Source organism: Megascapheus bottae, chromosome X, assembly GCF_031878675.1.
Source record: "Megascapheus bottae isolate mThoBot1 chromosome X, mThoBot2.hap1, whole genome shotgun sequence".
Taxonomy (NCBI): domain Eukaryota; kingdom Metazoa; phylum Chordata; class Mammalia; order Rodentia; family Geomyidae; genus Megascapheus; species Megascapheus bottae.
In genome coordinates, this window is record NC_143547.1 from 89909569 (window position 1) to 89970516 (window position 60948).

At 38.2% G+C, this 60948-nt stretch overlaps 1 protein-coding gene across 1 annotated transcript; it reads left to right on the top strand.

Moving 5' to 3' along the window:
- The first annotated feature begins 8519 nt into the window (after nt 1-8519).
- Stk26 (serine/threonine kinase 26) lies at nt 8520-59806 on the top strand. Its single transcript, XM_090325595.1, has 10 exons — nt 8520-8650; nt 37052-37282; nt 48271-48327; nt 52359-52467; nt 52552-52709; nt 53649-53834; nt 55828-55976; nt 56875-56968; nt 57950-58229; nt 59532-59806. Exons 1-9 carry the CDS (start codon nt 8609-8611, stop codon nt 58202-58204), a joined length of 1281 nt encoding a protein of 426 aa, XP_090181721.1. The 5' UTR covers nt 8520-8608; the 3' UTR covers nt 58205-58229; nt 59532-59806.
- Nucleotides 59807-60948: the final 1142 nt, after the last annotated feature.

The window sequence follows — 60948 nt, forward strand, 5'->3', positions numbered from 1 at the left end:
CCCTTATCCTATTGAGTCTTTATGGGTCAGAGTTTTCTTAAAAAAAAAAAAAAAAACAGAACGACTAATATCTAACTCAGATTCCTGTTTCTCAAAATCATTCAGGATTTATAGGTGACTATGGATCACTTCTGAATTCTTCAGAATGGCATACAAGACTCACAGTGTTCCCTGAATTTATCTGTTAGCTTCACTGATAGGATGCCTAATGGATTGTTTGTGCCTGTTCAAACACAAACTCCTATCAGTCCTTAAAGAAACTTTGGCAAGAGTACACTTTATCATTTGTTATTAAGAAAGATATGCTTTTGTGTTGGTACTAGAGTGTGAACTCAGGGCCTAGGGATGGTACTTTAGCCTTTTCCAATGTACCACTTGAGTTATAGCTCCTCTTCTGGCTTCTTGTTGGTTAATTGGAAATAAGAGCCATATGGCCTTTTCTGCCTAGGCTTGAGTGAAACTGTGATCCTCAGATCTTAGCCTTCTGAGGAGCTAGGCTTAAAGGTAAGTACTGCTGCCCCACTACTTTTCTTTTTCTTTTTGTCAGTCCTGGGGTTTGAACTCGGGGTATGAGCACTGTCTCTGAGCTTCTGAACTTCTTTTGCTCATAGCTTACTCTCTACCATTTGAGACATAGCACTACTTTTCACTTTTTCTGTTTATGTGGTACTTAGAAATTGAATCCAGGACTTCATGCATTTTGGGCAAGCACGTTACCACGAAGCCACAATCCCAGCCCTCCACTACTTTTTTTTTAAGAAACTTAAAAGGTAAAACATAAGTGACCTGTCCTCATTTGAAACCTACACAGTTGGGATGTTTATAGATAGCAGAATCGATTTTTGAACTGGGTCATAGGCAATAGCCAATCTACTTGCCTGGTTGTAGGTATTTGTTCATGCTGTTCCTTCTTTTGGAACGGCTTTTCTTCTCACCCCCTCTCAACTCTCTATCTCCTACTCACTTTTTTTCTCAAGGCTAGAGCTCTACCACTTGAGCCTCAGCACCACCTCCAGCTTTTTTTCTATGTATGTGGTACCGAGGAATCCAACCCAGGACGTTGTACATGCTAGGCAAGCACTCTACCACTAGGCCAAACTCCTGGCCCAATCCTAATCACCTTTTAAGGCTTAGGCCAATATCATCTCGACTAGAAAGCCTTCCAGGACCTATACAGTTAAAATGGATTGCTCTCTGGTGTTTGCTGTGGGAATGTTCTTAATAGTCTGCTACTATAATCTCTTATTATCCTGAATGTACCTTGCTGTTCAAGGCGTTATCCTATGAGAAAGCAAACTCCTTGCATTTCTTTGCATTCCCATCACTAAGCCCAGTGCCTAGCATTGTGAGAAAGAAAGGGCTGGCAGAGATAGGAAAAGGAAAAAAAAAAGAAAGATAGTGTAGCTAGAAGAGATACAGCATAGAGAAGACATTCTGTCTTGTGTGCCTCAGAAAAAAATTCTCCTACACACTGTATTGTTGAACTGTGGTGGGGGAACCTCATCAAATAACACACTGAATGCTAACTAATCTTAAAATACAATATAGCCCAAGAAAGGGGAGTAGAACAGGAGCTTTGCTTGTTTACAATGCTAAATTTCTGCCTCCCCCAAATATCTGGTTGTCCCTGATAACTGTCCCACAAAGAATGCTTGTCATTCCCTTACTGTGTTTACTTTCTCTAGGGCAGAGCCGTAACAAGTATGCTTTCCCACCAGGTGATAGACCTCAGCTAAAGCCCGTTGAAAGGTGGTCATTTTACACAACTGCCTTTCTTAGAGGTCCTGGCACCAACTTCCTTTTCCTCCGTGTGAGCTGATGGCATAGTCACTTCCTATTTGGTCTCAACTGCCAGTTTTTTTTCCTGTTTTAAACTGCCACCTTTAACTAGAACTCTGCTCTCAAGAACAGTGGTCAATTAAAGATGTTTTGAAAGGTCAAGTCAGTGGGGAAGAAATATCACCTAGATGGATTGTAAAGCATCATTACATGGTAACCCAAGAAAAGGCTCTCCTGTGATTCAAAACTACACCCTGGGGAAGACAGAAAGGTTACCTGACCTCACCACAAAGAACTAAGTCAGTCTCTCAAAGCTCTCCAGAGAAACACCCTTCAAGCTGCTGCCCAGAAGAAAGTTTCTTCACTTACCCATGTAGCAAGACAAAACTGTCATTATGGGATGACTGGTGTGCAGCACGCAGTGCTTTTTCCCACAGCAAGGAAGGTGAGATCCAGAGCCTGTGCAGGCTCTGAGGGCCTTCACCTTGAGTGCAAGGTAACTGAAGGTCAGCACGGTGATTGTAACAGCTTTGAGGCAGGCAAACATCCCTAGAACCAAAAAAGCAGCGGGAACCATTCTAGCTTTTGTCTCATACCTCTACATTTGTGCGTGATTGCCCAGGTCACACACATGCTTCTCCTCTGTGGAACCCGTTGGTGTTGGCAAGAAATTAGAAGCTTCAGTCTTTCAGTGACTAAATGCAGTCATTGCAAAGCAAGTATGTGTATATGTGAAGGCTTGCTGTAAGCAGGAACTGCTTAAGCAGCATCTGCTTCCACCCACCTCCTGTGGTGCTCTATTCCCCTCAGTAATGTCAGGAAGTAAAGCTCGTGAGAAAGTTCAGTAGTGCAGTTGTAGATACTATGATTTCTGTTATAAACGACACTGCAGTAGAGTATCATGCAAAGCGCAAAAGGTACAAGGTTATTCCGAAGAATTCAGCAATTACACAGATTTAGTGTTCCCCAAACATGAATTGATTCCATAGGTTTTTTACTGGAGATGCTTTTCTGGGACAATAGCAAGGATACAACATCTGCAAGAGCTATTATTTTACAGTTTCCATTTTGATATCCACAGAGAGTAGAGATTGGAGGTATCAAATAAGCTTTTATTAAGAAGAAAAATCCTCAAATGTTGTTGTTTCCTATATCAGCACAGAGTCAGAATCAAAATATTACTATGTTGGATAGTACAACTTAAGACTTACACAGATAATTTCCTCAGTTCAAATATTCAAATAATAGAATGAAATTCAGATCACTGCATCAGTTTGCCACATTTTACCCATTATCTGTATTTTAATATGATCATGAATCTTAAAATGTGGAAGTCCAAAATGTGAGCCCCTACCATTACATTCTCTAAAGTAGAGCAAGAGGTCATATTTATCTAGATGAGTTAAGATATTTGAAGGCTCTTGGGTAATGTGTGGTGCATTAGAACATACTCAGATACTATTTGTTTAAACCAATCAATTTCTTCCTTAAATCTATTTTCTGTTCAATATTACTTTGAAGTACAGCATTCAAATGTCAGTTGTGAATGAAGAGGATTGGGGGTGGATAACAAAAGCCTAGAATGTCTTGTCATTATATTCATTTGTTGGGGACACATGACGTATGATTTAGTGTAAAAGAAGCAAAAAAATATTGCCTTTTTTTTGCAGTAGTAGTTGATATGGCCCAATGTTTTATGGGGATTTTTTTGCCCCAGAAAACTATTATGAGCTAAAATCCTTAAAGAAGTGATTCCCACTTCTATTTCTGGTTTAGTAGACTGACTCTAATACAAAGAGTATACAGCATGGTAGCTCAAAAACAAACACTATTGATATTTTGGGTTAGGTAAGTCTTTGTTGTCAGGATTGTCCCGTACATTATAGGATGTTTGGCATTCCTGCATTCTTCTCACTAGATACCAGTAATAACCCTTCCTCATTTGTAAGACCCCAAAATGTTCTCCAAAAGGCAAAATTGCTTCTGGTTGAGAACTGTGGCCTAAATATATTATATATTATCTCACCATGGTCTCCATTGTGTGTGTGTGTGTGTGTGTGTGTGTGTGTGTGTGTGTGTGTGTGTTTGCTGGTAGTAGAGCTTGAAAACAAGGCCTAAATACTGTTTCTGACCTCTTTTTTTTTTTGCTCAGGGGAGCCATCTCTCCACTTCTAGAGTTTTGGCGATTAATTGGAGATAAGAATCCGATGGGCTTTTCTGCTTGGGCTCACTTTGAACCTTGCTTCTTAGAACTCAGCCTCTTGAGTTCTAATCAAGGGTTATAGGTATGAGCCACTGTGCCCAATTTATCATTCCCCTTGTTATAGTTTGGCCATTTTCTTTTTTTTCAGGAATTTTTTAAACTTTTTATTGTAATTAATAAAAGGGTTACATGATATTTGCCAGATAGTAGGTGCATTAATTCACATACATTGATACCCTTTCACATGTCTAGTTTGGCCATTTTCTTCTACCTACACTTTTACTGTAAACCAATCCATTTAGTAAATATTTAAAACATGGATAAAGTTAAATATTTAATATTGCATGTATGATAAATATCAGGAAATGTAAAACACAGATGGCAAATTTAATTTAGTAAGTTGTCGGGGTACTAAGGAACACTAAATTTTGCTTAAACTTTGCATTTATTTATGTATTTATTTATGTAGTTACTCAGTATTCATAGCCACTGAGCTCACATGAATCAAGCAAGTAACAAATTATATACAAGATACTATATCTTATGAGGCTACCAGAAACCATGTGATATACGGTCTTTCCTCAAATAAATTTTTCCATAAAGCTTTGGAAATGTATTTTAATGTATAGGTTGAAATCCATAATATAAAAATAAAATGTTCAAAGCACTCTGAAATGTAATATTTTTGAGCTCCAATATAATACTTAAAACGTTTTGGATTTTGGATTATTTTAGGTGTTATTATCTGTTGTTTCATAATAGATGCTCAACAAGTAATATATGCAGCAAGCCTTAAATCTGAAAAATTCTAAAATATGAAACAGTTCTACTCTCAAAGACTTCAGCAAAGATATATTCAACCATATCATTAGATTCAGAGTTAGCACTTTGAAGTAGAATAATTGTATCATGTGTAGAACCAAATAACACTTGCCTTTTATCGTTTTATATATATTAAGAATCTAAGAAGTAGCTGGGAATGTGGCTTAGTAGAAGAGTGGTTGCCCTGGGTTCAAGTCCTCACTACCAACTTATACAGAAAAATCCCAAAGAGGAGCTGTGGCTGAAGCCTTGAGCACATAGAGGCTCAGGGACAGAGCCCAGAATATAAATTCAAGCCCCAGGACAGGGAAAAAAAAAAAACAAAGTTTAATTTTGTTCAAATGCGGACAACTTCACAAGATTTTACACATACATGCATACATGTACAACATATATATATATATATATGCACATACAATGATAAACCATAAGGAAACCCACAAAAAGGCATGTAAAAATCCAAATGATTTCTATCATAAAACAGCTGGTCAATTTAGTGGCAGTACACTCAAAGAAGGTAAGAAATTTGACTAAGCAGTGTCATTTAGAAAATCATATGACTTGCTCTTTAGTTGTAAAATGAAAGTTTTCTAGAAAGAATCTAGGAGGGAAACATAAAGAACAGTATAACAGTAAAGAGACCAATGTTCAGCATGATCATTGATTGCCTAGCAGTTTAGCTTAGCATCAATAAAACAGATTAGCTAGTGTATACCTAGTAAACCTTAGTGAAAAATTTAGAGGCTGTGTATTCATTCATTCATTCATTCAATAAATAAATAAATACTTATTAATGGCCCACTATGTGCCACAGTGCCTAGGCTCTGTGGATACAACAATGAACAAAACATTTGCCTTAACCAGACTGGTGGTTCATACTTGTGATCCTAGGTATTCAGGAGGTTGAGAACTAAGGTTCATAGTTTGAGGCTAGTCTGGACAGAAAAATCCCTGAGACTTATGTCCAATTAATCAGCTAAGAGCTAAAAGTGCTGTTGCTCAAGTGGTAGAGTACAGACTTTAGCAAAAACAAACAAACACAAGTTGTAAGGCTCTGAGTTCAAGTCCCAGTACCAGAACAAAAGAAAGAAGAAAAAAAAAGAAAATAAATCTTGGTGTCAGAGAGGTAGTATTGTACCTGAATAATTTCTTTACTTTCTTTCTTTTCTTTTTATTTTTTGCCAGTCCTGGGGCTTGAACTCAGGGCCTGAGCACTGTTTTTGGGCTTTCTCAAGGCTAGTGGTCTACCACTTGATCCACAGCTCCACTTCTGTCTTTTCTATGTATGTGGTACCGAGGAGTTGAATCCAGGTCTTCATGCATGCTAGGCAAGCACTCTACCACTAGGCCAAACTCCCGGCCCTTGTACCTGAACAATTTTCAAGAAAGAAAAGCCAGATCTCCGTTCGCAAGTACCTGATCATTTTGGGCAAATCACATTACAACTGCATAAAGTAAGAAAAAAAAGAAGTCCAATGCATCCACCTATTATCCATAGAAGGAGCACTCAAGCAGAGTTAAAACAGCTAGTAATACACAGTGGACTCACTTGAAGTAGGTTTTACATGCTGGAGCTTGATTTAGATCCCTGCTTACTCAATGTAGGCCGAAAGGATTGTCAGTATATGGACCACCTGGGAGTTTGTTAGTAGTGCAGACTCTTGGCTTCCTTCAGGCTTGTGAGATGAAGATCTCCACCTTGTAACACACCCTAGGGATTTGTGTGGACATGAAAGTTTAGATGTCAGTGAAGATTTGTGGTTAGGGTGGCATATTGTATATGTTGGGCTGGGGGAGAGGGAGAAGAAATGGAGATCATATTAGGTACTTCCGCCAGGTAAAAGCTAGGAATAAGGAAAATGTTATATATCCTTTATCATGTTTAAAAAATAGAAACTACTGGAAGTAGTAAATTGATCAGCAGTTGAATGCATTTGTTTGGAACCTATCAGCTCTACCGCTTAAATGGGTGAGATTAAATTATATAATTAGAGTTAAATTATATACTTGGTTGAGTGTTTTTTCTTCAGCTCTTAAATGGGGGCAGGCAGTCCAACCCCAGAAAGCCCTTGTCAAGCGCGATCCAATAAGATAATACATAGAAAGTACTTCGAGGCTCCTGGCACAAAGACAATGACATCCATTAATAATATTATTGATAATAATCAAATGCTATTTTTGGAGAAACATGAAAAGCTGTGACGTTTATAGATAGTCTACTCAATCCGCACAGAGCATGTTGAGTGCACAGGCCTCTAAGAAAGTGCAAGGTAGAGAACTTCATTCTCAGTTTAAGGAAGCACTGGTTTTGTTTTTTTTTGTTTTTTTTTTTTTGCCAGTCCTGGGTTTGAGCTCAGGGCCTGAGCATTGTCCTTGGACTTTCTCAAGGCTAGAGCTCTACCACTTGAGCCTCAGCACCACTTCCAGCTTTTTCTATGTATGTGGTACTGAGGAATTGAACCCGGGTATTCGTGCATGCTAGGGAAGCACTTTAACCATTAGGCCAAACTCCTGGCCCATGTTGTTTTTTTTTAAACCATGTAATTAACCTCTTTGGTGTTCCTCAAGGTGCTTTCCTAATGAGATTGTTGTAAGTGCTATTATAATTGTTCCTGTTGTTATTAGTGGACTCTCAAAAGAGTTTGTTTCTAGGAGTGGAACTTAAAATGAGGTGGGAGGCGGTGTCTGCTACATTCAATAAGATCTACTGCTAATGATTCAATTTCATTTCCCTCGCCTCTATTATACTCATTAATTTTCTGCCGACATACCATCTGTTTTCCAATTACCCTGTGCTTTCCACGTGCAGAACTTGGGAGAGAAGCCCCAAGCCAGGCGGTCCTTCCACTGAGGACGCAAGAAGTCGAGGTAGCCTCAGGTTGAAGTTGTTCGAAGCATGTATAGGGGTCATCAAGCCCCAAAGTAGGAGAGTTGGCTACGAATCTACCTAGTAATTCGGCTTGTGACTGGGGAGCATAGAGGACTAGAAAGAGCTGGGATCCAACAACTTGGCGGTTCTCTGTGGCCCCACCCTCGGCCAGGTGGGGGAGCCAAGTAAAACTTCCAACACTCCCCAAGTTTCAAGTCTGGTAGTCTGAGAGGCTGCATGCGCTCCAGACTCGCACGCCCGTCTGCAACGTGGCCGCTTGGGGGACGACCTTATAATCCCAGGCTCTCCCTAACTCTTTTTCTGTCTCTCTGTCTCTCTCTTTCTCTGCCCAGGCCCGGCCGTTTTCCCAGTGTCTCCAACTCGGGGGTCTACTCTCCGCATGGCAGGAGAGTCTCCTACTTGTCTCGTTCCAGAAACCCTAGCCAAAGCTCTTCGCTGCCTGGAGCCTACGCTCTGCAGACACCGCCCGGCAGCTGGGCGGGGGCTGGGCCAACGGCAGGACCGCCTCCAACCGCCTCCCAGCCTGGGCGAGCTGGCGGGTTGCTGGGGTGCCTCCACCTCCTCTTCCTAAAGCGGCGAGGCGCCGTGGAGCGGCATCACTCGAGCTCAGGTTCCAGGCGCCGCCGCGCACCGAGCCCTATATTCAGGAAGAGGAGCAGCAGCGGACTCGGAGATCACGGGGCCGGGCAGGTGGTAGAAAGGTAAACTGAGTCTCACAGAGCCGTTCTGCGCCACGAAGCGCTCATCTCCCAGCGTGGGGCTGCCAGGCATCAGCTCACCAACCCCACTTCTTGTTGTGTTCTTTCAGGCCACGATCGCAAAGCCTGGGAGGGCCGCCGAGCTACCCCCGTAGGAGGAGCCAGTCTGTGCCCAAGGCGCCACTGCAGAATCAGTGCCAAGGAGCCGTCGCCTTCATGGCCCACTCACCAGTGGCTGTTCAAGTTCCTGGGATGCAGGTGAGGAAGCCCAAGCCACCCCTGCCACCCACGTGACTGTTCAGGCGCCCGATCGCGCCCAGAGCTAGACACTGGGGACGGCCCCAGGGATCCCCTGAAGGCAAGGGCCGGGTGCTCTGGCCAGGTGATCCTGGAGTTGGGCTAGAGGAGTTTCCTGCCGTCTACGCTTACATGTTGCTTTGCGTGGGGAAGGAACAGAGAGGCTGAGACGTACAACTGGATGGGGCTTATGATTGGGGGGAAGGGGGGGAAGAGGATAAAAATAGGCCAGAAGCACAAGACACCTGCACTACGTGAGCCTGGTTAAAGTTGGAGATTAGGAAGGGGAGGGCAGACAATCTGGACTAGACCGAAGGGTCTTGCAATTTCTGGGGGGGTAAAGTGCAAGTGGTACCCCCCTACAAGTTGGGGCGGAGCGAGACAGGGGTGGTGGTGGTGACAGTCACATCGAATTGGGCTCTTCCTGTGTACGTAGAGTGAGCGAAGAGCGCGATGACTTCTTTTCCCTTTCGGTGCTGCTTCAGAGCTAAGTTCCATCTCCTTGCTCCCCCACCTGGCTGGCTCATAGTAGCGTGAGAAATGGAGGGTCCGATCCTCACTGGCCGACGAGATGACTTCCCATCCCCCTCTCTCTGCCTTTCCCATAATATGATTGTTACCTGTAGTTGAACGAAGGTGTTTTGTTTTCCTTTTGTCTACTTCAAGAGACTACTTTACACGACTTAACTTCTTAAGCAACTCCACTCTCCCATAGTATCTTTATTTTTAGAAAGAAAAGGGGATGTTGAGAGACTTTGCACTGTTTTTCATATCAGTATAACTTTGCAAAGCATGGGTTTTTTTCTTCCCTCAGCAAAAATAACTCATTCACAAAGAGGTCAAAGGTTAAAACCACCCGAATGCCTCAGTCCGTCATAACCTAAAAATGTGACAAGAAACTTTTTCCAAGTTAAAAAAAAACATATATGAAGAACTTCCACTGTTACTGGAACAGTGATAGAACTTGAATTTCTAGTAGAATATCAAAAGCACGGTGGCTTGGCGCCAGCATTCATTTACTGATGCACAGTCTTCATCGTTTTCCTTAGAAGTCTGTCTCCTTTTATGTATTTAAAACGATTTTAAAAATCCTTTCTCTCCCGAAGGGCTATTTATATAGGATTCATATCTAGCCTTTTACTCCTGGCATGTCTTTAATTCCCAGGCCTTTAAGTTGTATTTACAAGCCTGCTTCTAGTCCCAGGAAGTTTGTGTATGTTTAACAAAAACACAAATTACAGGAGCAGGAAGAAATGGACATGTGAAATCGGAAATAGTAGGGCTTTTTGTTAAAGGTTAATCCATTCAAGTTTTGCCAAGCGCCTTAATCATTCTCAACCTTTTTCTCTGCTCCCTTTGCCCCCATCCAGCTTGCCCCACACCCCATTCATTCAGTTCTGCCCGTGATTTTATCCAGAGAATTAGTACTTTGCAATACTAACCAGTTTTACTTCCTCTGATCTGCAAAAAGTAAGAGGTTTCGCCACAGTGCTCTCCTTTCCATTAAGAGAAGACAAACTTTGCGGCTGAAGGAGTCTCCCTGTTTCTCCAGTTCTATTGTGTGCGCGTGCCTGCATATGCACGTGTGCGTGCATGCACACACATCAGGGGTGCCTCCCGTTCATCAAGTTTGTGATTCAGGGGAACACTGTGTGCTGAGGAGAAACGGATTTCTGCTTCTTTATTTCATTTGTCTTGACTTTATTTGATTTATGTAGTCTCTGGTTTTTATTTGATTTGTCTTGACTTTATTTGATTTATATGGTTTGGGAACTGCTTACTATTCAGCATTGCTTACTGCTCCCTGCATTGTTTAATTACCTGACTTGGTTATCTTTTGAATTTTTAAACCTTAATTATGGTGGCTTAGAATTATTCAATTAGAAAATTTACCTGGCACCTAATACTCTGAAAAGTTTGATTACTTTGCCTAACCTAATTTGCATAGGACCAGCATCTCAGTATTAGCAAAAACTGGAAGACTACAATATTTGTAATTCTCTTCATCTTTTTTTTTCTTTCCCAGAAAGGGGCATTTGGGTTTGAACTCAAGGCCTTCTTGCTTGCTAGGCATGCACTCTAACCACATGAACCCTACCATGACGCTCCATCTTAATGAAATACTAACTTCTTATTCACACTTTTTTTTCTAGATGTGATTCATAAGCACTAAGTTGCAATACAGTTTTCTCCATAATTGAATTTTTACAGTACCTTAAAAACAATCTTCACGGCATGTATTATGACCCTCGAGCCTCAACTATTTTATGACTTTTTTGCGGAAAATACTGCAGATGAAATGTAGAAACTGATCATTCCACCATAACAGTTATCCCAGTTTCATTAAATTTAGGAGAAAGCGACTTTTAGACCTTTCAAAGTGGTAAGAAAATGTAACTTAGCCATGTGTTTGTGACATAAATGTTCAGTATTTCCAAAAATCAGAGTGATCAACAGGCCTATAGCCTTTAACTGTTTATTTTAGAGAATTATGAAGATTGATAGGGAAAAAGTGGGGTTTTTTTTTTACAGAAATTTAAAATAAAATAACTTTATCCACAATGTTTTCCTCCTTGTGAGGAGAGACGCTAAGTAGAAGCCTGAAGTGGAAGCTGGGCTACCTGTTCTATCACTTAAGACTTCAGCATTCCTGACTTTCAAACAAAGAAATTTCTGTTGCCACTGGTTTAAAATAGAAAAGAAACTTGGAGTGAAGAAAGAAAATTCAGGATTAGGTCCAACTCAAACTCTTCCTTATGAATGACTTACTCAAATGCATTTTGTTGATATTTCTTAATATTGTGGTGATGAACATTTTTGCCCTATTACACCAGATGTTAGAGGTATGAGTTTTTGTGCTTAATTTGTGCTTAGATTTGTAGTGTTTAACTAAAAGGAAATTTCCATCACAGAAGCTGAACTCATGAACAATATTTAAAATACAGCTTAAAATATAATAAACCACCCAACAACCCTTCTTTTCACAAAAATATTTACTTTTTTGTGGTTTAAACCCTATTTTTGTCTTTGAGATTTTTCAGTTAAAAAGGTACTGAAAAATTTAAGATATTTATATGAGTATTTGTGAAAAAACAAATATCCTCAATGAAGTTTTAAATCTCTTACAACATTAGGTGGAGCACTGAATGTTATTATGTTTGTTGTGTTTTCTTTTTGTGTGCTGGTCCTAGGGCTTGAACCTAGGGGCATTGTCCTTGAGCTTCTTTTTGCTCAAGGCTAGCATTCTGTCACTTGAGCCACAGCACTATTTCTGACTTTCGTGCCCTGGCTGACTTTTGTACTTTGATCCTCAGATCTCACCCTCCTGACTAGCTGGGATTACAGGTGTGGGCACCATTTGTTGTGTTTTATTCTATGCTTCTCTTTCAAATTACTGAATAATTTTTAATTTTTTTTCATGTACCTGTAAATATGGAATTTTAGAATTAATTAATATTTTATTGGAGACATTTAATTAAGGAGTAGAAAACATTGCCTAGCATTGGCAAACATAGCACTGAATTTTTGGATAAATATAGAAGTATATTATATGATCTACCTTTACAGGTTTTTTTTTAATATTCTTGGGTTGTTTTTTTTTTAAATCTTTTTTTTATTGTTTTATTTATTTATTTATTTTTTTGCCAGTCCTCGGCCTGAGCACTGTCCTTGGACTTTCTCAAGGTTAGAGCTCTACCACTTGAGCCTCAGCACCACTTCCGGCTTTTTTGTATGCATGTGGTACCAAGGAATTGAACCCGGGTCTTCGTGCATGCTAGGCAAGCACTTTAACTATTAGGCCAAACTCCCGGCCCTATTCTTGGGTTTTAAAAGGAACATATAAAATATTCAACCAGTATAGATCTGTGAACTTAGTATAATAAAAGTATCTCACCCGAAGAAGTGAAAATTTCCAGACAATAAGTTCACCCCAAAGAATTGTTAGGATCTATTTTATGAAAGGCATTTCCAAGCAAAGAAATTTCTTGAGCAAAGTGTAGGCAGGTGGATGTCTGGTAAATAGATGGGAGACCGCCTTGTTGCTGTAGAGGAATCATGGCCTGAGACTGACATGGGTAGACTACAGAGACTGTACTTGAAAAATTACTTCAGGGTTGGGGGCCTGGCTCAAGTGGTAGAGCATCTGTATAGGAAGCATGAACATTAAATTCAAATTTGAGTACTGCCAAAAAGTTTAAAACAAGATGCATAAGGAGAATGAGAAAATGGCCAAGAAAAGAGGAGTTAACTTGCAATAACTCCTTTCTTTAGTGTTTAAACTATACATTTAATGTCCTTTAAACTATACATTAATATTTTTGTTATTATAAACATGATGTATAGAGGAGTTACAGTTATATAAGGTAAGGGGTACATTTCTTTTTGGACAATATCACCCCTTCCCTCACTCTCGCAAGAAAATTATTTTTTTCCCATCCTGGGGCTTGAACTCAGGGCCTGTGTGCTATCCTTGAGCTCTTTTGCTCAAGGGTAACACTCTACCACTTTGAGGCACAGCACCCCTTCCAGTTTTCTGGTGATTAATTTGAGATAAAATCTCACAGACTTTCCTGCCCTTGCAGGCTTTGAACAGTGATCATCAGATCTCAGCTTCCTGAGTAGCTAGGTTTACTGGTGTGAGCCACCAGCACCTGGATGGAAAAATTCTTCATTTTAGTATAATTAGGAAAAATAAATTGGAAGGATTATGTGTAGTATCAGAATCAGTATCTACTATATGGATCCCATGTAATACTGATTTATACTCTTACTAACAGTGTATGAGTTTCTCCATCCCTCTCCCTGACCCCGACTCCTCAGTAGCATTCATTTTTATTTGTTTTCTTGATGACTGTCATTCTCACTGGAATGAAATGTAATTTTAGTGTAGTGTTGTTTTGCATTTCCTTCATGGTTTAAGGATAGTGTACTTATTAGCCATTTATACTTCTTCTGAAAACTGTTCATCTAGCTCTTTATTCTACATAATAAACTTGACAATTGAAGGCTTTTACATACAAATGTGGATACGAGTACATATATGAAATCCACCAAATGCTCTTTGAAAAGGAGTGAGAACAATGGGAGTATTGGAAGTATGCGTGAATTGGTTTCAAATGCACCAGTGTACATATATGGAATGTTACAATAAAACCCATTCATATTAACAAGTATGTTAATTCAAAAATTTAAAAAGATCAGCAATATTTTTCTCTTTTACTCTTTTACTCCTTCCTCTAATCAGATTTGCAATTTGAGATAGAAAAAGGATAGAGGGGCTGGGAATGTGGCTTAGAGGTAGAGTGTTTGCCTAGCATGCATTAAGCCCTGGGTTCGATTCCTCAGCGCCACAGAAATTGCCAAAAGTAGTGCTGTGGTTCAAGTGGTAGAGTGTTAGCTTTTAGCAGAGAGAGGCTCAGAGATAGATTCCATGCCCTGAATTCAAGCCCCATGACTGGCAAAAAGGAAAAAGAAAATGGTGGAAAGCATTGCCTTGAATTGGTAAGCCTATCCATTGTTCTCATTGTGGAGAGGTTAGTGTGGAGGGCTGGGACATGTAGGGGAGGGTAGGACATGTGACTTGAATAGTCAGGGGGCCTAGACATAGCTCTTGTGCCCAGACGTCCATTGTGTTCCTCCCTTGCCTGAGTTGTAAAATGAGAGAATAGAACTTAGCTGCTACTTAGGAATCATTGAACATTATGATGTTCTATTTTTTATTGTGCTTTCCTTTGAGTCAGCGACCTTGAAGGGATCATCTATAAAATTGGGAATAATAAAAGCTACATTTCCTTTGCCTCAGTGAGGCTATTATGATGAATTAACTATCATTTGTGCAGTGTTTTTTGAGCTGCTATTGCAAAACAATGCTAGACTAATCACATGAAAACAATGTCACTATCTCATATATCTCTTGCTTGAGAACCCGTATGTTTCTGTTGAAACTCAATAGAAACTCAATCCGATGTCCAGTCACATCAAAACCCTCTGCTCAGCTTTCCATATTTAGTTATTTGGCTTCTCCCTTACAGATCTAAGCTTACTTCTTCCTACTTTCCCACTAGAAAATCAGTTTGCTCTACCATGTTGGTTACAATTCAATAATGATTAATGGGTCAAATCCTCCTTGAAAAGTTGCCATCTCACTTTCCCAACATTCTCTGAATGTTCTAAAGAACTTATATCTACTATTATCAGCAAATGGTTCTTGATTTCTATACCAAACATACTTTCTCTAAATATGTATACATGCCTTTTAGACTAGATTGTAAAGTTTTCCTTAACCAGTCCTGGGCCCTGAATTTAGGGTCTGAGCACTGTTCTTGGGCTTTCTCAAGGCTAGGGCTCTACCACTTGAGCCATAGCACCACTTCTGGCTTTTTTTTAAAAATGTATGTGGTTCCAAGGAATCGAACCCTGGTCATCATTGTGCATGCTAGGCAAGCACTCTACCACTAGGCCAAACTCCCGGCCCTGGTTGTAAATTTTTTGAAGGCAAAAGCCATATATTTACTTTAGGTTGTATCATTTGGTATGAATTACACGTGGACAATTATATCACAGACTATAGTATTTCTTTTTCGATTTTTTTCTATTTAAATATGTTGTGTAATACTAAAAATCTGTGGCACACAGACTAGTTTATATGTGTGCAATATAGATTTTCCACAGTTACTAAAGTAATTTTGATTCATTTTACTTAAATATCTTAGTGACTCATGCCTCTTATCCTAGCTACTCAGGAGGCTGAGATCTGAGGATCACAATTCAAAGCCAGCCCAGGCACTAAAGACCTTGAGACTCTTATCTCCAGTTAACCATTAAAAAAATAGAAGTGGTGCTGTGGCTCCAGGGGTAGGGTGGTAGCCTTGAGCTGAAGAGCTCAGGGACAATGCCCAGGCCTAGAGGTAGGATGGCAGCCTTTTGCTGAAGAGCCCAGGGGCAGCGCCCAGGCTCAGAGTCCAAGTCTCATCACCAACAAAAAAAAATTCTAGCATAATAAACTTGTGAACTAATCAGCTGTCCATACACTGAAGCTCTTATTGCTTTCCTACAGCTAATTTTAGACAAATTTGTGTCTTTAGAAGAATTAGCATTTCGTTTCCTCGTGTCTTTTTTTTTTCTATTAATTGTAGTTTTCATTGGATCTTCAATGGTCTCTCCTTGCTGATTAAGATCTAGTTATCATTTGTCCCTTTCCTCTGTCCTCTCCTTTCCTGCTCTTTTTTTTTCCAATTTTTTTCTCAGTTCCAACTATCACATATGAACCCTTCATTTTCATTCATATATGCAAATCTAATAGTAGAACTTCAACTGTCTTGACATCATGTTTTGATGGAGTTGTGTCTTCTGAAACAGAGGTAGTTTAACTGATTTTGTTTGTGGCTAAAAATTGGAGTTGGATGGACAAAAATGAGCACTATTATTAGGTATAATGCAAGAAAGTCCTTTTCATTTCTTGAAACTAACACTCAAAACACTTTCCACCCCACAAACATAGGAAATAGTGAGTTTGGAGGAATGCTATGAAGTAACATTGATTTATTTTTGCTGTATTGAGGTTAGAACCCATACTCTGATACATGCCAGCTAGCACTCTACCACTAAACTATACCTCCAGGTTCTCATTATAAAACAGAAGTCAGTAAAATGCAGCCACCAATAAAAGGCCAGCTACCATTTTGACTAGTATGTAGTAAGGACCACATCTTTGATTATATGTTTATGCAAAAGAGCTATTTCGTGTTGAACCTTGAACTCAGAGCCTCACACTTTCCCATAGCTGTTTTGCTCAAGGCTAGTGCTCTACTACTTAAGCCATACCTCCACATTTTGCTTTTCTGCTGGCTAATTGGAGGAAAGAATTGCAGGAATTATTCTATCTGGGTTGGCTTTGACCTGTGATCCTCTGAGTGGGTGGGATTATAGCTGTAAACTACTGGTGATCAGCCAAATCAAATATTTTATTAGGTTTTAACTAAGTCTTCTCAGCCCTCATATAGGATGGGAAGAGTGATTATATATGAAAATGGCTTCAAAATTGAATTTAATCCTTCTTGATTGTTCCTCTCTAAAACTTCATTATGACTCACACAAATCACCTGATGTGCATACTTAAAAAAAAAACCTATGAGGTGGCTCGGAGTTTGGCCTATTGGTAGAGTGCTTGCCTAGCATGCACAAAGACCCAGGTTCGATTCCTCGGTGCCACATACATAGAAAAAAGCTAGAAGTGGTGCTGTGGCTCAAGGGTAGATCTCTAGCCTTGAGAAAGTCCAAGGACAGTGCTCAGGCCCTGAGTTCAAGCCCCACAACTGGCCAAATGTAAAAGAAAGAAAGAAAACCTAGGGAACCTATGAATAGAACATATTCTGCCATTATCCTATTTCTTTCTGGTTCTTTCCCAATTCTTATCAGTATATCTATACTAAGGATAGAGCTATGAGATGCGTCCAGAAATCTTCCTCAGCATTTTCTGGTCTTCCTCCAGCATTCCTTTGATAGGAGCCTGCTGACCTTTTCCTTCATTTATTATAAGATCATAAGTCTTAATGATTCATATCTCCAGATATCAGACTAGACATTAGGACAGCCTAGTTTTGGCTAGTCTGGCAAAATTGTGGCCCGCAATTAGTGAGCCTAAGAGTAAACGAAATTGTAAACAGCTTAAATGAAATAATTGTAATTGTGTGTGTGTGTGTGTGTGTGTGTGTGTGTGTGTGTGTGTATGTTTTGCTGGGGATGGAACACAGGCTCCAGGCAAAAGCTCTATGGCTAAGCCACATGCCCAGCTGTTAATTCATTTTTTTATTATTTATTGACTTTTCTAATTATTACTTTAAATGTTTACTTTCCCCTTGTTTTGGACAAGTAACATGAAATATATGTTGCTGAGAAATCTTACCACATTTGTAATTTTACATTTTTCTCATGCAAAAAAAAGGTTTGCAGAATTTTCAACCTTTCCTTATGATCCTTATAACAGCGACTGTGTGTTGGTGATATTTTCCCTCTCTTCCATTCACTTGTTTCTTGTTTAACAACAACAAAAAAAAGAGTTTTGGAATCAAAAAATATCTGTAAAACTCAATGAATTTAAAATTCAAAGGACTGGAAGAAGTTGAGTTTAAATCAACCATCATTGATTATTTTTCAGTTTATTACAGAACAATAGGGTGTCTAGCCAAATACTAACAGTTGCTTAGAATTATAGAAACAGCTTCCTTAATGAAGTTTTACTAGATTTGAAATCCATGTGACACTAGAAGTGTTAGGACATTTCTAAGCACTGGAGTGAATTACTCTACCAGATTTCACTAGTGCCTGGTAACGTAATCCTAAGAGTGAATTTTTTGGCAGGTGGAGGAAATACTTCAAGGACATCCCAAAGCGTCCAGATTTGTCTTTGAAAATGCATTTTTGACTTGCTCTGTTAATGCATTTGTAGTCCCTTCCCACAGATTTCCATTAAGCCATTGGCTTTGGGACATATCACTTTACAGTATGTTTATTAAGCTAGGATTAACTATTTGATGCAGAATAATGTAAATAAGGTAGCAAGGGGTCATGGTGGTGTGAAATGCTGACAATCAGATTGAGTGCAAGTTGTTATTAATGAAAGAAAACTTCAGCAATATGAGCCAATAGAGGCCATAAAGTTAGAATTTCTTCCCCAAACTCTGCCACATCATTATTGCTGCCCTCAAGCACTGTGAAAGATTGTAGCCTCCCTGGTCTCAGTTTGCCCTCCACTTGCCTTAACTGTAAGCAGAAGCACTACAGAAGCCAATTCGTAGACTGTCCACCTGCTACTAATGGTGATAGAATATAGAACTTTGACCTCTTGTGGTTGAGGAGACTTATGGATTACATGTGTCTGCCAGCCTCAGGGAAGGAAGCATGCTTCAAATGTATGCTTTTTAATACTACTTGTCTCCTTGGGAAAGAAAGTTAGCAAACTCATTAACTAAGTCCTACTTGCTTATCTAGTTTTAGTCAAAATCCTTTGAACTTAGACCTGAGCCTTCCTATGTACTGGTTAGTAAATGGTGATATATTAGATTTTATCAAGTTGACACTGCTGACCTAGGCTTAGTGATTCCCCCACCATGTTATATTAGCAATGACTAATGGTACAAGAACAGCATTCCATTGTGATATTTCCATACATGCATAGAATATATTTGGTCATATTCATTTGTCCTCAAAATAACTGATATGACATAAGTTAGAATTCTAGCAGCTATATTTGGAAAGCCTATTTTTTAAATCTATTTTACTATGAGACACACACATGAATGTGTGTTTGTGTGCTTTTGTGTTGCTATGTAGCCCAGGCAAGCCTAGAATTTATAATGCTCCTTTCACAGGTTCCACTGGGATTATAAGCATGTACCATCACACCCAGTATAGGAGGTTTATTTTTACTAGGACATAAGACCTGGTGCTTGTCTTTGAGACATAAAGGAAGCCTCTGACCTCTTTATTTCTTCCTTCCTGTAGATCTATTATCTATCATCTTTTTTTTTTCCTTTTAGAATAAGCCCCTTAGATAACAAATTCTTACAAATAGAAATTTCTCTGAAGTTCTCTTGCTGTGTTCAGTGGGATTGGATGATTCTTCTAATATACAGCTCAGTAAATGCCCTTACTATCAAATGTGAACCCTTACTAAGAACATGAACTCTAGCTGAGGGCTGTGGTTCACACCTGTGATCCTTGCTACTCAGGAGGCTGAGATCTGAGCATCACAGTTTAAAGACAGCAAAAAGGTAGAAGTGGATCTGTGGATCAAGTGGCAGAGTCCTAGACAAGCGAAAAAACTAAGGGACAAAGCCTAGACCTTCAGCTCAAGCTCCAGCGCCAGCGCGCGCATGCATACACGCACACACACACACACACACACACACACACACACACACACACACACACACAGTAAGCATGAAATCTATTTCTGCATACAGTTGAAAAACACAACTTGGGAACAATTAGCAGGCTGTGTTAGGAGGCGATAAGTACCAGAGGAGGAGCTTGGACTTCTAAAGGATATGAAGGAAGATTTACATGTTCAAAGGATTTTCTTTGCATAGATATTAACAGAACAATGAAGCTCACAGAAATTGTTTTAAGAAATGAGAGGCTGGGAGTTTGTCCTAGTGGTAGAATGCTTGCCTATCATGCATGAAGACTCAGGTTTGATTCCTCAGTACCATATGTACATAGAAAAAGCCAGAAATGATGCTGTGGCTCAAGTGGTAGAACCCTAGCTTTGAGAACGCCCAAGGACAGTGCTCAGGCCCTGAGTTCAAGGCCCAGGACTGGCAAAAAAAAAAAAAAGAAATGAGAGGGAGGGCCAGGTGTGGTGTCACATGCCTGTAATCCTAGCTACTCAGGAGACTGAGATCTGAGAATCAGAGTTCAGAGAGTTCAAAGCCATCCGTGTATTAAAAAGTTCATGAGTCTCTTATCTCCAATTAACCACCAGAAAAACCGAAAGCGGCACTGTGGCTCAAGGGGTAGAGCAGTAGCCTTGAGTTGAAGAGCTAAGGGACAATGCCCAGGCCCAGAGTTCAAGTCCCACGATTGACAAAAAAAATGAGAGGGAGGTAAGGAAGGATGATAGGTTGAGACTGATTGTGGTTTGTTGTTCACAAGTTTGGAAATATCACAATGAAAATCACACACACACACACACCATACAACTAATATATACTAAAAAATTAAAGAGAAATGCAACTTGGCCTAACATGAATTCAAATGTTAACATCTTATGTGCCAATATATGGCAAAAATTTCCCCCAGTGAGGGCTTTTTAGACTTTTTCCCGTAAATTTGATACATCTGTCTCAGAAATTTTTCTTATTCACTATCCCTTCCTCTCCCCCTGTGCCTGCCCACCTCCTCCTTCCCTAAAATCAAACACCCTGAACTTCCTATTTTTTGTTTATTATATGACAAATACTCATTCACAATAATGATATTCTGAATCCAACTTAAGATTACATATATAAATTGCTGAAAGAGAGAGATGTTAATTCAAAATTATTAAGGAAATAAATCACTTCCTAAATGGCCCCTCTGCTCTCTAAAATACTCCCAATACCTTGCAGATTAATATATTAGCATTTACCAACAGATACCTGTAGGAAAACTCAGCGTTCAATTCAAACAAAGGATTAGACTGAAAATAAGAAGCAAATATTGAAAGAGTTTGTCAACATCAAACAATGTGAACACATTCAATTGCTCACCTCCTTTACTGGCCTTGTATTCAGATCTCTTTTCAAAGACTAAAATGAATACAGAGATAATATAAAAGGATTTGTATTTTACAATTAAAGATTAGTTATCAATGAGAATATTCAAGAGCATGTATAGAAATGTTCTCAATTTGTTTAAAGTTTAACTTGTTTCCAGTGTGTGTGTGTGTGTGTGTGTGTGTGTGTGTGTGTGTGTGTGTCTGATTTTTTTTTCTCTTCAGAGTATAAAATTTGTTTGGATGTGAAAAGTTAAGTAAGCTTATCTTTCACCTCAACTTTCTTTGCAAATGTAAAAACACGTTGCCAACTAGAAATTGGTGAAAGATGACCTAGCCACTAAACCCCAAATGCAGAAAGATATGATTTTATGCAGAAGATCTATATACAAATAAGCAAAATTTGTATAAAAGTTGTATTTTCACTAAAAATGTGGGATTCATGAGTTGCTAAATATTTTGTTATTTGAAAAACGTAGTAATGTAGAATTGCTCATTAAAATATTTTTACTAACATAAAAATGTATAAATTTACTTGCATAAATGTATAATAAGTTTGTAAGGATTTTACATCCCCTTTTATTGTGACTCATGTTGCACTTTTATCATGACAGTTCTTTCTGCCTTTGGTATTTAAATTCTTATTCATAAATTGAATTCACAGCAGCATATTCTATAGAGGGTACAAATCATGGGAAATAATTTTTAATGAAATTCAATATTAGTGTTAAACAGTTTTAGTGAATTAGAATTGATCATTACATAGGATTACATTTCTCCAGATTTCCAATGGTCTGCTTAATTTCCCCCATAGAATTAATAGTCTTACAGGGAATCACTGCATCAAAGAAATTGCCTTTGATAAATACAAATCCATTTACCTGTTAGTAAGATCAGAGCTACCGAGCAGTATACAAATGACTTAAAGTTAACAGAGGCTTGCTGTCATTACACTCCAGAAGCAAAATTTGTTATAACTCTTTCACAGTGAGGATTCTAAAATGATAGGGAATTGAGGGGACCCAGCATTGGAATCTTGTGCCCAGAGAGCTGCTTTCTTTCTTTTAACTATGTATCTCTTTATGAAAAATGGTGACTGTCACTGAAAGGTCTTTTTCACTCTGTCACAAGCTTCCCAAAGGGCACATAAAAGGTGGGATTCAAGTAGTTAAGTAATGAATCAATTTTGAGGTTTTAGCATAGATGACACCTCCATGGTCGTCTTTTTGGACTGTGATTTCTGGTAATAGCAAGTGAAAAAAAAAACTATCACGGCTGGTTGCTATGGATCTTCTATCTTCTGAGGTTCAGGCGTCGTTTTTTTGGAGTTTACCGTGTAAATTCTGCTTGAAGATAGAATTTCCTAATATCAAAGGATTACTGATACCTCATGAGCATATTGAGGTGAGGAAAAAAAATGCTGGATTCTGGAAGAGCAGAAAGATAATATTTCAAAATAAACGCAAAGAAATTCTTTTGCTTTAAAGATTGGGAATTCACTATACTATTTTAGAATGGGAAATTCCTCTACTTTCTGCAGAGGAGAGAAAAGGCTAACAGAAAAGGAAATTGGGGAGGTAATAGTAATTCATTTCTTTCCTGTTGCTTATGACTTGTGTAATAAGAAGTTATTTGCATAATTAATTTGCTATGTTGACAGTTAACATGTAAAGTGTCTTTTTGATGGGGAGAAGCTGGTGGATACTTAGGAAGCTGAAAAGTGACTTAGGATGCTGGTTTCAGTTGCTTTTCTATTTAAGATGTGCTATTTGGGTGCTATGTAAATTGTTTCTGGACACTTGGAATCCTTTGGGGTGGCGTTTTCCAACTCCTTGGTAGCTAAAGGAGTACTTTTGATTAAGGGGAAAATTTCAGAATATCATTGGATTTTATTTTATAATTCAGATTGCTCTTTTGTGGGGAGGAAAAGCAAATGAGAAAGAAGACATGCTTTCAAATGACTGGACTTAATATTATTGTTTCTTTTCCAAAAGGTTCTGGCATTAAAGTTCTTCCTCAGGGAATAATTAAAATAGTTCTTTAGAGCATTCCAAGGCTTAGTAGCATCTCAGATTTACTTTAAAATGAGTTTGCGTGATGACTTCTTAGCACCAATTTGATTTGTGTTTTTGGCTGAGGAAAAAATTCTCAGTAGTAGTGATAGTCCAATTACTTTTCTCAAAGAACATTTATAGATACTAAATACTGTCTGGTTTCTATTATCATTCTTAACTTTCAAAAGTATAAGTGTCTTCATGCTTTGAAAAAAACTCCTCAAAATCCATTGTCTGCTTTCTATTCAGAGATTGCAGCCCACTCCTCAAATTCTAGAATACAAGCATCTCTCTCTCTTTGTCCACCTGCATGTCTGGGTTCTGACTCACTCTAATAGGGAGAAACATTTAAATTTGATTCCTCTAATGTATATTTTTTTCTTTTTCTTTTCTTCTTTTTTTTCCAGTAGCCCTGGGGCTTGAACCCAAGACCTAGCCACTGTCCTTGAGCTTTCTCAAGGCTAGAACTCTACCACTTGAGCCATAGCACCACTTCTGGCTTTTTCTATATATGTGATACCAAAGAATCAAACCTGGGTCTTTGTGCATGCTAGGCAAGCACTCTTTACCACTAGGCCAAACTCCTGGCCTAATGTGTACATTTTAAATGACAGTATGCCATGAAATGATAGTGTAAGATGTGATTGTGGTTGAATGATAAGATACAGTTTTAGCCTTAAAAATGTTCTCTGAAAAGATATTTTTCTTGTGAGTGGCCAAGTGGTTTGCAAGCAGCGGTATGTTTGCTCCCTAGGAAGGTACTAAATCATTGCCTCCTACCTATGAAGATGAAGACTGCTGTGTATTATATATCCCACTGTACTAGGAAATAATGCAGTATGGGCATCCTGCTCAGAAATTAAGACCAGGGCATTATTTGTAAAACTAGGATATGCACAATTATTTCTTCATCGAAGGGATGGGATACACATTACAAACAATGTTTGAATTAAATGTGAAACATTTGCTACCTAGGGAATTAATGTACAATATACCTTTTGACTTTGTATAATTAATTTTCTACTAAGAAATAATAAGGCTATCATGTTGACCTTTTCCTTTGGCCAAAAGGACATTGGCTTAAAATTTTAGATGTCTACATTCTCCCGAGTGTCTACATTTTTTTTCTGTTTTTGTTGTTGTTATTGTAAAGGTGATGCGCAGAGGGGTGACAGCTATCTAAGTCAAGGTAAAGAGTACATTTCTTTTTGGAGAATGTCATCCCTTTCTTCACTGTCTCCCAGGTTTTCTCTCCCATCACCAACCACAAATTGTATAGTTCATTTTCAACGTGCTGTCTAGAGAGAAGCACTGCTCCATTGTGTCTATCTTTTTAAAACATAATAATCAATCACCTTCTTTCCGTAGTCTTTTTGAAGCTTTGTTAATCTTTTTCAACTGAGACTCTCTATCCGAATTGTAAAATTAAGAAAATACTTTGAGTTCTTTTCTCAATTCTCCTAATAAAGGCATATAACTAAGACTGAAGTTACATGTAATAGAAAGGAGCTAATTTACTATGTACAATGGAATCCTAGTGCAACAGTTGGGAAATAACCAAGGGCTAAATTGTATACTGACAAACTAAAATACTTATACATACTTTTAAAAACTGTGCTGTTTGTCTTTTCTTTTTTTGGCAATGGCAATCAAACTCAGGACATTGATCCTTCCTAGGCAAGCACTTTTTGCCACTGAGCTACCCAGCCTGGATTACACACCTTTATCCCCCTGCCACTCCTGGGACTTGAACTCAAGACCTAGCCACTGTAGTTGAGCTTTCTCAAGGCTAGTGCTCTACTGTTGAGCCACAGCACCACTTCTGGCTTTTTCTGTATATGTGATACCAAAGACTCGAACCCAGCACTTCATGCACTCTAGTAGAGGCAAACACTCTACTACTAGGCCACACTCCTGGCACTTTTTATACACTTTAAGAAGTATGTAAAAAGAAAAAGGAAGTGTTATTATTATTAATAGTAGTAGCAGTTATAGTAGTACTCATAGTGACACTTAGAGCCTATAGTATGTGCTTGACAAACACAGCCTAATCAATTTATTATGTGGACCTCTTCAGGAAGTTTCCCAAATCTATTTTAGAATCTTGAATCCCACTGAGAATTGCTGATATAAAAAAAGGATTAGCCAGGTGCTGGTGACTTATGCCCATAATCCTAGCTACTCAGGAGGCTTGAGATCTGAGGATCATGGTTCAAAGCCAGCCCAGGCATGAAAGTCCATGAGACTCTTATCTCCAATTAACCACACACACACACACACACACACACACACACACACACACACACACACACACGCACGCACGCACGCACGCACACACACACACACACACACACACAAAACCCTGGAAGTGGCACCGTGGCGGTAGAACACTACCTTTGAGCTGAAGAGCTCAGGGCCAATGCCCAGGCCCAGAGTGCAACCCCATGGCACGCCATAAAAAAAGCTAGTAGCTTGTGCCTATAATCCTAAGTACTCAGGTTCAAAACCAGACTAGGGAAGAAAAGTGCATGAGACTTTTATCTACAATTAACCACCCCAAAACCTGAAACAAACAAAACAAAATAAAAAGCCGAAGTGGGGCTGTGGCTCAAGTGGTAGAGTGCATAGTGGAAGAAGCTAAGGGGGATTGTGCCCAGGCCCTGAATTTAAGCCACAGGATCAGCATCCCGCGCCCCCCCCCCGCACACACACACACAAATGCACACATCCATGCAAGCACACTCCCAGAGGAAAGTTTTAATGGATTTTGACTTAAGTTCCAAGGGTATAGTATGACACTGAGGTTAGGGATTTATCAGAAAACCTCTTCTCTTTACTACAACTGCATTGTTTATTATGTATTAGTGCCATTGTTGTAATGCTCATTTTAAGGAATTCCCTCATATTATGGCAAATACATAGGCATTTTGTTTGCTTTGAAAAATAAACATTTTTACATTTTATTATTATTAAGGTAATATACAGAAGAATTTCCATTTCATTAGTACATTTCTTTTGGGGCAATGTCACTCCTTCTTTGCTGTCTACCAGTTTTCCTCTCATGTCTCTGCCCACAGTTGGGGGTCATAGTGTCTACTGAGTATCAAGACTGTATTTGTTCACCCTTTTACAAATAAATTTAAAAGTCCAAAATTATGTGGAAAGTTGTATTGATAATGATAACAGACAACAAATTATATAGATTTGTGTATTAGATACATTTAAATATTTTTCTCATTTTCTACAGAAAGAAAAAAATGAGGGAATTTCATAAAAGGATAAGAGCAACCAGGAGTGACCATTAATTGCTTTTACCATTATTTTATTTTGTACTTAACAGTCATATCTAATCTATTAAAGAAAGAAATGGATGGTCTATGTTAAGTGTCCGCTACAATCACACTTGTTTCATTCTTGCACTATATAAGTATCTTTACCCTACAATTATCATCTCAGGTACCTTGTCAGCAGTAAGGAGAATAATAATCAAAAATACATTTAAATTATTAGATCACAGCATAGGAAATATTCAGGCTCTATCAAATGCCACTTAACTCCTTGATTTAATGAGGGAGGTGCTGTCAGCCATAAAGCATGTATTGGTAAATCACAAAATTATCAAGGCCAGCAGGCATATTTGTAATTTGCTGGTGATTTCCTTTCTCTCCACATGTAATTGTGAAGTTCTATCAGCAATTTTTCTCAGTAAGTGTCAGTCCTCAACCCTTCTTTTATCATGTCATTCTGGCCTTTGTCACTAAGTACACTCAAGGCTGTGTGTAGACATGATGGAATGACCTGAAACACAGCATTTATTCTTTCACGCATCTGCTGAAAGTTGTCAGTGGCTCCATACTAGCCTGACTAGAAATTCTGAGCAAAGATGAAGCAAGCTAGGCTGCAGAGAGATCAGGAATGGACTCCCTGGGTAGCTGAGCTAACTTAAAAACTGAGTGGGAAAATGGCAAGAAGGAAGAAAAGAAATTAGTGTTGGCCAGAAAGGACAGAGAGTTCTAAGGGTATATTTTTCACAATGTTTTTTTTTATTCCTTTTGAATTGTGTAGTGAGGATTTCTTTGGTGAATGGTTCTTTCTCTCTAGTTAAGGCTGTAAAATGTTATAGTACAAGTCAGCTCAAGTTGTAGATCACAGACCTTTAGGAGTAGACAATGCTTAAAGCATTTTAATTATGTTGAATCAGCCATCAAGCTTATTTGGAGATGGCAGTTCAAGAACTAATTAAGAAACAATGTGATTTGTGTCTCTCCTAAGATTGCTTGTTTGTCATTGTCCTCCCCTGCTTAACCTCAGCTAGAAATCACTCACTGTAAAATCATAAAAGCCAAAGGTTTTACAAGGGACATATCCAGCTGTAAAACCTTATCGCTCCTTAAAGTTCCTCGATAGCATATTTTCGTCTGTCTGTCTGTCTGTCTTCTTGTGCTCGTGCTTGTACTTTTCCTGTGACTTTAACTCAGGGCTTGGATACTATCACTGGGATTTTTTTTAAGTCTAGGGCTCAACTAGAGCTTTAGCTGCACTTCCAGCTTTTCTGTAGTTAATTGGAGATCAAAGTGTCGCAGTCTTTCTTGCCTAGGCTGGTTTTGAACCTCAATCCTCCAATCTCAGCCTCCCAAGTAGCTAAGATTACAGGTGTGAGTCACCAGTGTCAGGCTACATAGCATTTTTCAAAATAAAAAAATCCAATTATATATATATATATATGACAATTTGGTACTGGATCTTGATTATTTTAATTGGGGAATTCTAGTTCTGTTAAACTGATAACCATATACACCAGGGCTATAAATCTTGGTGACCAATAAGATAGCTTAGTTTTCATACTGGTATATATTGATCAGATATGACTGGAAAATATAGAATACACTTCTTGTTTGTGATGATCATTAAAAAATGAAATGACTCAGCTCATTAGTAGATGACTAATAATTAAGAAGCATTTCCTCTTTCATTTGCACATTTAATTTGTTAAATGTTGCACTTGTGCTTTGGGAATATGCACAGATGGCAGCAAGATCAATGAGTGTAAAAAGTGGAGTCTGTGTACCTGTGGGCATAGCAATGAGGACATTCAGAATGCTTTTGGTGATCACGGGGAAGGATAAAGACAGGCATGAAAACGTTCAGGAAATATGAAACTTCCAGAGAAGATTAATTCCCAACAGAAACAGAAGAATTTTCTAAATTGCAATACTAGGACAAAATTTAAATCCAAATCCTTTCTCAAAAAAGAAAAACAGAATGGCACCGGGCATTGGTGGCTCATGTCTATAATCCTAGTTACTCAGGAGGCTGAGAATTGAAGATCATGGTTCAAAGCCAGTACAGGCAAGTAAGGCTATGAGACTCTTATCTCCAATTAACCACCAGAAAACTGGCAGTAGAGCTGTGGCTCAATGTGGTACAGCACTAGCCTTGAGCACAAAAGCTCAGGGACAGCACCCAGACCCTGAGTTCAAACCTCACAGCTGATTGGGGGCCACAGGGGAGAGGAAATTCAAAACAAAGGAAATACAAATAATAAATATCATCATTGAGGGTGAGGAAATCTAACCAGCCCTCTTCTGTCATCTTATTTCTCATATAAGTTACGGTATCTATTGCAGAGCTACCTTTTATGCTCATTTGTAGTAGTCCTTCTTAGCTTAGAGTTTCAGAAAGAACAATACATATTCTTTTAACCTTACACACATGTGTGCCCACATAAATACACATGCTAATGACAGTTCTCAAACTGGGGAAATGGAAGAAGTTTGTCTTTCACATCAGAGACCATTCAGTTATAATCTCTTCTCTGCTCCATTCTTAGTGCCTGACAGAATTAAAATAATTTGCTATTGATGCCAATATGCCATCAAATATCACTTTCTTGTGATCACAGGATGCTAAAGCCAGCACGGCCCAAGAGACTATTTTTCTTAGTCCTAAAATTCCATTGGCTAAAAACTGAGAAATACTATTTGATTAAATCCATTCAGAGTCTAGATTTGATTAAGAAGGAAAAGGTTGGAGGGAAATTATTCTGCAGCCATTTTCTCAAGAAGAATAAAAAGGTAAGTCTGTGTAAAATTCTACTTTTTCAATCAGTGTTAATTTTCTAAAAGAACTCATGGTGTTAATAATTTAGTGCTGTGCTTACCAGCTTCAAACCTATTGATTTTAATTGGACTTCTGCATCTAAAAGGAAGATAGACAGTGAGCAGATCAATTTTGTTTTAATCCAGTGCATTTTAATAAGCGTGCTAAAGATTCACCATAACATTATCCATTTTAGTTCGATATTTGCTATAATGGGTTGCTGCCTTAGATTCTCACCAAAGGTGCTTATTTCTAAAAGTACTAGAATGGCATCCTTTTATCTTACCTCTAATATGGATAGCATAAATGAGGCTCTGTCTATCACTTTAAAGTGCTCTGTGTGGGTTTGATTAAATAATAGCCTGAATAAATTAGGGTACCAGTTTCACCATTTATATATTAATAGAGTCTTTGTCTTCCTTTCATCGTATGGCCTTTTTTTCCCCTTTCTGAATGAATATTTTATAGTGAGGGCTTATTCTCAATCCCAGGACATATTTATGTAACATCCTGTCTAGTCAGTAATAATCCCTCTAATTTTAACACTAATGCTCAAGGTTAAACCTGACCCCTTTTAGAATTGTGTGTTTCTGTATGGTGTTCGGTCCAATTAAATTAAAAGAAATGGACCCATGAGTGATAATGCAAATTTGGCTCTTGGAGGCTTCTAATCTCAACATTTGAATATGAAATTAAGCCTGCCTCAGGACATGCAATATTTATATGCTCTAGTTGATTGTGATTGCAGATACACGGCCAGTCACATTTGCACACCCAAATGATGGGCATCCTTGTATATGTGGCTACTGTAGCTTTTCTTTGGGTGTATCTTTTTTTTTAACCAGTCCTAGAGATTGAACCCAGGGCCTGAACACTTGGACACTTTTTGCTCACAGCTAGTGCCTTGACACTTAAGCTACAGCATGAATTCCGGCTTTTTTTCTAAGTATGTGGTACTGAGGAATTGAACCCTGGGTTTCATACATGCTAGGCAAGCTCTCTACCACTAGCCTATGCTCCCGGCCATGGGTGTATCTTTTTATGATTTCAAAATCTACTGTTTTGAAACCTAATAAACTGTTGAGTTGAAAGAAAAATTATTACAGTTTTGGGAAGCTTTTATTATGTTAATTGCATGGGAGAAAAGAGATTGACTTAAAAATGTCTTATCTAGTTTAACATCTTTCTATTTATTGACCATAATCTCCCTAGCACCAAAAGTCAAAAAATGGCAAATGAAAGATAATTCAGGCCAAAGACTTCATCCTAAGTGGTTCCTCTGGTAAATACCCTGTGAATATCTAAGGTACTCAATGGATAAAATACTGTCCTTCGCAATGTGGGGGTACTTAGTGTTGAGTAACAGAGTCTTTTCTAATGAATTTAATGTTTTAAGTAGAAAGGTCATATCAATGAGGGATACTGCAAACTTAAAGGTGTGCTATAATGGAGGCATAAACAGCAGTGTATAAGAAGCCAGAAAAAGAAACAAGGTATTTCTCTAGTGGATTAGGAAGGTTTTGTTGTGTTGTATTAATTAAAGATAGTGGGATATGCAGAGATAGAAGAGAGGCAGGATATTATCCATTGAGAAAACTGCATGAGTCAAAGGCTCAGAAATAAGCAAGTGGATTTATACCCTAATCAAACATTGCATTTAAGTTTGTGTGTCCAAGCACTAAAACACTGGACAGTAAGGTATCTCTTTGAGGCCAGGAGTTTAGCCTAGTGGTAGCGTGCTTACCTAGCATGCATGAAGACCCAGGTTCAATTCCTCGGTACCACACACATAGAAAATGCCAGAAGTGGTCCTGTGGCTCAAGCAGTAGAGCTATGGCCTAGGAAAGCCTAAGGACAGTGTTCAGGCCCTGAATTCAAGCCCCAAAGTACCTTCAGAGTACTTTGCTTTCTGAATGAATTTACTTCACAAAGCAGAGGAAGACTGAACACACCCTTAGATTCTGCATCCGTTGAAGTCCCATCATTTGACTTTCTTGGGGATCATCACTCTTATTACAGGATATGGTCACCATGAAACCCATGTGGACAGTGACTCATTCGGCTTGGCTTTTACCTTGGCTTCATGACTTTATCAGAGTTGGGGCTAGCATGTGATCTACTGGTGATTTGGATTTTCTCCCTGCCACAATAGATTATTATATACTGTTCATTTCAGCCACTGTGTGCTCTTGTAGAATCAACTCTGTGGTCCAAGCTAATTCATCCATTAGCTTGTTTCAAAACCAAGTTTGTTAAGTGTAAGGGACAAAGGGAAGAGAACATAGGTATCTGGCTTCTGATACTTCTCAGAATCACACAGCATCAAAACAGTAAGGACTTTAGAGCTCACCGAGGCTACCATTCTGCCTAATGAGACAGATGGCCAAGCTGACATTTAATGGTAGATTTCTTGTAATTTCCAGGCTAAGCAAAATTAAGCTAATTTTGCCTGACCTCTCTGCTCTCTTTACCTCTGTAGTATTTATGAGAAAACAGACCTCTTTTTTTTCCTTGGGGATGGCTGGAAGGTCAGAGAGAAATAAGCTAAATGATGGAATGGAATTGTGATGATAGCCTTGAGTTTTGGTTTATTGAGAGAAGAATGTGTTTGCAGGATATTTTCTTCCCCTTGTCCATGGATGTAATTAAAGATTTAAGGGAACTTTAGATCTCAGAATTAGTCAGAAAAAGATCAAATTAGTCATTTCCTTTCATTTAAGATATCTTAGGTCCTAGGATGATTTACCTGGCCAAACAAAATAATCTGAAGTTTCTATTCCTAATTAAAATAACAGAAGTACAAGTGCCTCCATATTTGGGAAATTTCACTAACAAACGTGCTGCTTCTTATGAGTTTGGGTTTTGCTTAAGGATAAGTGTGGTTAAATTTTGTTCTCATGTTTTTGTATTTTATCTTATTTTAGAAAAAAAACACGTGGTATGTGGTAAAGTGACAATAGAATCAAAAGAAATGTCTCATTCCTTGTTACCACATTGTAAATTGAGCTGTCTTACAAACATATGTAGAGAACTTCATTCCTCACCACCCAGAATATGTTCTGCATGCTTCATTGTTCCTCCTCTGTGATCAGAGCCCGGAGAAAAAGAAATACTGCAAGTTAGGAGGCTCTTCTCGTCCAATCTTCTCTTAAGTAAGAGGAATTAAGATGAACAAATATTATCAATTAGTCTTTTTTTTTTTTGCCAGTCCTGGGCTTGAGCTCAGGGCCTGAGCACTGTCCTTGGACTTTCTCAAGGCCAGAGCTCTACCACTTGAGCCTCAGCACCACTTCTGGCTTTTTTCTATGTATGTGGTACCGAGGAATCGAACCTGGGTCTTCATGCATGCTAGGCAAGCACTTTAACCACTAGGCCAAACTCCCGGCCTAGGTTTTTGTTCTTAAAGATAAAGCACAGTCACAATTGCTAATCAGAAGACACTCCTCACAGTGCTGTTATTCATGCAAGGATGTCAGAATCTTTTGTGATGATTTTAATGAAGTTATCCTTTACCAAAATATTTGCATTCTAAGTATTTGTGCTAATGAGAGGTCCTTAAAATAGAAATAATAAAAGGGAGATGAAAAAGTACTCGGAAGTTGAAGTTTATTTCTGCTTTATAAAGCACATTTTTCTTTGTTGCTGTGTCCAATATTACTTGAAGTTTAAATGGTTGCCTGAAGAGTGCTGACCAGTATTGTGTGGGATCTTTGAGATTTTGCTTTGCCACAGAAATACAGAGTTGCAGTGCTGACCTCATCCATCTCAAAACTGCCTTTTAAGTGTGTGGGTAATGAAAGGGACTCAACTGTGAGCTGATAAAATGCTTTCTGAGGACCATAAGGAAGACAGATTTGTTGTAATGGCATTTTGAGCTACATTTCATTTATCTCATGGCGTATACGCACATGAAATCTTGCAATTTGACTGCTATTTTACGTCCCAAAGGCAAGTTATAATTACCTCTGAGAGAGACATAAAAATATAATAATATTATAACAATAAACTAAAAACTTTCTTTATCCACTTAGTTTAATACAGTGAATTCTTATAAACGTGGAGATACAAATCGAAGTGACTGACTACCTAAAGGAATCTGACCTCAAGCCAAAATTCTTTGTTTAATTTGAAACATATACAGACTTACTTAATTTTTATCTTAGTTCTTATTCTGTCATACATGAAATATAGTGAAGCTAAGTATTTTCCTTCAGAACTATAAATCACAGAGGTCTCTTAAGGATTCTATAAAATCTTATCAGATACTTGTAATATGAGCCTGAGGTTGTGCTAAGTAGAGAAATACTCTACTAACAGCACATTCTTCAAGAATTTATGGGGCATTTGTTTTTCTCTTCTTCATTAATTATAGTAATCTGAACATTCACATGGTCATTTGAGCAATTCTAGATCTACATAAAACCTAGCACAAACTTAACAATTGATGGTAACTATAATATTTTTTTTAATGTTCGGGCACATTCATTGGTTCTGACTACTTTATGAAAGGAAGTGGAAATCATACTATTAAAGGGTTACTGAAGTCTACAATAAATCACTGATGTAGCTGGAATTGGAGCTGCTGGCATGCTGACATTAGATCCTATGGGAATCATGATATGGAATAACCTTGCTATTTGGCTTCCCACACTAGGTGGCTGGCCCATTCCAGCCTTGTTACTGGTATGGAAAAAGCATAGGCCAAGGATAGTAACCTTGACAGAAAGTCAAGATTATTTACAGATTCTCTTTTATTTAAGATTCTGCTATAAAAATGTGTGGCTATTTTGCATATATACAGGTGTCAGTCAACTGCATAATGGCTCAAAAATAATGTTATATTATTTGAACCAACTCTTTTTCTGACATCCAGTTGCCCCCATGCTCTGGCAACCACTACTCTACTCTATGAGATGAACTTTTCAAAATTCCACATATGAATGAGATCATTTCGCTTAATTTAACTTCCTGCCAGTTTCTCCATGTTGAAATGATTGGTTAAGGGATACAAAATTTCAGTTGCCTAAAAGGAAGAAGTTCAAAAGATCTGCTTTACAATGTGGTGACTATAGTTAACAATATATATAATATTTTTAAATGATGAATAAATATTAAATATTCTACCACAATAATGAGGTGATGTATGTTCCATAAGAAGCATATATACTTCAAAATGTTGATAAACCTGATGAATATGTATGGCATTTTTCAAATTCTTGGAAGTTTAATTTTTTTTTTGAAAAAGTCTTCTTGGGTTTTTATTTCAGAATCAGAAGTTATGCCTGCAAGTCTGAAAATACCATGTACATGTGAGTCAGGAGTAGTGATTCAGAGAAATGTAAAAGCTGTTTCTGTTAAATTGTGGAAGATCATTCTTAGTAGGGCAAGTGTAAGGTGTCTTTTCTTTCTTTTTTTGTGGGTCATGGGGCTTAAACTCAGCCTGGGCGCTGCCTCTGAGCTCTTCAGCCAACTTTGTGATAAACAAAACATACATTTGACAATTGTGTTATTCACCTATAATGGGAATAACTTTTGTTTTCTAGAAAAAGAGGTGCTTAAGTTACAAGTAGATCCAAACTATACTTAAGGAATTTTCAACAAGAAGAATCAAGAAATTTGGCTTCAAATTGGAGCTTTGCCACTAGTTAACTGTCATATACTTGAGCAATTTATTGTATTTATTTGTGGTACTGAGGATGTCTTTCTCTTTTCTTTCTTTCTTTTTTCCATTCTTTCTTTCTTTCTTTCTTTTTTTGGTGCTAGTCTAAGGGTTTGCACTCAAGTCCTAGGTATTATTCCTGGCTTTTTTATCTCAATGCTAGCACTCTACCACTTAAGCCACGCCTCTCTTCTGGAGATAAGTCTCACTGGACTTTCCTGTTCAGACTGGTTTCAAACCACAATACTCAGACCCTAGCCGCCTGAGTAGCTAAGACTACAGGCCTAAGCCACTGGTTCCCAGCTATACTGTATTTCCTTCTTTTCTTATATCTATATCCTCTTGTACACCCTGCTTGATCCCACTGTTCTGATTAGTTAGGATATGTTACATTATTTTCACAGGCACTTAGGATGATTCAACATTTTACTCCTGTGACTAGCAACCTACATTGGTGTATAGCTATCTCTTTTATATGGTGACCTCATTTCCTTCAGGTATATATGCAGGAGTGGATTACCTGGATTATTTTTTAATTTCTTGAGGCAGTTCCATACTGATTTCCGTAGTGGTTGAACTAATTTATCTTCCCACTAACAGTGTAGGAGAATTCCCTTTCCTCTATATCCTAGGCAGCATTTTTTTTAAAGAAACAATAGCCTTATCTAACTGGGGTGAGTTGATAGTTGATTGTGTTTTTTCCCCATTTCCCAGAGTTCATTTTTTTTTGCCAGTCCTGGGCTTGAGCTCAGGGCCTGAGCACTGTCCTTGGACTTTCTCAAGGCTAGAGCTCTACCACTTGAGCCTCAGCACCACTTCCGGCTTTTTTCTACATATGTGGTACCGAGGAATCAAACCCGGGTCTTCGTGCATGCTAGGCAAGCACTTTAACCACTAGGCCAAACTCCTGGCCCTCCCAGAGTTCATTTTTGCTAAATATTATTTTATATAATTAGAGGCATATAGGCATTGCCTCTTTGTGTTTCTCCCCTAAGAGTATCTGATCATGGTTTTTGATTTTTGTTTTCCTAAAGGCTAATGATATTGATAATTTTTTTCATAAACGTGACAGCCATTTGGATTTCTTCTTTTTGAAGCATGGATATTCATATCTACTGCCTATTTCTAATTGGATTACTTGGTTTGTTACTGAATTTTAAAGTTCCTTATGTATACTGGATATTAATCCTTTGGTCTGCTGAATAGTTGTAAACATTTTCTATTTGTCTCATTTTGTGTTTCTTTCTCTGCTTTTATCTAAAGTATTCTCTCATTCCCTCTCTCCTTCTCCCTTTCTGTGACTCTCTGTCTCTGTCTCTCTTTCTGTCTGTGTCTCAGTCTCTGTCTCTATGTCTCTGTCTCTCTCTGTCTCTCTCTCTGTCTGTCTTTCTCTCTCCCTCTCCCTCTCTCTCTCTCTCTCTCTTGCTCTCTCTCTCTGTTTCTCTCTCTCTCCTCCCCCCCATCCCAGTCTCACCATGCAGTCCTTGAAATTTTAATACTCCTGCCTCAGCCTCCTTAATGCTGGAATTACAGGTATGTGGCCCCATGCCCAGGGAGGTAAAATTTCTTAATAAAGGCATACGTTCTTATCTCATCTACTGATGAGAATATTACACATAGAAAAGATCCCAAGTTAAAAAAATAAATTCTGAATCTTTGAGTATTTTGTGTTGTAGTTTGCTAGAATGATGATTTAGAGCATAGTTGAGGAACTTGACATGTTTTAGAGGCAGAAAAGAGTTTAAAATTAACAATGGAAACACATTTGAATTTTTCAGTATTTCACCTTAGCCTAAGCAATGTGTTATTTCATTAATGCCTTTTGCATTCATGTATAAACTATGTATAATCAACTGAAAGAAGTGCTCGATTCTTGAGCAGGCCCTACCAACTACATTTGCTCCATGGTATTGTTTGGGCAGCAAAAACAGCTAAGCCTCCTTAGTGTGGGTGGTCCCATAGACTACAGCCTAGCTGGCTTTTCAGGATCATAATTGTTCTCACAAAGCAAATGTGGAGAGTCAAAGGAATTTGTACGCTTAAAAAAACCAACAACAAACAATACATGTTTAAGCAGATGCAAATGCTAATTCATTTGATCAGGGTCTATTGTATATACATATATCAGATGATCACACAGTTCCTCATAAATATAAACAATTAAAAATGATAATGAATAAAAAATGATGATGAACTGAAAATCTATGGAAAGCGTTGTCCTATGTGATTTATTTTCTTTCCCTAAAAGTTTTTGGATTCAAACCATGTTCTTCCTCTCTTCCTTCTTCCCTCAGAATAATATAGCTGATCCCGAAGAACTGTTCACAAAATTAGAACGCATTGGGAAAGGCTCATTTGGAGAAGTTTTCAAAGGCATTGATAACCGTACTCAACAAGTGGTTGCCATTAAAATCATAGACCTTGAGGAAGCTGAGGATGAAATAGAAGACATTCAACAAGAAATAACTGTTCTCAGTCAATGCGACAGCTCCTATGTTACAAAATACTATGGATCTTATTTAAAGGTAATGTATGTGTCATATTATTAAATCATGAGGCATTTTCATGCTATTTTTCTTTTTAGCTTTTTGAGAGGAGATATCTTAAATTAAGATTTGGTGATCTTCGACTTCTAAGCAGAATACGAAACACACCACTGTTCCATTGAACCCCTTTATCTTGAGTCCATCTCAATTCTCTGATGCACTGTTTTCAACATCTAAACTTTTGGGGCAATGGAAGACTAGAAGTGCAGCTGGTCTTGAGACATATCCTCTGTCTGGGAAAGATATCAGCCTGAATTTCCAAACTACTCTCAACAGTTCAGTCTTTCTCAACTCTTGTTTTGTTTTGTCAATCCTGGGGCATGAACTCAGGGTCTGAGCACTGTCCTTGGGCTTTCTCAAGGCTAGTGTTTTACCACTTGAGCCATAGCACCACTTCAACATTTTCTGTGTATGTGGTACCAAGGAATGGAACCCAGGGCTTCGTGAATGCTAGTCAAGCACAATACCACTAGGCCACACACCCAGCCCCAGTCTGTCTCAACCTTAAAATTGATAGTATATATAAGGATCTAACTTATTCCACTGAGTAATGGTGATTATTTACCCATTTCTCTCTCCATCAGGGCGTGAAGTCCTTGAAGACAGGTGACTTAAGCAGTCTTAATATTCATATTACTTAGCATAGAGTATGACATATTAGTTTAGCACATGATAAATACACCTGATCCACACCATCCTCAAGAAAATGTTTCCAGGCCTCCTGCTTCAAATATATATATATATATATATATATATATATATATATATATGCAATTTTTTTAAAGAATTAAAACCCAGTCAGGCCTGAGTGACTCATGCCTGTAATCCTAGCTACTCAGGAGGCTGAGATCTGAGGATCAAAGTTTAAAACCAGCCCAGGACAAGAAAATTCGTGAGACTCTTATCTCCAATGAACCATCAGAAAATGGGAAGTGGGACTGTAACTCAAAGTGGTAGAGCACTAGCCTTGAGCTGAAGAACTCAGGGACCATGCCCAAGCCCAGGGTTCACTCCCCAGAAACAGTGAGTAAGCATGTACTCACTTGCATTTTGTTTGTTTTTATTTCTGAATTTTTTGCAAGAGTGATATGAAAGAAAGGTCTCCAAGAGGAGGTGATAACCCTGATAACACCTATTTAGTTTCACTATTTTTCTTTTTTCTTTTTTTTGCCAGTCCTGGGCTTGAGCTCATGGCCTGAGCACTGTCCTTGGACTTTCTCAAGGCTAGAGCTCTTCCGCTTGAGCCTCAGCACCACTTCCGGCTTTTTCCTATGTATATGGTACCGAGGAATCGAACCTGGGTCTTCATGCATGCTAGGCAAGCACTTTAACCACTAGGCCAAACTCCCGGCCTTAGTTTCACTATTTTTCTAAACTTTTCTTATTAGTATACTACTATATATTATATATGTATACTATAGGAACATAGCCTATTCCTGTATATTATGTGATTATATTATTACTTTATATATAACTATATTTTACTAACTTTAGTGTTTTATATACCACCTTTTTTCTTTCCTATTCCTAAAAGTCTGATTTAGCAGAGTTTGTTTGCCTTACTGAAATTTTCTTTTCCCAAAGAAGATTTTTCCTCAAATCTCAACCTCCTCAGTAGCTAAGATTACAAGCAGGAGCCATTCACACCTGGCAGGTTTTATTTTCTAAAATTAGCTTATATTAGTTATACAGGAAGGTTGTAATCCTTTGTATATTGTATAATTATTGTAATTATAATATATATTATAGAATATACTCTCAATTTCAATATTTGTACAGCACCCTCCTCGTTCTCCCAGTAGGCTCGGTAGCAGGCAATCCCAGGAAATTGCTTTTATGTTTGTTGTTGATGGGGATTATGTGGGTCTGCTCATTCAGGCTTACTTTTTATGAAACGAATCCCAGTAATTCTTAACCTAATCTAGAACAAACCTGAACCTTTCCAGTTTTTAGGCATCTATATTAGATGACTTTTTTTTTCTAGTCTAGTTTTTTTTCCAGTCCTAGGGCTTGAACTCAGGGCCTGAGCACTCAGGGCCTGAGCACTGTCCTTGGGCTTTCTCAAGGCTAGAGCTCTGTCACTTGAGCCACACCACCAAGTCCAACATTTTTTTCTCTATGTATGTGGTACTGAGGAATCAAACCCAAGTCTTTGTGCATACTAGGCAAGCACTCTACCACTAGGCTAAACTCCTGGACCCTAAATGAGGTATTTTTGAGTGACTATTTAAAATGGGCATACATTGAGAATCAACACGAATAGGGCTGGTTTTAGTGGTTGCTTATGGCGTTTATTCTTAGCTAGTATTCTTATGGAAAATATATTGCAACCCTATAATTTTTATTAATTTTTCAACTTAAAAAATTCCTTTAAAGCCTAGCATAGTGATATACACGGACTATTCATGCAGTCATTAATCTTAAATAGAAACCAGATTTTTAATTTATCTCAAAGTTTTATGATAGAATATATTTGATGAAATGCATTGTCTGAGGTATTCCTTTTTTGGGGTACCAGTCCTAGGGTTTGAACACAGGGCCTGGGCACTGTCCTTGGGCTTTGTCAAGGCTAGTGCTCTACCCTTGAGCCACAGCACCATTTCCAGTTTTTTTTGTGTGTGTATTGGTATGGAGGAATAGAACCCAGGGCAAGCAATTTACCACTAGGCCATGCTCCTGGCACTAAGGTATTTCTTAAGGAGGAAACTGAAATATTTTTTATCAACCTTCATAAGGAGATAATTCTTTTTTTTCTTTTTCCTTTTTATTTGCCAGTCCTGGGACTTGAACTCGAGGCTTACACATTGTCCCTGAGATAGCTCAAGGCTAGCACTCTACCACTTGAACAACAGCCCCTCTTCTGGCCATTTCTGTTTATGAGATATTAAGGAAGGAATCATACACAGGTCTTCATGTAAGAAAAGACTCTATCACTGAGCCACATTCTCAGCCTAAATTTTATTTCTTTTTTCTCTCATTAGTTGAAGTCTGATTAAAACATTACAGTGAAGACTTTGATTTATGATAATATTATAGGATTGTGCATTTGGTTGATTTGTAGCCAGAAGTGTGACGTAGTGATAGAGTGCTTGCCTAGCATGCACAAAGCATTGGGTTTGATTCCTTGGTACTACATACATAGAAAAAGCCAGAAGTGGTGCTGTGGCTCAAGGGTTAGAGTATTACCCTTGAGAAGTCCAAGGAGGAGTGCTCAGACCCTGAGTTCAAGCCCTAGGACTGGCAAAAAAGCAATATTATGTATGCATACACTAATATATATGTATGTTGATAAATATATATACACAAGAAATGAGAAAAAGACTTTGTGTAACCTTTTCATATTATTTATTTGAATTGTTTTCTTAATGAGTAGCTCTTTAATTTCTACTTATATTAAGCCATTATCTGTGAGAGCTAGCATTTCTTTATCTTTCTAAATGTAAAAACTCCCATTAGATATAACAAGACTTTAATGAAGTAACTATAATTCTCATATTGCGGCCCTGTCTTGTCTTTTGAATGATACAGTCATATTAATTGACCAATGTAGGACATGGATTTCTCTCAGGTTATCCTTACATGGGATATCTTACATAACCAAGACCTCAGTGTCAGTGGGAGGAAAAGGTTATTGCGTTTGAGAGAAAATTATATGCTCTCTAAAACTGTATGCAGTTGTAGTGATTTCCTTGAGACATGCAAACATGTACAAGGTACTCATTTTGACTGAGCTCACTGTATAACTTCATTTTTAAAAACAAGAGTCAAAAACCAGACAAACACATCAGTGAAACCACAGTGTTTTCCTTTCATTTTAGTTCACTGCAGAGTTTCTTGACAGACAAAGTTCGTCTTTATGAAGACGGCTAAAATAAACCCTTCTTTTCTGATCTCATAATATTGGAAGAATCTTTTATAATCTTTAAATATTTTGCTAGTTCAATGTAAATCTTAAAATGAAGTTCACTCAGGCATCGGGTAGAATTTGAATCATGCCTGTATTTGCTGTTGAAACTGCCTTTAGTGTTCTGTTTATTAAGAAATATCACCGACCCCCACAACCTCTCACCATCATTGCTACCAAAATTTATTTTTAAAAGGTTGAATGAATGAAGTAAAACATTTCAGAATAGAGTGTGTACATTTTGTGGCTCTCTCATTAGTTTTCATTGGATTTTTATGTGTGCTTACATCCAGTATAAATCCAGTGTCCTGACATAGTCTTTCAAATATTTGTTTAGTGTTTCTTATAAAACCTGAAGGAAATGGAGGATGAATATTTTTTTGTCTGGCTGAAATGTTCATTTCCCAAAGAACAGCTTTAAACTTAATGCAACACATCCCTTACAAAGCCCCATATTTTAGCATACTAGTATTTGTAAGTGTGTTCCTCATATTCTACATATTTGCCCTAGTTTGTTTCATATACTTTATTCTGAAAACTTGTAAATTCACAAGTCTGGTCCCAGTCTCTAATTTCGAATTTGCTTCACTTATTAGTGGATACAGCACTCCAGGTTTATGAACACTAAAATTGGGGCGGTAGCATTTGAATTGTCTTGAGTTTGGTGGGGATAAAGTGTAGACAGAACATTCCACACTGGAGCAAAACAGTAGAGAAGAGATAAAGGATTTAGCTATACACTAGGCAAGCCAGTCTCTTCCTTTTTGGCACTTCTGTAAATCTTCCCTAATTTTGTGTGTGTGCCTGTGCTTGTGCCTGTGTGTTTATGTGCATGTGCTCATGCATGTGCTCATGCACATGCTTGTGTGTGTGCCCGTGCATGCATGCGTGTGTGTGTGTGTGTGTGTGTGTGTGTGTGTGTGTGTGTGTGTGTTGGTGGGTTCTGAGGCTCAAACTCAGGTCCTGGGCATTTTCCCTGAGGGTTTTTTTTGCCAGTCCTGGGCTTGTGCTCAGGGCTTGAGCACTGTCCCTGGATTTTCTCAAGGCTAGAGCTCTACCACTTGAGCCACAGCACCACTTCTGGCTTTTTGCTATGTATGTGGTACCGAGGAATCGAACCCGGGTCTTCGTGCATGCTAGGCAAGCACTCTACCACTAGGCCAAACTCCCGACCCATCTTGAGGGTTTTTAAAATTTTGCTCAAGGTTAATACTCTTACCACTTGAGCCACAGCTCCACTTAGACTTTTTGGTGGTTGATTGGATATGAGTCTCTGGATGGAAAGTAGCTAGAACTATAGGCATAAACTACTGATGCCCTTCTAGGTTATAGAAATCTTATGTGGTATGCTTTCAGTTGTGATAAGACAGATACAATCTATTTTAGCCATTCTTAAGTGTGTACGTTTTGGCATTAAATATACACATTGTTGTGCAACCATCACCACTAACCATTTATAGAACATTTTTGCCAACTAAAACTGTACCATCAAACAATAACTCTCCAGTCTTTTCATCTTGGCAATCACCATGTATGAGTTTAATCGCTCTAAGCATTTCATATAAGCAGAGTCATAAAGCATTATTGACTTGGGTTAATAGACTGCCTACTTAATTCAACATGAATATAATATAATCTTCTCTCAAACAGGCAGAACAAGTATTTTTTTGTTGTTGGGATAATGTATAAAGGGGTTACAGTTACATTCAGCAGGTAGTAGGTGCATTACTTCTCACACACTAATACCCCTTCTCATGTTTTTGTCCCTGATTCCCTCCCCCCAGCCCCTTCCAATCATCTTGTTTTCTCCCTTCCCTTCCCTATTTTAAATATACAAATGTATATTTAATATGCACGGTAACAAAGTCAATACAATATGCCTGGTAACAAAATAAGATACAGTAACAACATGAGATTAACCATAAAAGCAAAAACAGAGAAGAGAAATAACAGTACCTTAAGAACAACAGTAATACAAGATAAATCTCATTTCCATATTCTAAAGTTCATTTCATTTCGTCTCATCCTGTATGACCTCATATACACAGGGTTTGAGCTATTGTAATCCTCTGATAGGAGAGTCCTAGATGTGTACTAATTATTACAAATGAGGGAAACCATTGAGCCTATGTTCTTTTGAGTTTAGCTTACTTCACTTAATATAATTTTTTCCAAGTCTTTCCATTTCTTTACAAATGGGGCAATGTCGTTCTTTCTGATGGCAGCATAGAATTCTATTGTGCATAAGTACCACATCTTCCTTGATCCATTAATCTACTGAAGGGTATCTGGGTTGGTTCCATATCTTAGCTATGGTAAATAATGCTGCAAATAACATCGTTGTGCTAGTGGCTTTAGCATGTCCTTGTTTGGGTAATTGCCAAGTAGTGGAATTGCTGGGTCATGGGGGAGCTCTATGTTTAGTCTTTTGAGGAACCACCATATTGCTTTCCATAGTGGTTGAATGAGTTTTCACTCTCACCAACAGTGTAGTAGTGATCCCTCCTGGGCCCATCCCCTCCAGCATCTGTTGTTATTAGATTTCTTGATAATGGCCATTGTAACTGGAGTAAGTTGGAATCTCAAAGTTGTCTTTATTTGCATTTCTTTTATGACTAGAGATGTGGAACATTTCTCCATGAGTCTATAGACCATTCTTATTTCCTTTTCAGAGAAGTCTCTAGCCCATTTTGTAATGTGATGGTTGTTTCTTTGAGGATTTGTGTTTGAGAGATTCAGTTGGTTTTTTTTTTAGCTGTAGGTATATTTTAGATATGAGGCCTTTGTCTGCTGTATGGCTAGTGAACATCTTCTCTCAATCTGTGGGCTTTCTATTTGATTTACTTGCTATATCCTCTGCTATACAGAAGCTCTGCAGTTTAATGCAGTCCCATTTTTCTGAACTTTCTTTAATTTGTTGTGTTTCTGGGTCTTTATTAAGAAAGTTTCAACCTGTGCCAAGTGAATCTCCTTTTCCTTCTTGTAAAGTTTTCAGTGTATCTGCTTTTACCTCAAGGTCTTTGATCCATTTGGAGTTAATCCTGGTGCACAGTGACATAGAAGGACCCAACTTTAGCTTTCTGCAGGTGCTTAACCAGCACCATTTGTTGAAGAGACTGAGAACAAGTATTTTAAGTGTATTTGTCTATGAACACATAAATTCTCACTTCAAATTACTGTTTCTCTCCCACTTTGTCCAAAGATCTACAATGGAGAACAAATTATTTGGGTTCCAAGACCTCAAAAGGGTAGATACTTCAAAAAGCAATAATTTGGTAACACAAACTTATTCCCAATAAATAGTACACTACTAAAGCAGGTAATGCTTAGGTGTTTTCAATTTGGAAATATTTTCCCATTCCCTGCCTTGGCACCCATGAAAATACAGTACTTTAGCTAGGTGTTGTGGCTCACTCGTATAATCCTAGCTACTCAGGAGGCTGCATCTGAAGATCGCAATTCAAAACCAGCTCAGGCCCTAAAGTCCTTGAGACTCATTTCCAATTAACCACTAGAAAATCAGAAGTGGTGCTGTGGCTCAAGGGGTAGGGCAGTAGCCTTGAACTGAACAGCTCAGGGACAGCACCCAGACCCAAAATTCAAGTACCACAACCGACAAAAAAGAAAAAAAAGAAATATAATACTTTAAACTCACTCCTTATATAACCCTTGTTCACATTGGTAGATTTTCTTCTAAGTTGAAAAGTGGAGCTTTGCTTCAAACAACTCCTGTGCTTAAGATGCTAACTTTATGGTTATAGCTTCTTTTCCTTTGGCTCTTTTGGAATTGTAAACCATTATGCAGAGGCCATCTTAGGATTTTAAAGTATTTCAAAAACAAATCATACTTAACTACCTTTTACTATGCCCAACTCTCTAATCAGAAAACAAAGTTAGAAACTATCTTACCCTAAGATTATAGTATCTTCTTTGGATTTCTTTTTTTTGTGATGAGTGTTTTCTTTGAGCCTTTGAATCCTGAGGTAGCAAACAGTAGGTAGGCGTTGGTTAAGGTTAAGCTTGCTGGCAACTCTTATCTGCCCCCTCTAGGCTTTGCTTTAGGCTTATGTCTATCCAGCAATTGTCTCCATTCTCCCTGATGCTTGTCTCCAGAAGTAGAAATCAAGAGGTGGCAGCTAGAAAAGCTATCAGGCCTGACATCTCAGATAAGTCCTAGTTATGCCGAGTACCTTGTTTACTGGTAGGGAAACATGGTTTCAGACCTAGAAGTTGCTAGTTGGAACTCAGCAATATGTTGTGCTTTGATGGGTTACATTTCAAGCTTATTCTATAACTTTTTGGTGATTTTGGGGAGAGGTGGGAAGTATGTATTTTGAATAGGTACACAGAAAAAGGCACACATTATCTTTGTAACTAGGAAAACATATGCTTACATTTTGCAGAATTTTAATACAAGTTACAAGATCTGCTCCTAGAATTCGTCCCTTCCCACTATTATGGGAATACTTCTTCATTCCTACTCTAGACATGTGACTCTGTTCCAACTGGTCTGCTAGGATAGGACAATTGGATGTCACATGCCTGTAATCATAGCACTCAGGAGACTGAGGCAGGATTATGATTTAGAGAGAAACCTGGTATTGTAGCAAGTTTGAGGTTAGCAGGGATTACACATAAAAGCCTTGACTCAAAACAAGAAAGAAAAGTCAGTGGGTGGCTCAGGCCTGTCATCCTAGCTACTCAGGAAGCTGAGAGATCTGAGGATCAAGGTTCAAAGCCAGCCTAGCCACAAAAGGACCTGAGACTCTTATCTCCAATCAACCCCTAGAAAACAGGAAGTGGGGCTTGGCTCAAGGATAGGATGGTAGCCTTGAGCTGAAGAGCTCAGAGACAATGTCCAGGCCCAGGGGTAGGGTGGTAGCCTTGAATTGAAGAGCTCAGGGACAGTGCTCAGGCCAAGTTCAAGCCCCTTGACCCCCCCAAAAAAACAAGAAAGAATACTAGACAGAGTAAACAGAATGGGGGAATAGTGTTCCTCTATTCTCAGTATGTACCCCACACAGTATCACCATCTAGAAAGGAGAATCCTCAGCTCCTCTTCCCCATCCCCCAACTATAGTTGACATCCCAGGGCCCAAATTGTCAACTCAGCTCTGTGTCTTCAACTTTCTATCATGACCTGAGTACTTCATCATTATGTCACTAGAGACTATCTTGATAAACTCCCAACTCCATGAGATGCTTAGGAATTTTTAATTGAACTCCTGAGTACTTCCCCAGGGAGTTTAGGGTTTAATAGCTCAGACAGTAGTTTGGGACTCTTCATGCCACACCTATGGCTGGAGATAGGAGAAATGTATTACTGCCATCCCAAGTTGAAACATAGCTATGAATACATTTTTTCCCTAGAAATATTGTTAAGGTACAAAATTATAGTGATTTTCTCTGAAACCCTTCATGCTATATTATGGATACTGTATGTTAAAATTTTCTTGGGATATCTCATGAACGTAGACATTCTTTTATAAGAAAATACTTGCTTTAAAAATTCTCCCTGTGGCTCACACCTATAATTCTAGCTACTCTGGAGGCTGAGAACTGAGGATAGCCAGTCCAAAGCCAGCCTGGCACTAAAGTTGCACAACTCTTATCTCGAAGTGCTGCTGTGGCTGAAGCATAGAACACTAGCCTTGAGCTAAAGAGCTCAGGGACAGGTGCCCGAGGCCCAGAGTTCAAGCCCCAGGACCAGCAAAAAAAAAATCAAATATCTTCACTTGCAAATGGGCCTTTGGAACACAATTCATTCACAACTTGAATTTTGCCACTGTAGTCAAACCAACCTTTCCACTTCCAGTCAGCTCTGTGGTCTCATAACATTTCAGACAATGTGATTCATGAAATGGTATGGAGAGTGGGAAAGGTATCTAGTATTTCAGCTATGGATGAAAAAATAGGTTAGTCGTTTGTTCCAAAAGAGTTTGTAATAACAAAATGGTGTGTGTGTGTGTGTGTGTGTACGTGTGTGTGTGTGTGTGTGTGTGTGTGTGTTAGCTTACTTTATGGCCACTTCTGGGGATCAAACCCAGGACCTCATGTATGCTAGGTAACCACTCAACTATTTAGCTACAGTCCAGCCCACCAGTATTTATCTTGTACAGCTTTGTGTGTCCACACATGTTTTAAAATTTGTGCACATGGGAGCCAGGAGCATGACCTAGTGGTAGAGTGCTCGCCTAGCATGCACAAAGCCCTGTGCTTGATTTCTTGGTACTACATACACAGAAAAAACCCAAAGTGGTGCTATAGCTCAAGTGGTAGAGCGCTAACCTTGAGAAAGTGCAAGGACAGTGCTCAGGCCCTGAGTTCTAGCACCAGGGTTAGCAAAACAAAAAAAATTGTGTGCATGCATTACCCCTTATGACTTCCATTGCCAATTTTTCTTGTAATGAAGTAAATTTTACTTGGAATGATCATATGGTTTTTAAACTACACATTTCCTTTTCCTTATCTATTTACATCACAGGGGAAAAATCATATTCTTTCTGCATTGTATGTATGCACAAAAGTTTCTATTAATTATGGCTAAAAAAAGTTGTACTATACATTAAAACAATTGTTCCAGAAGAGCAGCTGAAGTGATTGTCTACATGTGTGAAGCCCTGAGTTCAAATCCCAGGATTGTTCCTTCACCCTTCCCCCCAAAAAACCTCAACACTAACAATAATAACGAAAAAAAAATCAGAAAGCTACAACTTGAAATAAGGCTAAATATCTATTATCTTCCTCCAAAATTATTTAGAAACCAATAAAGCATTTCCACGCATGTCCATTTACCTCCTCGTTTTCCTTTCAACATTTCCTTCCAAGGTAATAATTTAAAGTTGTGGTCTTGGTTTTATTTTTTAATACTAAGAGTTAATAGTAGCAAACAGTATTTGCATATTTTTATCTATAGCAAAGGGTAAGTAGATTTGCTAGAGTATAGACTCAGACCATTGCTTTCCACTTTTATTGTATTATATAAGCATTGTATTAGATTTGACATGTTTTTTTCTAATATGTAATTTTGACTCATTTGTAAAATTGCTTCATGGCTTTACAGGGTTCAAAATTATGGATAATAATGGAATACCTGGGTGGAGGTTCAGCGCTGGATCTTGTGAGTATTTTTAAATAATTAACACACCTATCCCCCCAACACACAAGCCAGTTAAGTAATCACTTTAGTAAATGTACTAAAATCAAACTTTTTTCAGGACCACTACTCCTTATCATATATTGCTGACCGTCTAAGAAATGCAAAGAGATTAATGAAATGAAGTCCCTCAAATTAGGGGTGCTACAGGCCAATATCTGTCAGTTTTTAGTTTGACCTTTGTGAGTGTTGTTTGTATTAAAAATACTAATGATTAGGGCCAAAAGTGTGGCCTAGTGGTAGAGTGCTTGCCTAGCATGCACAAAGCCCTGGGTTTGTCCTCTGTACCGCATACACAGAAAAAGCCAGAAGTGGTGCTGTGGCTCAAGTGGCAGAGCACAAGCCTTGAGAAAGCTCAAGGACAGTGCCAAAGAAGGCCCTGATTTCAAGCCCCAGATCTGACAATAATTAAGTAAGTAAGTAAGTAAGTAAAACAAATGAATAAATAATTGGGGTGAGGCACTGGTGGCTCATGACTGTAATCATTGCTACTCAGGAGGCTAAGATCTGAGGATCACAGTCTGAAGCTAGCCCAGGCAGAAAGTCTATGATACTGTTGATCTCCAGCTAACTACCAAAAAACACCCCACTGGAAGTGAAGCTGTGGCTCAAGTGGTAGATCATTAGCTTGACTCAGGGACGGCGCTAAGGCCCTGAGTTTAAGCCACAACACTGGGAAAAAAAAACATAATTGGAATAACAGGACCGGGAGTTTGGCCTAGTGGTAGAGTGCTTGCCTAGCATGCACAAAGACCCGGGTTCAATTCCTCGGTACTACATACATAGAAAAAAGCCAGAAGTGGTGCTGAGGCTCAAGTGGTAGAGCTCTAGCCTTGAGAAAGCCCAAGGACAGCGCTCAGGCCCTGAGCTCAAGCCCAGGACTGGCAAAAAAAATAATTGGAATAACAGTTTAAAGATGATTATAAACTGAATATCTTCCACCCAAAATCACTGTGGAAGTTTTAATTCCTGATATGCTAGTATCGAAAGGTAAGGCCTTTGGAAAAGAATTATATCGTGCTGACAGAGCCCTCAGGAATGACACCAGCATCTTTACCAAGTGATTTAACAAGTATCTAAGGACCGTGAATTCCTGAGTTTAAACCCTAGTACTGCTAGGACTGCCAAGAAAAAAAAGTAAAAAAAAAAAAAGAGGATAAAACAAAATAAGATGAAATGACAATTGATAAAGTTGATCAAGGGGCCTGTTGGTAGAGTGGTTGCCTAGCATGCATGAAGGCCTGGCTTCGATTCGTTGGCACCACATACACAGAAAAAGGCAGAAGTGGTGCTGTGGCTTAAGTGGTAGAGCTCTAGCCTTGAGAAAGCCCAAGGACAGTGCTTAGGCCCTGAGGTCTAGCCCAGGACTGGCAAAAAAAAATAAAGTCAAGCAAATTAATTGAGCACATCAAGTATAACTAGAGCTATGACTTAATTTTACAAATAAAATTTTTATGAGAACACCACCACATCCACTGAAAAACAAAGGACAATTATATCAATTGAAAGAACGAAAACTTTTGTTGTTTTTTTTTTTCATCTCTACCAGTAGGTTGAAGGAAACATTTTAGCTACAGGTTTGAGGCAATTTTCTGTGTGATACAGAATCAGAAAACCTTACGGTACCAATTTACTTGTCACATAGTCTTCCCTCCCTTCGTCTTTCAGCCCTTACGGGAAATTTTATTTGAATTTTTAAAATATAGCATACTCAAGAATCTTTAGGGTCTTTGTGTGTGTGTGTGTGTGTGTGTGTGTGTGTGTGTGTGTGTGTGTGTGTGTGTATGCTCTGGGCACTTTGAGCTTTTGTGCTAGGCTTATGGGCATGAGCCACCCATGCCTGGCCCTTTTTGTTTGTTTTAACTTAAATATTTTAACATTTCTATATTGGGTAATATGTACACTGACTTCTCTAGGCCACAATTACAAACATTTGAGAACAGAAGCTCCTTATGAAGATCTTGTCAATTTTTTTTAAGTAGCCAAGGATATACCTCCTTGATCCCTGCGAACATTTAATCATCAAGTGATACCAAGGCCTAGTATTAAATAATACTATGTTTGTGCATCAGTTATTTGGTACTTCTTCTGGATTTCATTACCAACTACCATTAATGTGTCTCATTTCCACCTTTGAATGATTTCTAATCTCTACTGTTTAAATAGAAACTTTCAGAGTGAAAGTTGATAGATCTGCAAGTAAATAGATAACATTACCTAGGAAAGGGATGATTGAATTACAGCTATCCCTGGAGTATACTGTATACCCAGACCACAGTTAATATGAAATGGTGAGACTAAAATATAGGTTCTATTTTAAGCTGTTCAATTTCAACATGAAAGTGCCCTTTATTCAGTATAAATATGGCATTCATGAAAGATGAAATCCACAAGGTGCCAAAGAGCGGCGAATCCCTCCCAGTGAGAGGCAGAGTGGACAGTGTTTGATTTTCAGCACCTCGTCCCTCCTTCCAGCAAACAGAACTCTACCTCTGACTTTCCCTTCCCACCCTTTCCTGTAATAATATTGTACAGTCCACTGTGTATGCTTTATGAGGTACCAGAATTTGAAAATAACCATTTATTTTAAAGAGAGATTTTCAGATATTCCATTACAAGTTCTTCTGAAACCTAATCATTGCTTTCCTTGTTTTCCACTTGGAAGTGTTCGCTTTGGTTCAGGCAGGGTTAGGGTAGGGAAGGGAAATGTGTTACATTTATTTGAAAAATAATCATTCCTCCATGATTTGAATTTTTTACAATAAAAGTATGAATCATTTAATTATTGCATTCCTGCCTAATTTAAAATGTATTTCCTAAAAAAGGCTCTATTCCTTACAATATTATTAATAGCAAGAACTGTGTTTAGTTGACCTGCATGATCTAATAGATCCTGATCTAAAAATCAAGTCAGGGCCAGTAGCTAATATTGGGAATTGAACTCTGGGCCTGAATGCTATTTGTTGTTTACTCAAGGCTAGTGTTCTACAACTGAGCCACAACTCCACTTCTGGCTTTTTGGGGGTAAATTGAAGATAGGAGTCTCATGGAATTTTTTGGCTGAGCTGTCTTTAAACCATGATTCTCAGATCTCAGCTTTCTGAGTAACTAGGGTTAGAGGTATAAGCCTCTAGCACCAGACTAATAATACCTAATGACTCTTTTGTTGGTGGTGGTGGTGGTTGTGGGGCTTGAACTTTGGACCTGGGCGCTGTTCCTGAGCTCTTCAGCTCAAGGCTAGTGCTTTACCACTTTGAGCTGCAGCACCACTTCCGGTTTTCTGGAGGTTAATTGGTGTCTCACAGACTTTCTTGCCCAGGCTGGCTTTGGACCATGATCCTCATATCTCAGCTTCCTGAGTAGCTAGGATTATAGGCGTGAGTCACCGGCCCCTGGTTCTTAACTAGTGACTTTTAATAGCAAATGCCAGAATTTAAATCGCTATTTTATTATTTTTCATCTTAAAAAAAGATATGCCTATCAGTCATGATTTACACAGATTTCTTCAATCTTTGGTGAAAATTAAAAGAACCTCAGAATTTGAAGCTAGTATCTATATGAAAACATTTGTATGATCTTTGAAGATTAACTTTTTCTTTTTTGTGTGTGCCAGTCCTGGGCTTGAGCTGAGAGCCTGAGCCCTGCCTTTGGACTTTCTCAAGGCTAGAGCTCTACCACTTGAGCCTAGCACCACTTATGGCTTTTTTCTATGTATATGGTAGTGAGGAATCAAACCCAGTTCTTCGTGTATGCTAGGCAAGCACTCTACCACGAGGACAAACTCCCAGCCCTGAACATTAACTTTTAAGTTTAATCCCCAAGACCCTCATTAGTCGGTTGATATAACTGTTTTCCTCATTTGTTTCAAATGTTAGTTTCATAAACACCAGTGTTATTTATCTAAGCGATGCCCTCATTTTAAAGCTATCAGTTTCCAATTTTATTTCTGCAAGGTTTGCAATGTATCTGAATATAAGTGTGTTTTTCTCTTTAAGCTGCGAGCTGGTCCATTTGATGAATTTCAGATTGCTACTATGCTCAAAGAGATATTGAAGGGTCTGGATTATCTACATTCTGAAAAGAAAATTCACCGAGACATAAAAGGTACACAGCAGTCGAATACAAGTGTGACAAAAATGATTGTACTCTGAGGAAACTGAGGGCTCTTCTTTTTGCTTTGCTTTCCAGCTGCCAATGTCTTGCTCTCAGAACAAGGAGATGTTAAACTTGCTGATTTTGGAGTTGCTGGCCAGCTGACTGATACACAAATTAAAAGAAACACCTTTGTGGGAACTCCATTTTGGATGGCTCCTGAAGTTATTCAACAGTCAGCTTATGACTCAAAAGTAAAGTATCACTTGAAAAATGGTTTTATTTTTATTAGTCCATTTTATAAGATGTGCTATCCGAATTAATAAGTGGCTCTAGTTTTCCTTGCTTTTTGAGTGTGTCTTTAAGGCAGAATTATGGCATATTTTGCTGATTCATCATAAATCTCTTTCATGCTGGTAAAATTGGAACCAGTTCATTCCAGTGGCTTTCTATGCCACTTGGATAATATTCAAGGTCCTTCTTGGCATGTACAGAGATCTACGTGATGTGACCATGGTCTCCTCTCCAACCTTACCTTTTAGCAATCTCTTCCATACTTTTCTATTTCAGCAATGATGACCTTGTTGTTCCCCAAACGAAGCATTACACCCTGGCTTCAGTACCTTTGTTCTTGTCTTACTTTGTCTGAAATAACCTCCCAGCCAATTATGTCTTCTTGTACATTGTCTACACAGAGATATCTTTTCCAGCCATCCTATGTAAATGTATATAGCTCTCTTAATCCTATCCTTCATTCTTCCCTTGCTGTATTTTGTTTCCTTCATAGAACTTGTTACCATTGGACATTCTAATCTTTATTAACCCGTTTGCCTTACGTACTATTTGAATCTTCCATGCCTAGAATGGTACCTGGTATAAAGTATGGGAAGACAATCTTTTGGGGGTACCTATCTTGAGGCTCAAACTTTAGGGCCTTATACTCTTCCTTGACTTTTTTCTGGTCCTTAGAGATAAAGAGTATTTTAGAGTTTTCTGCCCAGACTAGCTGTGAACCACAATCCTCTGATATTAGTGTCCTATCATTATAGGTGCAAGGCACCAACACATGGCTTAACAATTTTTAAGAAGTAAATTGTGTTAAATTTATCAGTGCCACATTTTTACAGACTTTATTTTGTCAATCTGCTGGAATAGTTTTTCAAAGTAACATACTTTTTTTTCTTTTAATTTAGGCTGACATTTGGTCATTGGGAATTACTGCCATTGAGCTAGCCAAAGGAGAGCCGCCCAATTCTGATATGCATCCAATGAGAGTTCTGTTTCTTATTCCCAAAAACAATCCTCCAACCCTTATTGGAGACTTTAGTAAGTCCTTTAAGGAGTTCATTGATGCTTGCCTGAATAAAGATCCATCATTTGTGAGTATATATTGCTATTACTATTTCTTTGCTATTATTAGATCTGCTTATAACAAAGGTGGCTTTTCTTACAATAGAGAATACAGAGCATGTGAAAGTCAGGCAAGATCCATCCATAAACCTGTTCTTTCCTTCTGTATTCCTATTGACTTCTTAACCAAATCCTTGCTTTTCTCCTTGCTCTCAGGAGAAAGTTGTTTTAAGTCTTTTTCTTGAACCCTACCTTCCTATTTGTCCTATTAATAATTTCTTTTTTCTTTTAGAGAAAAGTTTGAGACCATTATATATATATATGTGTGTGTGTGTGTGTGTGTGTATTAGATCTATATCTACTAGATAGATATAGATATAGATATAGATTTGCCAGTCATAGGGCTTGACTCAGCCTGAGCACTGTCCATGAGCTTTTCAGCTAGTCTAGTACTCTACCACTTGATCCACAGTGCCACTTCCAGTTTTTTGTTGTTGGTCATGGGGCTTGAACTCTGGGTCTGGGCACTGTCCCTGAGCAATTCAGCTCAAGGCTACCGCCCTACCCCTTGAACCACAGCACCACTTCCCATTTTTCTAGTGATTAATTAGAGATAAGAGCCTCAATTTCTTTAGTACCCTAGTTGGCTTTGAACCATGATCCTCAGATCTCTGCCTCCGAGTAGCTAGGATTGTGTGTGCCACTGTGCCTAGCCACTTCAAGTTTTTTTGGTTGTTAACTTGGAGATAGGACTCTCATGGACTTTCATGTCCAGGCTAGCTTTGAACCATGATTCTCAGATCTCAGGCTCCTGAGTAGCAAGGATTATAGGCAGGAAACACCAGTTCCCGGCTACATTTATTTTGTACTATTAAATTCAAGTAACTGTATAAATGTTCACAATGATTTTTTTCAATCTCTTTTCATTTTTCATTCTATGTTTACATTTGACTATTTTATCTTATGTTTAGAAACTCCAACATGAAGTTTTATATCTTGGGTAGTTTACTAAGCTTCTCTTTTTACTTGCAATTTTTATCCTTATTCTACTGAAATGGCAATGCATTATGATTTCTAGAGACTACAAATATTTGTGAATTGTTTAAGCTTAATCTGAGTATGTTTTGCCATTCCTGGGGCTTGAACTCAGTGCCTGAGCACTGTCCTTGGGCTTTCTCAAGGCTAAAGCTCTACCACTTTAGCCACAGCACCATTTTCTGCTTTTTGTATGTATGTGGTGCTAAGGAGTCGAAGCCAGGTCTTTATGCATGCTAGGCAAGGACTACTACTAGGCCAAACTCCAGCCCTAGTCTAAGTATCTTTATGTGAAAATAAACACTCTGATAATAAACAGTGGAGGAAATGGCATCACCTCACAACGTCTACCGTTTATACTTAAATGCTTGATAGAGTAGGGCCTGTAAGATATAGGAAAGGGCCACACATACATAGAAAAAAGCCGGAAGTAGTGCTGAGACTTAAGTGGTAGAGCTCACGCCTTGAAAAAGCGCAAGGACAGTGCTCAGGCCTGAGTTCAAGCCCGGGACTGTCAAAAAAAAAAGAAAAGGTATAGGAAAATAATAATAAAAGCAAGGAATCAAAAACTGGTGCAGTTAATAACAAACTACAGTCTTACTAGTTTTTGTGAATTTTTTAATGTATATGAAATCCACTAAAAGTTTTAAGGCTTTATTTTGAGATATTTTAAATGTTCATTCTTATGGAGTATTGCTCTGCTTTTGAGAAAGCTTGGTTGCGTGGTTTGCTGGCAGGTGGTCTATCTTCTTTCTGCCCATTGCACTTAAACAAGTTGGGGTACCAAAGCAGTTAGTTTAAATGTGATTGCCTTGAGATACTTTGAAAACAGAAGTAGCTATTTGCATGTAGTATTTTAATTATTTTCATACTTATAGGTATAGTTTTATATATTGCAGCTTAATAATTCAAATGCCTTTTTAAGCCATCCTTTGCAATCATAAAAAGGCTCAAAATAGTCATATAACCTTCATTTTTTTGCCTTAGCGTCCTACAGCTAAAGAACTTTTGAAACACAAATTCATTGTAAAAAATTCCAAGAAGACTTCTTATCTGACTGAACTGATAGATCGATTTAAGAGATGGAAGGCAGAAGGACACAGTGATGATGAATCTGATTCTGAGGGCTCTGATTCGTATGTATACATTACTTTTTGAAAACATAGGTATCCCATTTCAATGCGCTACATTTTAAACACTGATCTAGCATAAAACGCAAAGCACATGCTTTTAGAATCTTTAAAAGTCCTTTTCAGTCACTGTTTGTGGAATACAATGAATTTGAAAACAGAGTAGATCCAGTTTTAAATGGTCTTGGTCTAACCCCTAGTGGATACTTGAGTATATTACAAAATTTCAGAATAAGATTTGATTAAAGGTGTTGTATTGGTTTGCAATGAGCAGCAAGGAGTTATTCTGCATAATTTCTCTGGAGAGCAAACGTACAGGCTCTTCCTAACTCTTGGCTGTGTATCAAGCTGTGAATAGACTGGTACACTAAAAATATTCACTTCTATGTATTTAGTGATATTTTAATGACAGCATTTATAGTCATAATTCAAGCCCTCACTTCCTATCCTAATTTGGACCAGAAGAGTTTGTAGACTATGCCAGAATTTAATCATCTAGGAAATGAATTTGAACAGTGATAATAAATAACAAATTTGTTTAGCTAATACTCTCAGATTCCTGCATCTATTAAAAATTGTCCGATATTTCTCTGGATAAAATATATTAGGTTTGTTTATACATGTTCTGCTCATCATTAGCTATGGCTGCCCATGAGAATCATCCAATAAGCCTGATTCAGCCTGGGAATTGGTAGGGGTCAGGCATTCTTATATATAGGGGTCTCCATATGGGATAAGAATTGAGCAATATAGCTGCTCTTCAGAAAAATGTAGTTTCCCTCTGAATGTGAGATTCAAATGCTTTTTAAAATTAGACTTCAGATATTGCCTGCATCGATTTGGTGTTGTTAGTTTTCTGAATTATTTAAGTATCCATAAAAAATACCGTTGGCAATCTCTTTAGGGAATCCACCAGCAAGGACAGTAATGTTCATCCTGAATGGAGTTTCACAACTGTGCGAAAGAAGCCTGATCCAAAGAAACTGCAGAACGGAGCGGTATGATCATGGCCCCTTCCTCTTGATAGACTCTTGCAAAGTATATAGTGGGATTACCTGCTGCTGCTGCTGCTGCTGGTAGTGGTGGTGGTGGTGGTGGTGGAGGTGGTGGTGATTGTTTTGTTTCAGTACTAGAGCTTGAACTCAGGGTCTTACTATTGCTTAGCTTTTTTGTTCAAATCTGATGCTCTACCACTTGAGCCACACCTCCAGTTTCTGCTTTTTTCTGGTTCATTGGAGATCAGATTCTCTTGGAGACGGGTGTTGGTGGCTCACACCTGTAACACCTAGCAACTCGGGAGTCTGAGATCTGAGGATTGTGGTTTAAATCCAGCCTGGGCATGAAAAACCTGTGAGGCTTTTGTTTCCAGTTTACCACCAGAAAACTAAGTGGTGCTGTGGCTCAAAGTGCTAGAGTGCTAGCCTTGAGCTGAAGAACTCAGGGACAGTGTCAAGGCTCAGAGTTCAAGCCCCATGATCAACCAAAAAAAAGATTCTCTTGGATTTGTCTGCTCAATCTGCCTTCAAACTGGGATGCTCAGATCTCAGCCTCACAAGTAGCTAGAAAATACGTGTGCTGCCCAAATGTAGTGAGATTGTGATACGTGAAATTGTTGATATTTAATACCCCACCTGCCTGTCTTATATAGTATGTCGATAGCATGTTTCATTTATCATTAGTTTGGACTTAATTAAGAAAAGATAATAGAAGTCATTTGAATGGCCATTGATATTGTCAAAGTATATTTTGTACAGAGATAAATAAACCCAAGTAATCACAGATAATCTATTCATAATGTTAGAGGCCTTGCTGTTTGATGGATGGGAGTTAGTAACAGGAAGAAAGAATGGGGACTTCCCTAATCTTGGGCGTTTGGAGAGAGAAATTCAAATTAGTTCACATTTGTTACAGAATATCTAAGAAAAAACATGAATGATTATTTTAATTTCATGGGTGTAATCTGTATTATTTATTTAAAGGAGCAAGATTTTGTGCAAACTCTGAGCTGTTTGTCCATGATAATCACACCTGCGTTTGCTGAAGTAAGTACAGGTTCTTTAACATGGGCTATCAATTTTAAGTCGTATAATGTATTAAATGTTATGCAATCAATCTTTCTTAGCTTAAACAGCAGGATGAGAACAATGCAAGCAGAAATCAGGCAATTGAAGAACTTGAGAAAAGTATTGCTGTGGCTGAAGCCACCTGTCCTGGCATCACAGATAAAATGGTGAAGAAATTAATGGAAAAATTTCAAAAGTAAGTTGGAAGTCTCATTTTTTAAAGAAAAAATATACTGATATTCTGTCATCTGCAGACTGATAGAAATTTGTAATTTATTGCAATCATTTCTGTTACTTATACAAACTCACTTTCTAAGAGTTATTTATATGCTTCATAATGGCTTTATGTCCACCTTTGTCATTAGTTTTGGGAATCTGATGTTTCTACAGGTTTGCATTAACTGGAATGGCTTGGCTTTTCTCTTTCTCTGACAGTACGGGTGTACACTAATGGTCCTTACTTACAGGCACTTGTACATTTGATTTAGGAATATTTACATTTCTTGCTAGTATCTTCACAGGTCTACAATGTCACTATTTGTATAGCTTAAGTACCAAATTTCCTAAGTTTGAACGTATATAAAATGTTAAGAACCAGACATGCTGGTACATGCTTATAATCCTAACACTTGGAGGTGGAGGAAGAAAGATCTCAAGTTCTAGGCTAGCCGAGGCTACGTAACTGATAATACCTCAATTGTCTGTGGGTAAAAAGGCCCAAGGAATAGATTTTAGGTCAAGGATCCCAATCCAGACAATAATTGGTCCTTATACATAACTTCATTTGCTAAGCAGTCTCTTGAAGTATTTCATTTGGTTTTTTTTTAAAAAGTACTTACATTTGCCGGGCAGTGGTGGCTCATGCCTATAATTCTAGTCACTCAGGAGACTGAGTGCAGTTTGAAGCCATCCTGGACAGGAAAGTCCATGAGATATTTACCTGCAATTAACCAACAAAACCCCAGAACTGGAATTCTGGCTCAAGTGGTACAGCACCCGCCTTCAGAAAAAAAAAGCGCTAAGTGAGACTATAGTTAAAGTCCCAGTATTGGCATCAAAAAGAAAAAAAAAACATTTTTAAAATTATCTTCCTAAACATGATTTCTGTTTAAATACACATATTCAATCTTTACCTTAATAGTTATGAAATGATCACTGTCGTGCTCCTTTAGATTTCATTGTAGTCATGATGTCAATGGGATCAAGATGAACAAACTATATGGCATGTAAAATCAAACACTAAAAAAGGCAAAACTTTCCATCTGATAAAGCCCACTTGCAAGCTAAAGCCCCCTGAAAATCCCACTGTTTGAATTTGAAATTACCATCTGTTCTTTAATTTGCAAACTAATCAATTGGAAGATGTGAAATGAGACACTGAAGGGAGTTCAATGACTTTGGGACTTAGGGACTTGACTGAGTCTGTTCCTTCATTGCCGCATTCTTTTAAGTGATGAATATGAATGTACATAATCAATTGAGGTATATAATTTCATAGGTGTTCTGCAGAAGAGTCCTCCTAAGAAACTTCTTGTTGCTGGCTTCTGTTCCGCATGAAATCGGAGAATCCCACCAAAGTTACTTCAAGCTTAACAATGCTTAACTCATGAGTTCCATGTGCCTTTTGGATCTTTGCAACATTCAAGATTTAGAAGAAGTTATTCAACTATTTTGTGATGGTGTTTATCATTTTATATTTTAAAGAGATTATTTTGTAAGGAATAACTTTTAATACTATAGTTTCACCGGTATTGTAGTAAATTTTGAGGTACAGTTTGGCTTTTAGGTATTATTTCTTCAGTTACTAGGATAAATACCTTTTGTGCTTGAAACTTCAGTTAACTGTACACTCATAACACATACAGGTCTTTCCAAGTCATCATTAATGTTCACCTTTTATAAATCATAAAACATCAAACAGCATTTTGTACACAAGCATGTTCTTCAAGTGACTATATGTAAGGAGGTAGAAATAAGTCATACCTTCTAAAAAACAGAAGCTTTTACTAAACTCTTAGAAATGAAATCTAGGAAAGTGTTGGCTTCTACCAAGTTGTTTTGAATTCCAGGCAGCTCACCTTCGTGAGTATCACATCAAAAGAAGTACCTCTTTGTGCACAGTATTTATCTCCACTTTTAGATGGAAGAAGCAACTATTATTTAATATGTTATGAGACACTTAAAGCAATGTCATTTAGCCAAGGATGGGATTTTTGGTTATGCTAGAGGAGATAATCCAGCTTCATTCTTTAAATCTTTGACTCAACAGATTGGAGCCCCATAGCTCTTAGAAGAAACCATGGCATTTATTATATGTTGGAACTCTCAGAGCGTTATATTATAATGTAATTAGATATCTGGTCAACAAGTATGAATATAATTTCAACACCAGCATCTTTTTAAATTTTTTTGCCAGTCCCGGGGCTTGAACTCAGGGCCTGGATGCTGTTCCTGAACTTCTGTTGAAGGCTAGTGCTCTACCACTTGAGCCACAGTGCCACTTCCAGCATTTTCTGAAAAGTTCGCTGGAGATTCTCACAGACTTTCCTGCCTAGGTTGGCTTCAAACCATGATCCTCAGATCCCAGCCTCCTGAGTAGCTAGGATTACAGGAGTGAGCCACCAGTGCCTGGCTCATGTGCATCTTTTTGACATGGCAGTTAATTGTCTGATGAGCTATTTATACTTTTTTCTTCTCCATAATTATCAGCACATAAGCATTGTTTTTAACCTTTGAGAGGGTATTTAAATGAACATTGTTCAGTACATGTGAGAATAACCATAGTACAGGAGGATTTCTGTTCACACAAAGGTAAGTTAGACTGTACAGTTAATTTTCAGTTATATTTATGGTACTGTTAAGTGGGTAATACCATTTTCTTTAAGCGCAATATATATATATATATATATTATGCC

What these genes read in the sequence shown, in the direction of transcription:
- Stk26 (XM_090325595.1), top strand. Translation starts at nt 8,609, where the DNA reads ATGGCCCACTCACCAGTGGCTGTTCAAGTTCCTGGGATGCAG. An exon ending in GAGGTTCAGCGCTGGATCTT is followed by an intron (nt 48,328 to 52,358) that starts GTGAGTATTTTT and finishes TTTCTCTTTAAG; the next exon opens with CTGCGAGCTGGTCCATTTGA. An exon ending in AATTCACCGAGACATAAAAG is followed by an intron (nt 52,468 to 52,551) that starts GTACACAGCAGT and finishes TTTGCTTTCCAG; the next exon opens with CTGCCAATGTCTTGCTCTCA.